Genomic DNA, 72,089 nt, shown 5'->3' on the forward strand with positions numbered 1-72,089 from the left:
CATTACTTTAAAAATACTCAAGTGAAGAAGATATTTGTTTCATGTATGTATACTTGTATGTATGTATGGAAAGTGTATGTATATGTAAGTTAGTATATAAGAGAGTTGTGTGCTCTTTCATTCATAACCTCTTATAAACTTTGAAAAACCTCTCCATACACCAAAACCTCTCAACCAAGAACATCAAGAACACCAAGAACACCAAGAACATCAAGAACACCAAGAACACCAAGAACATCAAGAACACCAAGAACACCAAGAACACCAAGAACACCTCCAAACAACCTACAAATACCCTCCAAACATCCTCCAAATACCCTCCTTAAACCTCCTCCAAACATCCTTTAAACCACCACAAAATCTCCACCTTGCTGTTTTTTCGACATCAGAATTTTGAAGTTAAGAAAAAATTCACCGAGGATAACTCAAGAAGATAACCCTGGAGAGATTTTGACCGCAAATTATTCAGGACCTTACCTACATCCAGGAATTTTCCTCGATTTTTTTGACCACCGGAAACCCCAGAGAGACGCGAGAGAGAATTGGCTATCCAGAGAGATTTACTCCGAAAATCTACATTCATCACCACCCAAAGCTCTTTCAACTTCACCATCTTTGTTACCTTACACCACCAAAAATACAACCTTATTCCACCTTCAAACACCCTCCAAATACCCACTTCAACCTCATCAAAAATACCTCAAATACAAATACATAAACTCTTGTATTTTGTACCCTTTTGTAAACAACTTGTTTTACATAAAACCGAGCTTTTAATGAACTTTGTGTTACTTATCAAATACCGGATTGAACTATGAACAAATAGAGACACAGTCTATTAAGATCCAGTCCAACCCAAAGCCAGTTCAGTCAATTTATTGACGAACCTACTTGATAGACCAAGTCGCTCCACGAGTCCGGTTCTAAACCAAGTTCAGTCAATTGACGAACCTACTTGAAATATATTTATATATTTATATATTTTATTACAGCTTTACGTCATTTAAATACAGTCATTTATTTATTTATAGCTTTCTCGTATTTATTTATTTATAACTTTCTCGTATTTATTTATTTATAGCTTTCTCGTATTTATTTATTTATAGCTTTCTTATATTTATTTATTCCGCATCTCTTATATTTCCGCATCTTAAATCATTAAATATATATATCTGTCACATAGTAATTGGTAACTGAGCCTTTATTTGTGGTGATCAGACATTATATTTTCTAACACTAATAATTCAGTGAACACTAGTTTATTATAGCTAAGATCAAACCAATCTTAGACAAGTAATTGAATCATTGAATTAGGCTGTGCTAGAGAACTCATATTATGACCATAATTGTGTTTACCAAATCAATCTTACATGGCTCCAATCATATTCAATAATTGATTCTGTGTTAACTATTGTGTGACCATACATAGACTTACATGAATTAATTAATGTTAGTAGATTTAGAACTAAATTGCTAATACTATCTTAATTGGTACCAACAGTAATTGTCATAACTAATTTATAAACCATTGAGGGAAAGTGGATTCGAACTAACAGAAGCGTTTTGTTAATTGATTGAATTCGTATTAAGAATTAAGTTCACCTAAACTTGCAAAATTAGATAAAACCCCTTTCTTTGTTAATAATTAGATTAATTTAGTAGTAGATAGATTAATTAGTCAAAAACCGTTCCCTGTGATCGACACCCGACTTACCCGACTATTCTATAATTTGACTAGGTACACTGCCTAGGTGCAATTTAGTTAGTTAAGTTAGTTAGGTTATAAATATAAAATTAGGTGTACCTATTTGCACGCAGCAAGTTTTTGGCGCCGTTGCCGGGGAACGGCTTATTTGATTGTTTATTTATTTGCTTTAGATTGATCGATCCTTTTTTTGGGGTAAAACCTGCAAAAAGTTACATTTTCAGTTTAGGTTTTTGTTCAGTACCAGATTCACGACGTGAGCATTAAAGCTCACGACGTGAATTCAGTAGATTTTCGTTCTTCTTCGTTTTTTTTTCTTTTCTTTTATGTTAGTTTTTCTTTGTTCAATTTTACGTTTTTATTTTGTTTATTTTGCAGGAGTTCATGACCAGAGGTTCAAACACACCTTTGGTACCACCACTTGAAGATCCAAAGTCAGCCCTTCACAAAAAGAAGGATAAGAACGTGAAAGACGATCAAACACCAAAGAAGACACCCTTACAAGAGTTCAAGTCAGTGTTCTCAAAGAAGTCGGGGAAGAAAACGGGAGAATCGAGCTCATCTACAAAGGACAAGAGCAAGATTGAAAGCTTAGATCAAATACCTATCCCAAACGAATCTGAATACGAGTCCGAGAACGAGTTTGGACTATATACGAGCGAACCCGAAGACGAGCCAAGCAACGAAATGGCGAACATTGAAGAAATGTCAATGGGAGCTTACAAGAAGCGTATTCGAGAAGATGTTGGTCCGGGATTGGTACAACCCACGATTCCTGCCACTGCCACATTCGAATTGAAGGGACACATCCTTAATTCACTAAAGGATATTCCGTTTTATGGAAAGGATCATGAGGATGCTTTCAAACATCTAGATGAGGTCAACGACATTGCTGACTATTTCAATGTCCCAAATGTCAATAGAGATACTGTCTTGCTAAGGATGCTACCAGTTACTTTCAAAGGAGCTGCAAAAGACTGGTTGAAAGCACTCCCACCTGGTACAATCACTACTTGGGCTCAAATGCGTGAGCCGTTTCTAGACCAATTTTGCCCACCATCTAAGATAGCAAAACTCAAGAAGGCAATAGCCAACTTTGAGCAACAACCGAGGGAGTCACTATACGAGGCATGGGAGCGTTACAAAGGATTGTTAAGGAATTGTCCTCAACATGACCTTTATACAACAAGAGATGTCTATTTTCTATGATGGGGTCAATGTCATGACTAGACAACTCCTTGATTCGCAAGGCCCTCTCACGAAAAAGAATCCTAACCAGATCAAGGTGCTAATTGAAGAACTCGCAAAACACTCTCGTTAGTACCACAACCCAAGACAAGATGGAACAAAAGGCAGTGGGGGTGCACAATCTGAAGAAATGGCTGCTATGATGGCAATGTTGAATAATATGGACCGGAGATTGACCCAAATGGACCAATCAGTTCATGCAATAAGAGTTGGATGTGAAAGGTGTAATGGTCCACACTTGACCAAGGATTGCAGCTTAGATGATAATGGGTACAAAAAGGCTCAAGTTTGCTACTCGAGTGGGGATAAATATGATGAGGATTGGAGAAAATTAAAGAAAGAGTGGCTGTCATACGATGAGTACAAGAAGCAAAAGGAAGAAAAATATAAGCAGACAGGTCGAGGCTTCTACCAAAAAGAGCAACCACCAGCCGAGAAGAAAGTAGACTTGGAAAATATTCTGACCCGATTTATGGAGGTCTCCGAGAAAAGGCATGATGATACTGATGCGGTGCTAAAGGAACACATGAAAATGATGAAAGAACAGCAAGCAATGATGATTGACCAGCAAGCCTCATTAAGAAATCATCAAGCATCGATTCATAATTTAGAAGTCCAAGTTGGTCAACTAACTACTTTGGTGAGCAATAAATTATCCCCCCAATTTCCCGAAAAGAAGACTCATTCCCATGTAATGATGATTGATACTGAAGAAGAGGTCATCTCTGAGTTCCTAGAAGCACTAGAGGTGGAACCAAAGCCATCCGGACCAAAGCCAAAGAAGTCAAAGATTGAAATCGAAGATGTTGCTGAAGTACCAGACTCACGACGTGAGCCCGATATGCTCACGTCGTGGGCTCAGTCTGAACAGAAAAATTATGTAAACGTTATGGCTTATAAACCGCCTTTACCATTCCCGTCTCGAGCTAATCTCAACCCATTAGAAAAGGAACATCTGGAGTTTATCAAGCAAGTAAAGGGTATTCCTATTAATACTCCTTTTATTGAGTCACTATCTAAAATTTCAGAGTATGCTAAGTTACTTCAAGACCTTATAGACACTCGTCAACAATTAAAGAAGAACTCCAAAGTTATTCTTAGTGAACAAAGCTCAAGATTTGTATTGGGAGAAATACCTAAGAAGATGGGAGATCCTAGACGCCTCACTCTTCCATGTGAGTTTGGAAACAATTTGAAGACTTATGCTTTAGCCGATTCTGGGGCTAGCATAAATTTGATGCCATATTTCCCTATGTTAGCAATAGACATAGAAGATGGCACCCTCGGTCATTAGGCTTGGGTTGTGAACTCATGATATGCTAGTTATTAGTGAATAAAAAAAATTAACGTAAATAATTAAATATTAAAAAAAACTAATGGTAATGTCTTCGGCTTTTGCGATCCAAATAAAATTGAAATTTCAGCCCATAAAGTAACCCTTTTTTTTCATCAAATCCTCAATTTAACCTACAATATCTCTTCTTTCACCCTCTTCCCCATATATCACGATTCCTCCTGTACCTACCTCTACTTATGTATCTCTTCCCCCATCGGTGATGATTTCTATTTGTTTAATCGCCAGTCTCTACACTGACATGGTTTCGACACCAGAAAATTCCCTAATAACATCATATCATTAGAGATGCGACCTTCGACTTTGAAAATCAGATCGTATCCTTCAAGATTCGACCTTCATGTTCATCAGGTCGAGAATCAGTTCGTTTGAAAATCAGACGACATCATGGTAACCGATAATTACTTCACCTTCTTAATAGTTGATATTTTTCATTAATCTTATATTGTTCGTAAAAGATTATCTATAGTTGTTGACATATTATTTGTGCTAATAAGGTAAATTGATAATCATTATTGATTTTTTTTCATTATTTTTGCTAATAAGGTAAATTGATAGTCATTATTGAAATTCGTCATTAATATTCTCCTATTTAGATATGTAATTGTTCGTATATTTGGTTTGATTTTGGGAGGCTTTAAATCAAACAATAAACTAATAGTAAGCGGAGGTATGCCTATGGTGTCACAGTTTGCTATTATATCTTTGTTCCCTATACAATAATAAACAATTAGTTAAGTGAAAAATATATTTATATTATTAAAATTTTATTATTGTTGTTCTTTGTCCTCTTTTTTTTTTTAATTTTTTTCCCATAAGATCTTCAACATTAAAATTTAAGAAGGCAAGTTGTTAGCCACTTTTTGAGATGTAATTTATTAACTAATATTTGATCAACTATTTTTGTAAAGAAAATACAGCCAAAAGAGACCTTTATAATCACTTTAATATGTGGAACGTCTCTTTTTTTTCTTTTTTTTTTATACTCCAAAATATCAGTACATGCAATGGTTTTTTGGATTCTATATGCTAAATCTGAAGTAAAGCTAGCCCGTTTTTTTTTTCAAACCCCAAAGGAAAAAATACTTATGCATGGATGCTCATTTTTCAACCACTTTTGGTCCATATTTTTTTTTAAATCTTTTTTAATTTAGATGTAGAGTTGATTCTTTTGGGATTTATTTATTTTTACGAAGCATGTTCCAGTTTAGATTTTTTTTTGAAACGGCAAACAATTTAGCGGAAGCCTCACCACAATATTTCAATGATGACCCCGAGTTCGAGCTCCTATACAGGGCAAACTCAGCCCCCAAGGTGATTTCCAGAGAAAACTTCCCACACATGGGGCATAATTGTAAGAGGCAAATTTAATAGGTTCAAAGATTTGAACTCCTGACCTCAAACCCACGTGGATATCAAACATGTGCATCAATCCAGCTAGGCTAGAGATCATTTGCATGTTCCAGTTTAGATACATCAAGATTTATGTGAAGTAGTGTTTAATCGACCGTTTTATTTTAATGATAACCTCTTGATTAATCTATAAAATTACTATTGGATTACTCTAATAGTTTATTTGGAGTTTTTTTTTTACTTATAGATTGCAATATATATATATATATATATATATATATATATATATATATATATATATATATATGAAAAGTGAATATGTGGCTGTCATGTATGTAATATTAGGTATAGAACCATCATAATTGACTTCATTTTGATTAAAAAACACATTTTTTTCCTTGTTAGCTTCTTTCTATTGCTTTTGAGCTTATATTATTTTCGATTTCATAATTTATCCCCTACATCTATGCATTTCGAATGTGTTGTTTATATTAGACCTCTAGTAGGCTTGATAACTTTCTTTGAAACCTACCATATGTATACTTGTATGGTTCTTTTTGATGTGTTATGGGAAGAAATTTATTGGGATTTTAATGAACAATTTCAATCTTTCACTATAGTTTTCTATACTAAATTTGAATATGAAGACTTATACGTAGTTGATAATGTATTCTTGTACATGGTTTGTGGTGCAAAATTAAATATTTAAAACTCCATAAAAATATGTACAAAGCTTATCATCTAGTCTTATAGAGAATACAAGAAGGATGGTAGATAGATTTGATTGTATTTTGGTAAAACTATGTATTTTTTTGATGGTTCTATACCTAATATTTGGTACATAACAGCCATATATATATATATATATATATATATATATATATATATATATATATATATATATATATATATATATATATATATATATGTTCAAAAGTTCATTTGTTAAAAAATTTCATTTGTATCCTTTTACATCTATTGAAAAATTCATTTGTTGAAAAGTTATTGTTGAAAAGTTCATTTTTTTAAAAGCTATCTGTAACATTAGTATTAGATTTCTTCAAAAGTTTATTTTGATTCTTTCTTTTTTATTCTTATAGATTTCGAAAAAAATTATTTATATGTTTAATAGTTCAATTGTTAAAAAAAATTATTTGTATCATTATACATCTGTTGAAAAGTTCATTTAGTAAAAAGTTATATGACAAATTCATTTGTTTAAAAGTTCATTTTGTTTAAAAGTTACTTCTGTTGAAAAGTTCATTTGTATCATTTACATTTGCTGAGAATATCATGTGTATGGTTTTAAAATCTTGTAATAATTTGTTGAAAAGTTAATTTTATCATTTTACATGTGTAAAATAAAAATGATACAAAAGATTTTTTATTTATTGAAGCAATGTGCAATCATGTTGATAATCTTTGATTTTTCAAGGGGATGATAGACCTTTGAAAGAGATAAAGAGGTGCAAACAAACCATTACCCGACTTCATCTATATTATTGAAAATATAGCATTAGGAGAAAGACCAATGTAGATCATAATCCAAAAAAAAGATAGAGGGGTGAAGCTACTTTTGGGAAAAATAGAGGGAGAAAGAGATATAAGAGAGAAGATGAGGAGTAAAGAAATGGTTATTGGTCTTCTGGTTTTAAAGTAGGTAAAACCCACCAATGATCCGTGTGAAATCTTTGTTGGTTTAGAATCCATCTTTTGATTCATCATGTTAATGCTAAGATGTAATATCCTCCATTGGATTAGATGGTAACATAGGGGAAAGGGGTTGGATTAGATGGTAACATAGGGGAAAGGCTATAAGATAGCAATCTTGGGGAACGATTGTATTGTCTGACAAATCCACCTTGCGCCTTTTCCCTAAAGCTTGCACCTTTCCCCTAAGGGGTTGGCTAAAAAGACACCCCATTTTACCATATAGACACCCTAATTAATTTTTAAAATATTTTTATTGGTTTAAATTGCAATTTTTTCCGAGAAATATGATTATGAGTAGTTGATTATAGGTTGACTTTTTATAAAAATGATAATAAGGTGTCTAAGAGGTGTCTTATTAGCAACACCCTTTCCCTAAAGCTTATTTATTTTTTGTATTTTATATTTGTTTGTATGTGTTATATGCTATAGAAATGATATCTTGTATATTTATCATTGTTTTTTTTTCTTTTTCTTTTGTATGTGTGAATGAGAGGGGGTTTGGGTGGGGTAGCATTTGTGGTGCATGCATTGAAATGTTATATGTTATGGAGTATAATAGGCGGCCTCTTACTATCTATGATTAATGCTAGTCGGGCGAGTTAGGCGGAGTCAGTCCTGGGTGGCTGTATTCGGTCCTAGACGGTCTAGATGGTTTAAGCTGAGATTGTTTTCACATTATCGATTTACCATCACTTTCAACTTCACTTTCCAACGGTATTGTGATTGCTCTTTTATTTATGTTACATATTTATTTTATAAGTTTGCATTTAACTGCTGAGATTGAGTAGTTTTGTTAAAATATTTCTATTCTTGTATATAACAGGATTGCTGGAAGAAATCAATTGAACAACAATATACACTTTTCTAGCTTGATCTAATAATCTACACAAGTAAGGTAACAATTTTTATCATTTTTAAGCAACATTTGTATTATTCTAAAATTTATATAATATTTTAAGTACATAATACATTGCACATAAACTCTATTTGACATAATTAGCAAACCTCCAACACATCACATAACCCGTTTACAAAAATATTACAACAATATGATGTATGTATACAAAATGTGATATGAAATACAAGAAGACAAGGTTTTGTAATGGTTCCAGAAACATCAAAACGAACGAGTTTAGGTCCAAATAATCAAAGACTTTGGTCTAGTGACCCAAATGGCCCCTGAGATTTAGAATGTAAATTGATGGAAGAGCCTGTTGAAAAAGTTTAAAAAAATATTAAAGAAGTTCACAAATCCCTGAAAAGATTTTATTATAATAAAGTAATTATAATGCATATGTGTTTGAAATCCTAAAGAAATCTACTTAATGCTATTTAGAGAAACAATATTCAAACACTTCAAATTTTTTTTTATTTAATAAAACTTAGTTATCAACGTACAACGAATAAGAAGGAAAACGGGCAACAAGTTGCGCCACTATGTTTTTTTGTATGGTAAAGCCAATTCTTTGAAAGACTACATCCATAGATCTAGGAGATATACATTGTTATGCATGATCCGTTGTACTCTATTAAGAAGCTCCGCCGCATCCGGTGCAAGGAAACCAAACGTATCAAATGCAAATGGTATGAACACGTGTTGATTTTCCATGCACAATTTCTCATGTTTTGTGACCTTTCATGTAGCAACTTTTAATGCAGCTTGTCCCACCGTGAAACCCCCAGCCCTCAAGCCTACGAGAGGTGATACCCTGTAAGGTATACAAATGCATTTTTCCCTCCTACCATCCAAAAATCAAAACCACAGCCGGTCTAAAGGTTGACCTTCCTTCTGTCGGGTTAGTCAAGAAATTCACAGGAGCCTCTTTCTTGGCAGAAAACCCGGCATACTTAAATATGTCAACCAAAACATCTCTAACCATATCGTTCCTGTATTTGAAACCCATGAATTCTTTGCAATGAAGTGCATGCTCTCCAAAAAAGTCTAAACATGTCTTGCGGCAGACTGGATATATCTCGTCATCTGGGGTTCCTTAGGATTTAAACTGCTAAGGTTAATGTTTGGAAGTTTGTTACGAAGAGTAGCTAAGGCACAAGAATAATCAGAATCCATACCATGTATACTGCTATCCTGTAAGATGTGGTCTTGCAATACCCAAGAGTTAGTCTTTCTAATAGTTTGTAACTTGTATTGCAGTAAATTTGGTCTTTCTGATAGTTTGTAACTTGTGGAAAAGTCCAATTAGCAACCACCAAATGGTGGAAAAGTCCACACAAGTTGGTCTTTCTGATAGTTTGTAACTTGTAATGCAGTAAAGTTATATTCACTTTTTATGCTAAATAATTCAAACAAATAATATAACTTTGGGAATTTAATAAAAAGCATAAAATTTATTACTCAAACAAATTAGTAGCAAATGAATTAACCAAAATTATTTACCTTTTCATTTTCAACGCAGTCTGATAAAGTGAAGATATAGAAAGAATGAGAGCTAGTAGTGATAGCAAGAAAAGTGAGTGTCCTATTCAACTTGAGCCTACAATTAAGTACATATATCAATAATTGCAAATAAAATATGAACCAGAAGATGATTAACGAAAAAAGCTCTAATCAATTAAAACAATAAAATTTGCTTTTTTATTTGGTTAGCATTGCTATTATTGCACAACTTTTTTAAAGTTCTTTGTTGTAACATGACCAAATGAAAGTATGGTGCTATAAATTTATAAAAAAACAAGTAAAACGAAACAACTTTGCTATTTTTTCAATCAACCCTTCAATATATTTACCTTAAGAGTCTTGGAACCCTATTATGTCTTGTTGAAAAATAACAATGCTCTAATCTCCCATATTAGCCCAACGAACTTGTCATGTTTGTTTTAAATGGTCATTTAAATTCTTTTTTGTACATTATGGGAATAAAATCATATTTAACCGTTTTAAAATGTCCTTGTATGACCTGATACCAGTTTTAATAGGTAATATGGGTGCCACATGGAATTTTTTTTCCAGAATTAAGCACATCACGAAACTCCCCTTTACCTAGCTTTCATCCCCACATTCTCCATATCGTTTTTATTTCCTGTTCTAAGCCCTATATCAATCACCACTAGCTACCTTCATGTCCACTGAAAACCCAAGTTGATGATGCCTTCTACTCCTCCCTCTTCGACGGTTGTAATTGACATATCTTCACGCAATTGACCAAAATCAACAAAACTTACATATACACATAATCGATCATGGATGCAGTAACTACATGGAATCAAGAAAAAAAATATATGCAATGCCCTTCAAGTTCAAGAACTCATCCCCTCTCAACCCAACTCCATGGTTTCATCTTCTTGTCTAGAACCTCACATGCAGATATATGGTTAATAACACAATTGACAACCATTTTGAGGTTCTAAGAATGTGGAGAAAGAGAAATTGCTATAGGTTTTCCCTCTTCCCCACACAGGTCAAGAATGTGAACAAAAGAGAACGATGACCATAGGTTCTCATGAATCTTATTGAAATTTCCATATTCGAAGAATAGAGGTGATGGAGAGGGTGGGTGGAGGTGGTTGCGTCTGACACAGTGGCGTGAAATGTGAAGGAGAACCAATGGTGATCCGACAATGATGAAGCTAATTTCAAAGGAGAAACCTGAAGCCTGAAGTTGTGATTCCCATTCCACTTTCACGTTCTGTGACATCCCCAAATTCACGGTCATTTTAAAAATTTTATTTATGCTTAGTTTAAAATCAGAGTATCATTTTTAAAGAACAATGTTGCGGAATTTTGTTCCCAGAAAACATGATAAAGGTTTTATCAAAGCATTTCCAAATAAATTTATTTTTGTTTATATTAAAACATTGGGATGTCATCGTCAATACAGAAACATAAGCATAAACAGAACTTACATTCTTTTACACTAGTGATATACATCTCCTTTAATCTCTCAGTGTAAAGTAGCTTCATATCGACACCTATGATACAAATAAACTTGAGTGGGTCAGGTTGGGAAACCTGGTGAGTACATAGGGTTTTCAACCCACAATGATATAGTTATTATGTTTAAACATCAAACAACCAACCCAATTACCCATCTCCATTATCTTCTTTATTTCTTAAGGATCTGCCCTAAGAATCATCTATCATTCACTCATTTATTCCTAAGGATTGTCCTAAGGAATAGACACGAAGTTCATCGTTGCCAATGACACAACTGTCAATGTTATCTATTAAGCACAGTTGCCAATATTATCATTTGGGCACAGCTGCTAGAATTGTGACATTCTCTATTAGGCACAACTGCCGATATTGTCCTTTGGGCGCAGCTGCCAGTGTTATGATGTTCTCTATTAGGCACAGCTGCCGATACTATCCTTAGAGCGCAGTTGCTAGAATGTTTAGAGTACATCGTAGATCAAAACATCTACAGGTTGTGGCGCAGCTGCCAATGCTCACGTATAGGGTACTAAGTCCATTGCTGCCAATGTTCACCTATAGGGCACTATGTCCATACTGCCAATGTTCCTCTATATCAAATTTCATCCCTCATCATTCATCTACCCATGTTTTACCCAACATATTTTTTAGATATAAATACATATACAATTTAAATCATTTAAAACATGTATAAAATTGTTCATACATCATAGATAGCAAGTATACAGATAATATGCACACATAGCACGTAATTTATATAAAATATTTCATATCTATGTATAAGATGAAAGTAACTACGCACTCACCTGTTAGGGTGGTGATTCTGAACTTACACAGCGCTTCGCTTCTTAAAATAATTTCCTTCAACGAAACCTAGTATTATTACCACTAAATTTTAGTCTGATGTTCATCGTGACTATCTATTAGTCTTAGTAGTATTATTATTATATAAGCGTTAAACAATACTTCCTAACTACTATGTACAGACAGGGCCAGACATTAAAACACCAGAGGGCATGACCATTTTGGCATTAAAGCACTTCTGAAATCCAACAACCCATGTGGCCCTCCAAACCGGATTCCCCGTATTGTGAGTAGCTAAAAGATATTATAACGACACTTATATAAGTCATAATAATAGCCCAAATATTTATTATAAGTTCATAATAAAAATACTAATATTAATTATAAGCTATACTTAAAGTAGGGTAAGCACAACTTACTTACAATGAGGTTTTAGCAAGGAGTCGGGATCTGCAGAGGCAGAACTTCGTCGTTAAATCTTTCTAAGAAAGATTCTTGCAGCGCTTCAGCGCTCACCTTACTATACTAAAACTACAGAAAGAGAAGTCGAATCACGAGGGACCGAAATGCTGGGGGATAAGAAGAGAAAGAATCTTGAATCAAGAGAATGGTGCAAGAAATATGAGAGCTTATAGTAATTGAATTTTCAAAAACTACCCTCATAGTTACTTAATGACCTTATAGTTATATAAGCAACTAAACAACCCTTTATAATACTATTTTAAATAGATTTAACGATATTTGTACTAAACTAATGTCGAAAGCACTCCACACTAGTCTTATAATGACCGCATCGTTGATACCTTTCTAATGATATATACATATGTATGTATGTATATATATATATATATATATATATATATATATATATATATATATATATATATATATAATTTATATTTTATTTTAATACGTAAATATGCTATAAAAAATTATAACTCGTTCATACGAACTCCGTTTTGACGTTCTTTATATCCACACGTTGGAATTTACGAGTAATACAACTTTTATTTAGACCCCGTCGGCTAATTCTCATTCTATCTCCGATTTACAAAACTGTATCGAATTTTATCGCGCTCGAAGAGTAAGGACTAAGTTTCGTCAATATCTTTTGCATACGAGCTCCGTTTTCGACTGTTTTTTTATCGTTGAACTCCTATTAACGATATCTTCATTTCTCATTTAGATTATTTTGGCTAAAAATCGTCCGATCTAAAATTCGAATTCCGGGTTGTGCACTGTTATGCTAAATCTTAGAAAAATCGTAATTTCTTCATACAAAGTCAGATTTAGACGTTCTTTTTATGCACGCTCTACGTTTAACGTATACTACGACTTTTGTTTACACCGCTAAGGCTAAAAAGTATTTTATTAAAAATTCATTTTTTACGTTACGCGGTGCCATGTCAGTTTAGCCGTAAAACTTCGACATGTCATAACTTCTTTGTTATAACTCGGATTTCGGCGTTTTTTATATGTACAGAATCCTTATGACATATACTATAACATGGTTAAGATTATTCATTCTAAATAATCTTTCATTAAAAAGTCATTTTTTTACGGTTATTGTCTCTAAATTGCCTAGCCCGAATCTGCAGGCGTTACACCTTCCCAAGCCGATTCCCACCAACGATGTGGTTCCCATTCCCGTTTCTCATCATTGGGGAGTATCCACCACACGGAATAACAGAGTTGCCGCTTGCCGTTTTCCACCTAGAGGACATTTCCTATCTATCGCTGATTCCCCTCTTGAATCTTCATCACAGGCGGCTTTTGAATCTCATAAGGATCTCATAAATCATATTCTCTCTCGACTTTAAAGGTCAAAACTTTCTAAAAATTCAAAGTTAAAAAATGAAACATGTTGGATGAAACACACATGGCACTACAACCGTCTATTCTAAGTAAAGTGACCAAATTAGCAAGATAAATTGAACTTTATTCCCTTAATGTACCAAAAAAAATAAAATAAGTGACCTTTTAGAACAAATGTGAAAAGTTTGTTGGGCTAATATGACATTTTCCCATCTCCAAAACTAATTCGTACCCCTTCACTATCAGACCAGATTAAGAAGTATGTGGATTTGGATTTTCGAGGGTATACAGACGAGAATGAAAAATCAACATGAAAGAGATAAACTAATTAGAATAAATTATATCTAACCATTATAAAATGAATAAAATAAATTTTAATATTTTTAAATATTAAATTATTTATATGATATCATGATATGTGATACGTGTCACATATTTTGTTGTATTGTTTGCATTGTTTTTTTTATTGTTTATTAAAATGTTATTTATAAATAATTTTGTTAAAAATTTGGAGTATAATAGCACTTGAAATTCTGAAAAACGTGATTGTCATTTTCCAATCACTTTCAAATTGATGTATTTGGAAGGTACTTAATTTAAAAATTGACTGAATTGAAGTAAATTGATGGTACTTAATTGTTTGATCTAAATCGTGTATGTAAGTATATTTTTTTATCACTTTTCAGGAAATCCATCATATATTTGCAATATCCATTTAGTAATTTATTTATTACATTGCATATGCTTTTAGATGTATACATATCCAAAATTAATGTAATAGAGTTTAATTTTCAAGATTCTTCATTTTAAGATTGCTTTTTAAATAATTTGTCTCATATAGTCATTATATTAATACTTTCTCCTGTATAGTGATTCTATTAAAATTATATATATTTTAAATTATAGATGGATCATAGTTATTGGGATTACGGGATGAAACGTTCAGATGCTAGATACTTGGCATGCTTTGCTGATTTTCTAAAAGTTGTAGAGGAAAATTGGGTGAAAAAGGGAGAAGGTTACATATGTTGTTTGTGTATCGAGTTTCAAAATTATCATATGTACACTGATTCTACAAAAATAGAAGAACATCTGATTACTCGTGGGTTTATGAGTAATTATACGTGTTGGTCACGACCTGGTGAGATATTACTAGATCTTAACACAAATTTATCACAAATTAATGACGGAAATGATTGGAATGATAATCATAATAATGTGTCTAATATGTTGCAACATTTTGATGAGAATGTTCTTGAAAAGGATTATGTTGCAACATTATGATGATAATGTTCTTGAAAAGGATTACTTGCAAGTCCGACATTGTCTTGATATCCTGCATATAGACAAAAATGTTTTTTTTTTTTTTTGCATCAAGTATCAAATAAACAAACCAGGCTCTGATACCACTGATGGGTTTTGAGCATTCTAACACTCCTATGGTGTACATGCAACCCTAGAAACCTTGGATCTATGTTTGACTAAGATACATGCAAATAATTATTTTTCCAAGGTTCTTATCCTAACTAGCATGACATGGGGTACTTGAATCAAATAAAACTAGTAGAATTACTTACATTGTAGTAGTAGTTGATTGCTTGGAGTTTGAGTGCCTAGCACCAATAATGTGGATGCATCAAATGGAAGTCACAAATCACCACAAACTTGGAAACTTGAGAGAATAGTCATAAACTTCTTGAAATCGGCCCTCTTAGTTTACACACATCAACTAGTGTAATTTCAAGAACCAAAGCCTCCTTTATATAGTGTGGTGGATTAGGGTTACATCCATGTAAACCCTAATACTCATGTCTTTTCATTTTCATGAGATCCATGGGTTAAAGCTCCATGGAGTATCCATGGACTTTCCATGCAAGCCTAGCCCATTCCAAATAAGCATTAGCCCACACTATATAAATACAAGAGCCCATATTTAATTAGTCATACTTTTGATCTCTAAATTAATTCTAAATTAATTATAGATCAATCCTAATTAAATAATATGATTTTATATTAATATATTAGGACTTATAATATATTAATAAATCATAACTTATACTATTCTCAAACGATTATCCATAAATTGTTCGGGTGAAGTGCAACCCACATGGACCATGCCGGTTTGGGTCAAGTACATACCAAATATAGTTATGGACTTAGACACTATATCCAACAGATTTGACTTGTATTCTCCTCCAAAAACAATAAAAACTTAGAAAAAAAAGTGGGGTATGAAGCTCACCTTGAGTTAGTTGAGGAGTTGTTTGGAGTTATGGAGTGAAGATCTCAAGCTTAAACTTTTGGCTGAGATGAGGAACTCCTCTAGGAAGAATGTTGTCCTAAGGTTGATTATCACATATTATTATGAGTAACATAATATAGATTCATCTTGAAGATTATATAAAATCTAAGATGAGCGGAGAACTTACTTTAGAAAAACTCCAGGGAAGATTTGAGAATTTTGCTTCCAGCAAGATCCTTAACTTTGCTCTTGTGAGGAGTATTTAAGAGAAAATGAGAGTGTTCTTAGGAGTTTACTGAATATGGATATGAGAAGTGAGAGAGTAGTTCATGTTTTCAATAAGGGAAGATAAGGAGTGATTTGACATTTGCTTGGAGTACTAGTGGGTAATGTCTATCACTAAGGGTTAATGCATAGATTATTGGGATTTGCATGGGAAATGAAGAATTTACATCAAGTCAAACTCCGTATCCTCTTAGAATCCCTTCATAAAAACCTTGGGTATTATTTTATATAATTATATTTAAAATAATCAATTTTGACATAAAATGGGGGTCTAAGGGGTCTAAGTTACGAAAAATACGAGTTTGGCGGGATTCCCGACGCCAAAATACCCCAAAATAGAGAAAAGGTCCGAAATAGTCAAAAATCCGGAGTGGAGGGTGGTTCCTGCGAGGGTCCGAAGTGTTTAGGAGGAGTTCCGGAGCCATTCATCACATTCCGGAGTGTATTCTCGGATTCCGAAATCAATAGGCGAGGTCCGGAGTGCTCTTCTCGGATCCGGAGTCAGGTGCGAGATCAGAAGCTGCAAGCGAAGTCCGGAGCGCAGTCATTAGTCCGGACCGAAGGTGCGAAGCTGTCTAGCATATCTGAAGCAAGCCCTAAGCGAGGTCTTCCGGAGTGAGGCTTTTTCCCGAGTCACCCTTCCGGACTTGCGAGATTGTCCGAAGCAAGAGGAGTTCCGGAGTGACTAGGGTGTTCCGGCCAAGAGGGTTCCGGACCAAGAGGTTCAGGACCAAGAGGGTTTCGGACCAAGAGGATTCCGGCCAAGAGGTTCAGGACCAAGAGGGTTCCGGACCAAGAGGGTCCTTTTGGGTTTTCTCCTCCGTTTTTAGGCTGTTTTCGACTGAGGAAGGTACGTCGAGAGATTCGGGAGAGATTCTACATACTTGGAGAGATTTCATATTCTTGGAGAGATTTGGGAGAGATTTCACATACTTGGAGAGATTTCACGTATGGGAGAGATTTCACATACTTGGAGAGATTTGGGAGAGATTTCACATACTTGGAGAGATTTGGGAGAGATTCCACATACTTGGAGAGATTTAGGAGGGCTTCGATATACTTGGAGAGATTTCACATATTTGGAGAGATTTGGGAGAAATTTCACATACTTGGAGAGATTTGGGAGAGATTCGATATACTTGGAGAGATTTGATATACTTGGAGAGATTTGGGTGAGATTTCATATTCTTGGATAGATTTGGGAGAGACTTCATATACTTGGAGAGATTTGCACTCTAACTTTACATGGTTCATTAGGAACTCATATGGTACACTTAAATGTGTTAGCATAAGTCTCACAATAGTCCTTGCTTACCTGAGGACGGAATTTCCTAGCCAAAATGCTAGTTGTGACAGTATGTAAGGAAACAACATCGACTAGAGGGTAGTATTATTGAAAGATATGCTTCAGAAGAGGCGACTGAATTTTGTATAGACTATCTTCCAGGTGTCAAGAATATTGGCATTCCGAGATCTCGATATGCAGTTAGACTTGTAGGGACCGTGACAAATGGATTGAAAATGCTCGTTTGTGATCGTGAGGAATTTCATCTTGCACATTTTACAGAGTTACAACACATGCCAATTATTGCTCCATACATAAATGAGCACAAAAGAACGCTAGAAATGAAGCACAAAAATAAGAGCGGAAGGTGGTTGACTAACGAGCATAACAAAACCTTTGCAAAATGGCTGAAAAATAAAGTGAAAGAAAGTTATGACGCAGAAAGTATGGATGAAGTAGTAGTGAGTTTAGGGAATGGTCTGCAAAATCTTGTGACAACGTACCAAGGTTACGATATCAAATTTGTACACATGTTACACCAATCGACAAGATGGTAAAAGTACATTTCAAAATAGTGGAGTGAGGCTAATAGCCTTTACAATGGAATTCCTTGGGGCTATTCACGAGGCAAGGTGCAGGATCGCCAAAGACTCTTACTATGGTGTCATTCAAGAAATTTGGGAATTGAAATATGATTCCGTCATTGTACCCATGTTCAACTGCAAATTGGTCATATTTCGTCATTGTGCCCATGTTCAAGGGCAAATTGGTTGATAACCAACGAGGTGTTAAAGTTGACAATGACGGTTTCACTTTTGTCGACCTTTCAACAAATGGTTGTGCATCTTAGCCATTCATTTTAGCTAAACAAGCCACCCAAGTATTCTTTGTTGAGGATCCGAAGGATTCAGGATGACACATTGTCTTGCATGGTAAACGATGTATACTCAGTGTTGATAATATAACAGATGAAAAAGAATACGATCATTTTGACGAGCTACCTCCATTTTCCAATGGTATCCCATCTTCGGATAATAATATTGATGATACCACTTATTTAAGATCTGACCACGACGAAGGATTATGGGAATGATGACACAACACACTTTTAAAAGGTAACAACCTAGGATTTGAAACAAACAAAATTCATTGTAAAGTTGATATAACATAGTTTGTTATATTACCGGTCGAACAACAACGAGACAAGAGGATTTGCTTGCTCATTGGATTTGTTTGGAGAAGATTTAATTTAGTTAGGTTTTTCAGTTTCATTATTTAGGTCCAAAAAACTATTTAAATTCGGTTTGTATTGAAATGTTTTTATGAAAAATGATTGTTCTTAAATTCAAACCAAAGTTCAAATTAAACAAACTTCAACAACAAAATAAATTCATTATTAACCTATAAGTAGAATATTATTATATTAATTTTTTAATAAAATAAGAGTAACAGTAATATTTAAAAATTATTGTTACTATATTTCATTATATTAAATTTTATGAATGTGACATAAAATAATAAATAATTATTTATAAGGAGACGTTTGGAATTGAAAATTCTCAAAGGAAATGGAAGTTAAATCATTTGCAATTTTAATATCCGTAATCGACAAATCTTCTATTGATTTAGTCAAATTTGATATTAATTTTACGCAAATGGGTATATGATCACATGAATATTAATCACGGGGAGTTAAAAAAACTAGTGTATACCAATCGAAATTAACCTTATACATCAATCATCATTTCTAATAAATGAAGGTTTTTTTGCCACATGTCAATCTCTAATGAGTTTTGACACTTGTTATTTTGTGATATTTTTTAAAAAAATAATATCCACATGTCAATTGATGGTTTTTTTTTTCAATTTTTAAAATTAAAAAGCCACGTAATCTTATACTTAAATATGTAAAGTATCAAAAGTAATAAATATTATAATAAATTGCAATTAATATGTTTCTTCATTTCTTATTTAATTTTTCTTTTTTAAAAATACTTATTATTTACATTTTAATATTTTATTTTCTTTAATCAACCCGTGTAATACACGGGTTTTACATCTAGTGGAGAATTAAAAAACAAGATTATATTAATTATAAATTGACCTTATATGTTACCATCTTCCATCAGGTTATTAGTTAATCTGAACTTTGTTTCCATAATGAAAATTAACCCTAACTACTTCTTATAAAAAACGGTTTCTACTTTCTACCATCAATCAACCACGTTGTGTAATGGAGAAAAATTACCGCCATAGCCAATACTCACAAACAATGTCAATGCTTTGCTTCATCACCGCCATAGCCAACCATTGAGGTACACATTGGATGGTCAACCACAACAGCCACCGCAACCACAAGAGAGAAAAAGAGAATAGCCACACAACTAATTGACAGTGATCAAGAGCCACAAGAAGTTTCAATCATTTTTGTCTGCATTATGAAGATAAAGAAATTAAGTTCGCCAATGAGTGTGGAGTCCTCACACGATCGATGATTTCTATCAATTATCGAACATGGAAGAAAGTGTCGCAGGGTGAACTTGAAATGTTGTGGTTAACTATATATATATATATATATATATATATATATATATATATATATATATATATATATATATATATATATATATATATATATATATATATATATATATATATATATATATATATATATATATATAGAGGTTCAATAGAGAATCATAATTAACCAAGGAACCAAGGGACTAATCTTTTTTTCAATTTTTAGAACTTATTTTTTATCAAAAAAAAAAACTAAAATATACAGACATTCATAACTTTTTATCCTTTTTCCAATGATATCAAATTCGAAAAAAAAAATCGTCAAATTCACAATGCGAATCTTTGAAAATTCACAATGTGAATCCGGATTCACACGGTGAATCCGAAAAATATTTTTCACATTCACAATGTTAATATATTAATTTAGATATTTTTAGATATTTTTTTTGATAAAGAATAAGCTCTTGAACTTGAAAAAAAGATTTGGTTCCTTGAAGAACCAATAGTTATGGTTCTCTATTGAACTTTTCCATATATATATATATATATATATATATATATATATATATATATATATATATATATATATATATATATATAAAGACCTATTATATGTGTTTTCATTTAGTCGGAATATGTTATTAACCGTTAAAATCTTTATTTTTACATAAACAGAGATGCTGGAATATTCAAAATAATAAAGGCAGATGTGATGTGCTTAAAACTTGCAACACTGCATGGAAATCCTACAAGAAGAGGCTCTTACGTGATTTCATGGCCAATGGAAGAGATGTTGGAAATTATGAAGGTATAATAGCGAGTTGGCTATTTTCCTTTATCCCATGTTGATGGGGAAGAAATATTGTGTAGGTTTATAAGTCTTTTCCTTTAATACGACTTCAAAGACTTTAGTGGATCAAAGGAATGAGCCAAGCCCACACGCATGCCAAGCCTAACCTAGTACTAGTCGATGCTGCGAGTGTATGATTTACACATACTTGATACTTCGCACGACGTATCGGTCGTTGAGAGCTGAAGAGCTTTTATTTTTAGGGAATTTCGAGTTAAGTCGGTTTGACCGATATGGTCAAACGGTTGACTTTATAGATATGGTAACAGAATATTCTGGAAGGGTTAGAAAACGGCTAGCTTGGAGAGATCCGGACCATGTGGGGCATTTTTCTGTCTTCTAGGGTTTTGATGCCTATAAATACAGCTCCTTAGGAGCCGTATTTGACATTAACGAAAATTAAAAGCTCCCTCCTTCTCTGTGTGATTTCTTCCCGGTTTCTCAATATTCACTTTGCTTTTATGGTTTTCCATTGTTGTTGGAAACTCGGTAATTCTGCATTAAATCATGCGGTTTTACTCTATTGCTTATAGTCGATAGAAGCAAAATAAAAACCTTTAAGGACAAGAGTTCGATCCGTGCAGTTATTCTACAATCAAGATCAGCTGTCAACAGGTTGGTTTTACATTATTGTCTTGTTTTTAATTTCGTCCAACAACAACACAGTCTGCTTCTACTCCTTTCTTATAATCAGATCTGATCGAGAAGGATTGATCTGATTTCCGGACGAAACTTGGTAATTATAAAAATAATAATTGAATTTGTTTGCCGCAATTCATCGACATATAGTTCTCAATATTGTTTGTCGGTTTCCTTGCGTGTATACATGGAAAGCCTTCGAAACAGAGAGATCTTCAAAGGAATTTCGAGTTTGTTGGACATTAGTTCATCTAATTGTTTCGATGAAATTAATTATTGTAATGCAAATGTTTTAATTTAGTTACCTCTGTTTACAGGCAATAAGTGAGAAAGCGAGAGCGAATGCGAAGCTTCAAAAAAATCCAGCACGATTAGGTTATAATTTATATTCAAAAGAATTGAATTCCAGTATATTTACAAAGCATGGTGAGATAATGTTAAACTAAGGATCAAATATAGAACGCTAGATGAAAGCTAATTATCAATGTCTCAACTAAGAACTTAAGCACATCAATGCTTAGTATTTGGTAATGCCTTGCTAGCTTTATTCCAATAAAATGTTGATGCTGTAAATAATTCCTACAACATCAATTGCATTTCTTTTGAGAATATCAATCACAGAAATTTCCTATATCCATATCTGTATCTACTTTGGTTTAACACCATTTTATTGTTTAATGCTTAACTTACTCTCATTCAATGTATCTCAAGTAAACTAATGATCCAAAAATAACTCAATGGTTACAATCTTCATGATAATGAATTAATTACTTAGTGCCTACTTAAGTTTTGGTAGATATAAATAGACTTAAATTTCTTATTATTTTTGCTACAATGTTTAGATATTAGATGACTGTAACATGTTCTTGTCTTGTTCTTAGGAATCTGCAAATGCTCTTTCCTAAACCCACATAGGATTCTTGGGGCAGACTGCCAACAAAACCTAGAAGCTGCCATAAATTACATTGTTGATGCCATGCGAATTAATCAAGGAAAACAATTTCTTATCACTCCATATCTTCAAAGGTACTTTATGTTACAACAATCATTGTTAAATGTTCTCCATATTTATAGTTTATACTAATGCGTTAAACATTACAAGTAAACATTGGGTCCTATTCGTGATTTCCCCTCATAATCGCATTGGGTAAATATTGGATTCAACCAGGAGTCCTATACAAAAGCCTATGGATACCTATTACCTACTCAACAAACATGTTTACACATAAGAAATTTCTTAAAATTGGGTTTCGTTTCTATTTTTTTTATTACAACACTAATTTTTCTTTTTTAGGGCTTTTGCAAGCTACGGGTAATACGCATCAAATCCAATTAGCTGGACGTTGGCTGAGGTAATTCATGTCACTATATGTAACGCCCCGATTCTCAGGTATGGATTTAAATAAAAGGTTATTTGGTTTTAAGCCCTACTCGGCGAGTTGGTTGCCCTACTCGTCGAGTAGCAGCGGGGTGGGATCGCGTGTTTAGTGACCTACTCGCCGAGTCCATGAAGGGACTCGACGAGTAGGAGCTGGCAGATGAAACCCTAAATCCCGAGGTTTTGCACCCTATTTAAAGGAGCCTCAGCCTCCTTTGGCCTCTTTACAGTCTTTGAGAGCTCAGTGAAACCCTAATTCGTGTGGTACTCTTCTTGGTGTGATTTAAGCCTTGGAAAGAAGGTTGGCTAGGAGGGAAAAGCTTGAAGAGCAAAGGAGTTGAAGCAAGGTAGGTGTGGGAAGCAGAACTTACCTCAGTTAGCATCTTGTGGAGGTATCAAGTTGCAATCTTTACTTCCCTTTCCTTCTAGATCTCTTTTCTTTTGGATGAGTTTTAGGGTTTTATGGATTTTGAGTTGATATGGGGAGCTATGGGCTAGATCTGAAGTTGTAACTTCAGATCTGGACCCTTCCTAAGTCCTAGAGTCATAAAGTTGCGGGTTTGGGGGTGATTGAGACCCTCCTTGTGCATGAAACCCCATTAAGAGCTTAGAATTTCCATTAAGAGCCTTTTTAGCCATGCATACACGTAAAGTTTGCAACTTTACGTGAAAAGCATGCTCTAGAAGCTTGGATCTGTAATTTGGAGCCATTGCATGGCTTAAATGAGTCTGTATGGCTAAAGGGCTGAAGGAACTCGACGAGTCGCAAGGTTGACTCGGCGAGTCGTATGAAGATGGCCTTGAACTCGACGAGTTGGATGAGCAACTCGGCGAGTCCGATGAAGATTGCCATAGACTCGGCGAGTTGTATGAACAACTCGGCGAGTCGGATGAGTTTTCTCCAGGATATGTATGCGTGTGTATCCGTCGAGTTGCAAGAAGGAAACTCGAAGAGTGGCCTTAAAGTTTGATCGAGAATCGGAGGAACTCGACGAGTCACATCGATGACTCGGCGAGTTGGAAAGTGCTTCAAGGAACTCGACAAGTAGCCGAGGGTACTCGGCGAGTTAAGCTCAACATGGACTGTTGACCTTGACTGAGGACTTTGACTTTGACCAGGGGTTGACTAGTGGGCTATGGAATACCTTATGAGGTTAAGGACTTATGAGTATATTGTACTATGGTAATAGGTGGTGGAGCCTGTGTCAAGTGAGCCGAGGGTTGAAGTTTATCTACCGAGTCGGCATCTGCAAGGTGAGTTATCCTCACTATATCGATAGGGTCTAAGGCACCAAGGTCGGCCCTTTAGTTGTTATTGTTATGGTATGTTACATGTGGATATGATCTGTTAGATCGGAATCAGGATAGAGAATATGTTATGCTCTTATGATCCGTAGGGATTAATATGTTAGTGACCTGCTAGGTCAGTGCTCTAGTTATGAGAGATTGCTATGTTTGGTGATCAGTGAGATAGATATGTTTGATGTTTGTGTATGCCAGTATATGTTAGTTATGCGCACATGGTTAATTTCTTGTTGCTTGGGTTGAGGCGGTCCTGCTTTGTGCTGAAGGCCAACACACCCTATGAGTGGTCCGGGGAGACTGTAGGCCCACGTGGCGGTCCAGTCATGCCGAAGGCTCGGTATAGATTCAGTTAGACTGTAGGCCCTGTAGGGCGGTCCAGTCAGGCCGATGGCCCAATATGCATGTTGATCGATTGATTATTACGGATATGGTATTATCAGTGTGGTATTGGTATTTTGGGGGTAGCTCACTAAGCCCTCGGGCTTACAGTTTTCAGTTCATTCTTTCAGGTACTTTAGGAGTTCATGACAAGGCGAAGGCGTGACCGTACCGCTCCTCATCCTTATGATCTGGCTTTTGGGACACTCTGATTGAATAATGAATTGAAAACACTTTTGTAAACAATTACTATTTGGTTTTATTTATGCTTGAAAAGTTTAAATTTGGGGTAAAATTTTGGATGTGACACCGTGTGAATCCGGATTCACATTGTGAATTTTCAAAGATTCACATTGTGAATTTGACGAATTTTTTTTTCGAATTTGATATCATTGGAAAAAAGGATAAAAAGTTATGAATTTTTGAATTTTTAGTTTTTTTTTATAAAATATATATATATATATATATATATATATATATATATATATATATATATATATATATATATATATATAGGGTGAGGTTCAATAGAGAACCATAATTAACCAAGGAACCAATCTTTTTTACAACTTTTAGAACTTATTTTTTATAAAAAAAAAACTAAAAATACATAAATTCATAACTTTTTATCCTTTTTCCAATGATATCAAATTCGATTTTTTTTCGTCAAGTTCACAATGTGACTTTTTGAAAATTCACAATGTGAATCTAAATTCACACGGTGAATCCGAAAAATATTTTTCACATTTACAATGTTAAGTTATGAATTTAAATATTTTTAGATTTTTTTTTCGATAAAGAATAAGCTCTAAAACTTGAAAAAAATGATTTGGTTCCTTGAAGAACCAATAATTATGATTCTCTATTGAACTTTTTCATATATATATATATATATATATATATATATATATATATATATATATATATATATATATATATATATATATATATATCAATAGAAAATACATAAACCTAAAAAATCCTTAAAAACCCTAAAAATATATAAAAAATACTTTGAGATATCTATTTTTTTTCCTTTATAAAAGTAAAAACTGCTACTATTATATAAAATCGCTGAAAAAGTAATTAAATACGACTATATATATATATATATATATATATATATATATATATATATATATATATATATATATATATATATATATATATATATATATTGCGGAGGACTCATGCGAAAATGCAAATAATTTGCGAAAACGCGAAAATAAGGAAAACCTATGAGATTGTGACACCTAAACCTTATATTTTGGACAAGAATCCATTCAAGCTTTGAACTACATGATAATAATCAATGATAAATGAGAAATTGTTTCATATTAGCAAAACATGTTTTTTGACATTTTTATTATGAGAACTTGAAATTAAAAGTGGTTAAAGACATCAAAAAAAAGAGAAACGGTTGTTAAAACCACCTTTAAATCTATATTACCATAATACCTCCTATGTAAACTTATTATCTTTAATTTATTGCTAATAAATTTAATTTCTGAAGTGTATATGTTTGATTTTTATAAGATAATATATATATATATATATATATATATATATATATATATATATATATATATATATATATATATATATATATATATAAAAGAAAATGCATAATTACGTTAAAAATACTTAAAACAATAAAAACATGACACATCACTTTGATTCAAGGTTTTAAAAACCGTACCGGACATCGAACTGACTGTCTTATTAGGTCGATGGTTCAACTAGTCCGACAGGTTGGACCGGTCCTAAAAACCGGAAAAATTTGATATATATATATATATATATATATATATATATATATATATATATATATATATATATATATATATATATATATATATATATATATATATATATATATATGTGTGTGTGTGTGTTTGTGTGTGTGTCATTTATATATGTATACGTATATGAAATCTATACGTAATGAATGTGTGATTTGAATATATGCAACTCATATATAAAATGTGTATTTGTGTAAAAAATATGTGAGTGATTAATTTATGTATATTAAATATACGTAATGTGATATATATATATATATATATATATATATATATATATATATATATATATATATATATATATATATATATATATATATATATATATATATATATATATATGAGACCGTAAGAACAAATCTAAAAATAATTTTAAAATGCAAAATAAAAGGAAAAATCCAAAACTTCTTTTTTTAATTATTTTTTCGGAACTTTATTTATCTTAAAAAAATAATAAATAAATAAATAAAAATTACCGTTTTTTTGAAATATTCTAATAGAATATTGCACTGAAAATATTCTAATTTGATTTTTAGAATATTAGAATATTCTACTAGATTTGCCAGATATGTAGAATATTCTAATATTATACTAGAATATGTAAAAAAAATGTATTTATTTTTATATATTTTTGGTATTTTTTTATTTTTTATTTTGGAAAATATATATTCTGAAACCATTCACCATTGTTCTTCAATAAACCTGCAAAAAAAAAAAAAAAAAAAAAAAAAAAAAAACGCATAATAGAACCTATATCAACCAAAAAACTTGAAAATTTAGCATAGAAAAACCCACTACAAAACCAAATCAAAAATCATAGATAATTCAAAACTAAGCCTGTTGAAAAATCAAAATGAAATATAATGAATATCAGCCCCAAGACGAGCTGTGAAGAAGGATATAGTCGGACAAGCACCACCGGTTGGCCAATCCTTTTCCTTTATTCCATAAAATGAGATGTTTAGTCTCGTAATTTTAAGGACTAGATGAATAATTTTACGTGACTCATAAGCACCGTTTTTATAATTTAAAAAGAAATGTACATGTGTCCTCTTATGATTGATAGTTAACACTTAACCCTAATTATTCATTTTCTATTGATTTCTCTCTCTCATATATATATATATATATATATATATATATATATATATATATATATATATATATATAAAAGAAATTTTATTTTTAAATATTTTTTTTTCAGTGAATTAGTTTCAAAACTTTCAGTTTGTAGCCTATAAAGTCTATTAAAAAAGATTAAATATGTTAAAGTATTTTTTGTATGTATTTCAATTGATATTCTAATTTTTGGGTTTCCAAATCTTTATGTATTTTATATATATATATATATATATATATATATATATATATATATATATATATATATAACTTGTTATTTAGTTATTTACCATTGACTTATAGTTGTTTCATATTTTCTATTAAAAAAAAACAAATCTCATTTAAAGTTATATGAAGCTATCTCTATATATTGTTTTTCTCTATGGCTCTCCAAGACAATATATAATGAAATATTGAATACAATATATTTTATATTAGTGTATTTTCTTATTTTTTAATAGTTTTGTAATAGTTTTTTCTTTTAGTTTAATATTTATTTTTACGTGCAAAGTTTTTTTCAATTTAACCGGTTAAACGAACCAAATAAATCGTGACCAAATAAATCAAAACCAATTAAACCGAATCTTATTTGGTTTGGTTATGGTTAAATTTGAAATATAAAAAAACTGATAAATCTAAACTGATTTAACGGAAAACCTAAAAACTTAACCAAACAACACCCATACTTTTGTTTCTTTTTCTAGCCTCTTGCTAATTGAAGTTTTATTTAATATATTTTTTGTTGATTAAAAAAATTAAATAATTAAGTTTTAATGCTTACACAATAAAAAAAGACTATGGCTTTTAATATTGATTAAATTAAACCCACAAATGACTAATCTCCACCAATAAATCATGCAAGACTTTTGTAACAACCGTCGTGCAAATTGAGATATTAATGTCGCATTCTTCTCTCAGAATTAATTCGAAAAGAAAAATGTATGATCAATCAAGTGGGTATAAATTTTTTTGTAGCAGGTATGCAGTATTTATATATAGATGGGGGTATGGGGAAGACTGGATTCATACATTAATTTTGTAATTGGTATCATTTGTTATATTATATAGATTATATTAGACTTAGTCACATGTTCAAGTCTTATTAAATGGTTATAAGAAAGCACGGATGGTAATTTCCACCAAGTATTTTAATGCACTCAAATATTATGAGACGACTTCAAGACTTCAAAATTTTGGAGTAATCCTAAAGCGAAATAAAATAATTTTGTAATTGATATGTGTATAACTGTATATATAGATGAGGGGATGGGGAGGAGTAGATGCATACATTCATACATAAAAGGTAAGATTATAAAGTAGTCTTATTGATATTCTTTCGTGAATGTTTTATTTTGTGGTATTAACTGGCAAAGCAAATTTTTATCATTTGTTATCTTCAGTTCTAGTCTCAAATTCGTCATTAATACTTTGAAGTCAATTAGCTTAATAAAATTTCTAAATTTTATTTGCCTGATACGGTATTATATAATCAAATTGAATCATTTACATGCTTTATTTACATGCATGTATGGTGGATGAATTTTTATTATGTGAATTAACCTCATAAATGCTCGAAATTGTCATCAATATACAGGAAAAAAGAAGATACACACGAACAAGAGCTCAATCACATAATAATCGGTTAGTCTTCAACTCAAATATATAGTAATATAGTTTTATGCTCTCTCTCTCTCTCTCTCTCTCTCTCTCTCTCTCTCTCTCTCTCTCTCTCTCTCTCTCTCTCTCTCTCTCTCTCTCTCTCTCTCTCTCTCTCTCTCTCTCTCTCTATATATATATATATATATATATATATATATATATATATATATAGACACACACACAATAGGTGTACACCCGCGCATATATGTTAAAAAATTTTCATACCCAACCTTTAGGCAAACATCATGCACACGTTAAAAAAGAAAAAAAAAATTAATTGATGTTTCCTACTTTAAACATTTCCGTTGATTATTTTTTATCATAATTAGTTTTTGTTTATAAAAAGATAAATGGTTTGTGCATAACAAATTTTTACATTAAGTTATCAAGCAAGCATGTACCTCTTGAATTTGAAGAATACTTAAATATGTTTTATGATATAGTTAAAATAATATATATATATATATATATATATATATATATATATATATATATATATATATATATATATATATATATATATATATATATGTGGTATGCATGAATCTAGTTTATTTAGAATTTATGTTGATGTTAAATCACAAAAGGTTTCCACCATCACCACCACGACCATGCACCACCGTTACCAACACACGCACCGTCCACCACCCCAACTATAGTTGTCAGAACCTTTGATCCTTTCAACTGCCACTGGAAAAAATAGAGGGAAACAAGTAAATCATGTAGGAAAAAGGACATCAGTTACTTACTTTTGTCCCTGTCTTGTTGCATAAAAGCCTCTTCACCCACACCCATTTCCACCGACAAACAACCCAAGTCCTCCTTCGATAGCTGCTAACACTTCCGTCTCAACTGATTATCATGGCTTTAATTTCTACATACTTTGTTAGACAGTTATATATGTAAGATCATCAACACCTTCTCTTTCATACTCTCTTTTTGTTTATCACTGCACAATTAGAATTCGATGGTAGAGTTGTTACCTCGTTTGGACACGAAAAAAACGTCTCAATCCTAGTTCTACTCTCTCTTCGTCTATTTCTCCTCTTCTCTCAACATCCAGACTACCAAAAATATTGTCATCCCTAACATTGATCAGACCACCAGCCTACAAACTTAACCACCACTATCACCTCAAACCTCTTATATCAAAATTTACACATTCTCTCACTGATGGGTTTACGTCATCGCATTTCCGTTTTCGTTAACAAAGACGCTGACCTACAACTGACAGAAAATAGGTTCATCTTAAATTTCCTAGAGAAATTAGTTACCGAGGGCGACGTTAATGATTCACATGCTAGAAAAGACATTATGGAAGTGGCAGATATATAGCGAAGATGAGTTCAAAATAGGAAGATGAAAAGAAAATCAAAGGCGACAAGGAGAACAATGAGGAATTCGAGGGTCTGTGGTTTTGATCAGAGCCTATGGAGTTTCGATGGGTGGGTGCAATTCAATTTTAATTGATTTGGCGGAATGTAAATAAGCATTAAGGAAGGAGAGTTGTAGTGCGGAAGAAGGTTGGTGTTAAAGGCTAATGGCGTAGCAGAGGGGTGGGTTGATTAAGGCTTACTGGAGTGATATTTGGAAGAGGAACCACAACATGGGGAACAACCCCTGAAGGAGGAGGATCATGGGTAGAAGGGCAGGGACAATCTAATAATAAGACGGGATAGTAGGATTGGTTAAAAAGGGTTTTTTGTTTATTTTTTTCTCTTTTTATATTAAAATCATTTAAGGAAAACATAAAATAAAACGGGTATAAAATCATCTTTAGGTAGGCTAGGGATCAATTACGATAAAACTGAAACCACAAGATCCTTCGAAGATGAAGAAAGGTAGGGACTAAACTTAATACTTCTGACAACCACATGAACTATTTATGAAGACTATTCAGGGTTAAGTTATTTTGAGAACTCAAATATTTGCAAAAACCGGAACACTAATATATACACACATATATATCATCAATGCTTGTATCTTCAAGAAGGTCTCTTGAAATGAAGTTTGTGTCAATCGCACCTGCTACAATCACTTGATACAATCACTGATTCGACTAGGAATTTGGTGGAATTTGCATACATGATGTAAAAAGGACTCTGGATCCATTTGCGATTCCTCACATTTCGTTCCAATAATTTGGGAACATGGTGGAATTGTTGTGGGAGAGAGAATGGAGAGGCATCTTACGAGTTTCTAAAGGAAGAAATAGAAGAGATGATTTGTTTCCAAAATTATAGGTTTTTCTTTGTTATTAATTAAAATTAGATTATTATATTAAAATATAATTAATTAGCTAATATGTTAAATTACGTATATACCGTTATCCCTATTTCTAAAATGGTGGGTCCATATTTAGTAACACAATAACACAATATTTGTTAGGTATATGATCTATCTCTCTCTCTCCCTCTCTCTCTCTCTCTCTCTCTCTCTCTCTCTATATATATATATATATATATATATATATATATATATATATATATATATATATATATATATATATATATATATATATTGAAACGTACACTATTAGATAAACAGAAATGCAATGGATAAAGTAATGGCTTAATAATACAAATTAAAGTAGAAACTTTGATAGAAAATATGTGGTTATCTATGAGCCATGTGCGTGGATATTTGAAGAAAAGATCATGATATTGAACTTGAACAACACATGGTTATTTTTACACATGAATTTTGGCTGCCACTAGAAAAGGTCAAATTTGGAGTGTAATGTGTGGACATTTCTCATACACTAGTTTGAGGCCTTTCATAAAATTTAAATTAAAAAATGTTGTTTAATTAAATGATGCATATAAATTGTTAAATTAAATAACATTTATTTGAGAATGTAACTTAAATAACTTCTGCAAATCGAAAAAATAAAAAATCAAAGAACCACCCATATATTTTTTTGAAAATATTGTTTGTTTACTATTCTTTTTGAAAGGTAGTTATTTTACACAAATGCATATAGTTTTGAAACGTTAAATGAGCATAATTATCAAAATTCATAGGCATTATGTTTCAAATGCAGGTTTTACCTAAAACAATCATGTATAGAAAAATTGGTGCGGCTATTGGTATTGACCTTGGAACAACATATTCTTGTGTGGGTGTTTGGCAAAATGACCAAGTTGAGATCATATCCAATGATCAAGGAAATAGGACTATGCCATCTTGTGTTGCTTTCACGAATGGCGGACGTCTAATAGGTGAAGGTGCAAAGAACCAAATTACTATGAACCCCGCCAACACCATTTATGGTTTGCATTTAATTCATTTGGCCTTTGTTTTAAGCTCTTAGAATTCATAAAATTGTTATCCATCATTGATTAATATAAACTTAGTGGATTTTTAGATGCAAAAAGATTGATTGGAAGGAGATTCAATGATACCAAACTTCAGCAAGACATCAAGTTATGGCCTTTCAAAATCATAAAAGGTACTAACGACATTCCGATGATTGTAGTTTCACACAATGGTGAAGAGAAGGAGTTTTCCGCAGAGGAGATTTCATCCATGGTTCTTATTAAATTGAAAGAAGCTGCAGAGAAATTCCTTGGTAAAACTGTACGTGACGCAGTCATCACGGTACCAGCTTATTTTGATGATTCTCAACGCCAAGCAACAAAGGATGCTGGTCATGTTGCTGGACTTAATGTTCTACAGATAATCAATGAGCCAACCTCAGCAGCAATTGCATATGGATTAGACATGAAAAATGATATAGTTCGTGACATAAATGTGCTCATCTTTGATTTAGGTGGTGGTACATTTGATGTCTCTCTTGTCACCATTGATAAGAAGGGTACGATAACAGTTAAGGCTGTTGCTGGTGACACTCACTTAGGTGGCCAGGACTTCGATAACGCAATGGTTGACTATTTTGTGGAACAATTCAAGAGAAAGCACAAGGCAGACATCAGTGTGAATAAAAAAGCACTATCTCGGTTGAGGGAAGCTTGTGAAAAAGCAAAAAGAGTTCTCTCTTCAATTATTGATACTACTATCGATATTGACAACTTGCATGATGGTGTTGATTTTTCTATGAGAATATCTCGTGCAAAGTTTGAAAAGCTTAATGAAGATTTCTTTAGTAATTGTATAAAGATGGTGGAGACGTGTTTGGGTGACGCAGAAATGAATAAAAAACAGATAGATGAGGTAGTATTAGTTGGTGGGTCAACCAGGATACCCAAGGTACAACAATTATTGAAAGACTTCTTCCAAGGAAAAGAGCTTTCTAAGAAGATCCATGTTGATGAGGCAGTTGCATATGGTGCAACAGTTCTTGCTGCAAAATTAACTGGCTATACCGGTAAAAGAGTTAGCAACTTAGTGTTGATAGATGTTGTGCCTTTGTCACTTGGTATAGAAATTTATGGTGGCTCTTTGTCTGTTTTAATTAAAAGAAATTCCCCAATACCAGCCAAGAAGGAAGAAATTTATGTTAATGCTAAGGATTACCAAGATACGTTACCTTTCAATGTCTATCAGGGTGAGAGAAGTATGGCAAAAGACAATAATTGGCTGGGAAAATTCGATGTTGCAGTCCCACCTCTACTAAAGGGTTTGTCAAAGGTAAAAGTGATCTTTGACATTGATGCTAATGGCATTTTAAATTGCTCGGGAGTGGAATTAACAACTGGCCTAAAAAAAGGGATTATAGTTACCAATTACAAGGAGAGACTTTCAACACGAAATATTGAAAAAATGTTAGATGATGCTCACAAGTACAAATTACAAGACGAGGAGTACAAGAAGAAGGTTTTTGTACGTAATGCATTGGAGGACTACATTTACGATGTGAAAAGCAAAATCAAGAAAATAGGAAACACTACCAAGATGTTTACTAAGAAAGAACTAGAAATAATGGAATCTGCCATAGAAAAAGCAAGCGAAATTCTTAATGAAAGCCAGCTTGCGGGTTTTGATGAGTATCAAAAGGCGCTAAATCAGTTGGAAAAGGTATGCCTGCCAATCATTGCCCAACATGTTTAAACAACATTTTCTTAATTGTGATGGAGATTTAGTTGGAGTGTCATCTACTATAAAGTATGTTCTATAATTTGTATTTTTCAATAAAAGTTTACATTTCACTGTTGGATTGATTTTGTTTGTGAGTGAAGAATCAAATGATGTTGATAATATTTCTACTATATACAGTCAATAAATATATTTCTCCTTTTTCAAGTGTATCCAAGATAAGAACCGTTGCTGATGATATTTAACAAAAAATCAGTGATGGAATTATCCCTGGGACAAGTAATCCCCATTGGTGCTTTTAGTTTTAGAAAAAGAGCTACCAAAAACTTGTCATCAAATATGGTAAAAGAACATTGTTTACCAAACAACATGACAATAATTTAGTTTCTCTTGACAGTAACGGAAAATTTTGTCGTTTTTTTTGCGTTAATCTCTTACAAAAATTTCATTATTTTCATTTGTGAACATTTTATTGAAGGTTTGTTTCTATTTCTGCTAAAAGAATATGCATAATCTTTTTTCTTTTACTTCATTACCTTTCTTACATGTTTCAAATTCAGTAGCAAATATATAAAGAACATGAAAACTGATAGCTTTTAACATTACAACCAAAATAAAATGCAATAATACAAACTACAATGCTCTTATAAAAGATAAATAAACTTCTTAAATGAAAAATTACAATTTGTAAGACAAAGTACAACGCCATATTTTAGTGTGTAATGTCCTAATAGAAACTAGAAAATTACCAAACCAAGTTTTATAAAGCTAATATTTCCAAAAGTGATGTGATTTTTTGCAAAGTAGATAAACTTTTGCTTGTGATGTTTGTATAAATGACCACATCAGTTCATGGAAGATTAGCTAGCGAGAGCCTAATTTCATCTATAAAACATAGCCATTTGTAGGTCTCCTCGTCCTCTATATCACAAAACTGCAATATTATTAAATCATCCCTCTTTAGATGCATAACATAAAATCCTACGTATATAGGAAATGTATGATCATCCTTTCTTGAGAAACCATGAGTGCAACCTAATCTTTTGAACATAGACGGTAGAATAATAGCAAGAGCAATGACTAGTGAGTAAATTTATTCTTATAACAAAGGTTGATACGAAATAAAATGTAATAAGTAATAATACTAAGTGTAATGCCATAATGGCAAAAAACTAAAAGTACGATGGTATAATCGATAGTCAAATTCAAACAAGTTTAGATTTTCAATGTATAGTAACACTATAGCTTAGATTTTGAAAGTATAATGACTTGATAAGTTAATATGATAGATTTTTAAATTATGATGACTCGATATGTTAGATTTTCAAAATACAAATTACAATGATTTAAAGGTTATAAACTTAATTCTTACTCTTAACATGGTCTTGTGACATAGAGGTATATCACGGTTCTAAATCCTCCTCATCGCACGTCATGATTCCATGGCATGCACTTGACATAAATTTTAACAACATGTCATTTTCAGTCATATATGTATAAAATATGAATAATAATAATAAAAGATATATAAATGATCAACAATCTTATTAGGCTTCACAATCAAATTAACTGATGAAGCAGACTCATCAATATACAAAACATGTTCAGAAGAAGTAGACATTGTGGATTTTCAGTATGAAGGTATGACAACACTTAAGAATGCAACTGATTCTCTTGTAAAACTGATTGAATATATTAGGAGCATAAAAATTGGAATTAGGGTAAGAATTGGGGAATTATAGTTAACAGAAAGCCATACGTCTATAATTTTGAATTTCAAAAATCCTAGAATAAATGGAGAGAGACACCACCAAAGTAACTTATTAAATGCATGTCCAATCTCATGTCAGTATAACCGTTTGAAATCCCGCAGTTATTATCACTTTTTCAATGGTCCAATAACAATATGTTAGCATATCATGCCTTCAACAGTAAGAAGATAATTGTGATGACTTCATTTCTTAGAAATATAATTCACTTTCATTACCAGAAACAGGGTAAAGTTTGTGGTGAATACAATCATGGTGACAACAACCGCAATCATGAACACAAAATTTGTAAAATCTTTTTTCAAGTTGTTTTTACTTGAGACCTCAAGGATTTTAATTGTATTTGTGTGATTGTGCTAGAGAAATATAGAAAGAAATAGGATTTGGTAGAAATCTCATATATAGTGATAATGATATGCAATCATACATTTAGACATCCTAAAACCTCAGCTCAAGGTTGTTGATACTTGAAACCTTAGAATGAAGAGGAGATAGAGGAAAGGGATAGAAATTTCGTTCCTAAGCTTGTAGGTAAAGGTATGAAAAAAATTTGTTGGTCTTGGGTTCTTATAGTTTAAGTAACTTGCAGGCAAAGCTAGATTTGAATTAATTAAATAATATATTTAATCCCAATTGAAATCATTTCCTTATCTACATCCAAGAGGCTTCCAGAAACCCTCAGAATCAAGCAAAAAAAAATCCATACTATGGATAGTTCTAGAATTGCTCATTTTGTTCAACTATTTGACAATTACAATTCACTCTTATACCTTTAATTAATTTCAACTAAACCCGAATTAATTTCAGATTAATTCTGATTAACAATTAATTCTTAATGATTTCTCATTAATTTATCAATTAATAAATTAATTATTAACTACTGATCTCATGTTACTTTATTAATCACATAACAAATTAATAGATCAATTATTTATTTCCAATTAATATATTAATCACATAATATATTAACAAATCATTTCTCTCTCTCTCTCTCTCACACTTAATATCATTTCAAGCTATTTTTGGTTATGAGAGCAACCCTAAAAGGACCATGGTTCTATTTTCAAGTTTATACCAATTTAGTTATGAGATTAGACATCTTAATCCAAAAATCTCCCACTTGGATAAGTATATAACTACAATTGCAAGTATAATCAAACAACAAAGAGCGCTTTCCATAGCCAGTGCCAAACTCCAATTTAAATCAAATGTCGGCCCTAAGATAAGTGATTAGCTATTCTTTCATTCTCCAATATATCATATGAACAAATTCATCGATTAAATGATCAAGCTCATGTTCATTTGTTTTTTCTCGATCTCCGATTTAATGATCAAATTCAGACTACAAAATCGAAAAAATCAGTTTAGTCTAGACCATACCTAGTTCTTATAGATCAAATCAAATCACTGAGGGGCCTAAAGATATCGTTTTTCCTTGTTTAGGAAAAAGAAATGAATAACCCTTTATAACATTTAGTTACGAGATGCGTTTGGGCAACCCAATGCACAATTTATTCGCAAACTATGAGCTATCTATGTCTGCTTTAAGAATAGTAGATATTATTGACTTAGAATTAATTGTGATAAAATCCATGAAGTATTTTCTAAGCGTGGGTTTATCCAATACTCAAAATCCTATTTTCTATGTACTCATGAATATTGCAGCAATCCCAATGGAATGTCTAATCTCCATATAAAAATCTACAAACAATTCATGACAAGCTTAATTCACTATTTACTTCCAAAAGTATAAACGAATGTGGAATTTCGAATAATAAAATTATTTAGGAAGTAAACATGCAAAGTGACACACAATAGTAAACTAATTGATGGTGGTATCAAACTCTTTGAATATAAATAAGTCTCTGTTATTTGATCACCATAACAATTACAAAATTTATTCATTGTAGATTGTTTCTCACTACTTGAATTAAGTAACAAAAGTCATGCCATGTTCTAAACATGCATACTATGCCTCTCTATGGTCCTTCCTTTGTGTACAGATCATTTGTACATTACTCTACTGATGCTCAATTTACAATTCCTAATTCTCATTACTATCTAAGATATAGTGGAATTGTTTCTTTAAATGCATTGTCCTTTTGAGATGTCGAGGTTCTAAAGTCATAGAAACTAAGCCTTCGATATTATAGAATGTTCCACTGGAACTTGTTACCGAGAACAATTCCATGGTTATGATTCAAGACACATGTAGATTTTATAAGAAACTCACATGTAGATTTTATAACCAACTCTTATTATGGAAACAATTATATATACCCATCTCCCTTTATGGAACCATTTCCATATTCCCATATGACCTTCAATTCTGACCAAGAAACATCTCAATTTAAAACGTGTCTCTATGGTCCTTCCAAAACAATATCATACTTCCAACTGTCCACAAGCAACTAATCTTCAATAAACCTTAGAATGTTCTTGGTATGTAACGTCCCAAAAATACCAAGTAAAAGTTTCATTTTAAGTAAGTTAAAGCCATTCATTCATTGTTCAGGGTAATTTGTAAACATTTAGTGCTGAATAAAACTCCAAGGGATGCAATGCGATCAAGCCAGACCCTTCGTTTTGAAAACGGAGGTAGCTATAAATATAAATTGTAAGCACAAAGCTTAGTAACTTCCCCAAAGTACCACATACAACACACACACGCACACACACACACACACACACACACACATATATATATATATATATATATATATATATATATATATAGCAACAAGTGGCTATGTCGGGTCCGCATCAACCCCCGGATCCGTACCAACCCTGAGTCCATAATGACTCCATGTAACAACATACAACCGTGTTAGGTCCGTATCAACCCCCGGGTCCATTTCAACTCCGAGTCTATTATGACTCCGAGCCCAGATCGGCTCTATGCATATAATATACAGTCTTACTAGTAATAGTCACAAAGACATCCAGAACATACAAGCATATCAGTAAGTGTTACAAAGACCACTACTATACTACAACATAATCCAGTAGGCTAGCATTGGTGCCTTTGAACCACAAGTATAGTAAGGAGAATCACCTTACAGTCTGAAAGGATAGTTGCACTGATCACTGCTCCAAAAGCTATCTCTACCGGTCACCTATTCAATTAATAAGGACCCAAATCTCAAACTACTATTCAAATTACCCAAAATGCCCTTAGGTCAAACTTGGTCAAATTCATGGTTAAAGTCAAAAAGTCAAAGGAGGTCAACATAGACTAAGTACGCCCAACGTACCCAGTCACTACGCTCAGCATAGAAGATCCCTTCCTGATTACAAGGCTCCAGCTTGGTATGCTCAGCGTACCACAAGGTACGCCCAACATACTCGACCAATTCCATTTTCCTTCATTAAGTGCTATTACTTAATTACCTTTCACCCAAATTTAGATCTACACCCAAAACATTGCTCTAAGTCATAAAGTTTCCACCTTTATGACTTTCCATGGCTAAAAAAGGTCCATAAGCTAAAATCCTAACTTACTAATCCATTAAGACTTCATAGCTCTTACATAGAGGGAATATAAGGACCAAGATCACATTTTAATAGTTCCTAATAGCTCCACAATAGATAAAGTTTCCAACTTTATCCATTAGGATCGTCCAAACAACCAAGATCTAGTCTTTAAGTCTCAAAGGGACCAAAACTGAATTTTCTAAACTTAATCCATTAAGTCCAAGTCTCCAACCTTCAGATCTAAATAAATATGATGTTTAGATGGATAAAGTTTCCAACTTTATCCATAAAAAGGTCACAAGCTATCAAGATCTAAACTTTATGTACTAAAGTTAGCAAAAAGGGACAAATATGAAAATTAACAAGATCTATGAAACTAATGAGTAAGTTTAAAGCTTTTTACTCACAAAGGTCTAGAAATGATGTAATCTTGCTTGATTTATACTTGAATATTTATTCTATACACTTTTCCACCACCTTGATCTTCAAGATTCCACCTTCTAATGGAGAAATAAGCTCATAAATGATGTCAAGGCTCAAAATAAGATATACGAGGCTAGGTTTTTCGAGTTAGAGGTTGAATAGGTTGAAGGCTCATGATAGGAAGGACCCCCAAGGGGTTATAGACCTTAAATAGGCCTCAAAACGATGAAAATAGGGTTTTTACTCTGCGGTGGTACGCCCAACGTACCTAATGTTACGCCCAGTGTAATGCCTTAAATTGCGTTCTTCAGCCTAGTACGCCCAACATACTAGCTAGTGTACGCCCAACGTACTGCCAAACTCCATTTTTCCTGCTTAACTTTAAACAACCATAAGTTTTTCGATTCAACTCCATTTTCGATCATCTTTATATCCATAGAAAGCTATCGTCGACCCCCACAACTCTATTTAGTTACTTTGGACTTAAAACATCTCGAACTAAAATCCTTATTTATGCAAGATGCCTGAAACATTAACTTTCCCATTTTACCCCTAATCTTTCAACGAAAAATCCAAGGTTTAGGTCACTTAACCAACACCATCAACCTCCAATAGAGTCTAAACACCATTTCTTTGAAACCCAAGTCCTTTACAAGGCCGAATTACGGTCCAAAAACCCTAAACTAAGAACCGTCCCGAAACCGGATGTTACAACTCTCCCCCACCAAGATTTGACTTCGTCCTCAAAATCATTCCTTAGTACTTCCTCTGCCATCCTAATCGATCATGCCCGTACTTTCTGAATTCTGTATAAGACTGAAGATTCATCCCATTGAAACGACCACCTTCCAACCCTTCCATCCAAACCCTATTTTAGCAGAAATCAGTAATCCATCTAAAAGAATGAACCTTAACACCCTGTCCTCAGCCAGTAAAAGAAACCCAACTGCTCTGCTTGAGAACTAAAACAACTACCTTACTCTTCCTAACTAGAGGTCCTGAAATCATTGTGTTAGCCACTCAAAGTTGTAAACTTCTTGAAAATTGCAACCCATCAGTTTAATCCCTAGAGATTATTCCCTAAGACTACCGATCATTCATTTGTCGAACCCGCCCCCTATTTCCTGACTAGGAGCACCACTCAACCATTCAGAAGGAATATTCAAAATATACTGGTCGTTAATTTCACCCAATTTGAATCCGAAGATTATGCCCAATAACCTTAAATACATACTTGAATTCTTGGCAAGTCATTAACAACATGCTAATCGCACGAGTACAGTGATGGTCAATCCAAGAATCTCAGGTTGCATCCAAATCCCTAATCAACTTAAGTGTACCTCCACCTAACAAGATACTCTAGATGTTACAACGAACTCCATGAATAAAGATTTCAGAACCGATACCGAACATTTGTAACCAAGCTCCTAACAGACGGCCCACAAGCAAACAAAGTTCATAATACAAACATTCATCAAGAGACTTCTGATGCACAATTATTACTTTCAACAAACTTGTATTGTCCCCATGATCAAAATCGGATGGTCACTGAGTCAACCGACTCCCAATCAATTCACTAACACCCCAAATTGATGGTTTTTATACATAGCAAAATATCCTATGTGTGCATGCAACCCTAATTTAAGGATCTATGTTTTCACTATTAGACATACAAGCATTGAACAAAAAAATTGGAAACCCTAATATGCTTCTAGTATTTTCGAAATCAACATAAGAAGGATTAGAAACATAACTTTATTGTTATTTAGTAATAACAATGATTTCCTTTGAAGATCTTGACTTTGAGAGTAAGTGTCACAAGTGTAACACCTCTAATGGCTCACAAACACACTTAGCAAGAGGATGATATGAGAGAGAATGAGGAGGCTATGATTTTCAGCTCTTCTTAGGGTTTAGGAAGCCTAACATGGCCGAAATCCATAAGGGGTTATGCCCTTTATACAATTGTTGGTTGCTTAGGGCCAAAACTAGGGTTAAGATAAGGAAACCTAATCCCATAGCTTAAGGCCTAAGCAGCTCATGGATCCTCATCCTTAAGGCCATGAACGAAATTTCTAGGGCCTTCGCTAGAGAATTTCGTCCATCCCTCCTAGTATGGTCCAAGAGCCAAATTCCACAACTATCAATAAATTGCAAAACAACCCCTGTACTATTAATTAATTCCTTTAATCCCAAAATTAATTCCAAATTAATTTCTGATTAAATATTAATTAATAATATTAATTTCTAATTAATATATTATTTCCATAATACATTAATAAATCATTTATTTCAATTTATTATTCCAAATAATAAATTCTTCCTCTTTCTGAATTAATAATCCTCTCAAGTTGCTAGTATGAAGGCAACCCAAAAGGACTGTGCTACTATCAATTCAAGTATATACCAATTATAGTTATAGGCTTAGACACCTAATCCAACAGTCTCTCACTTGGATACGTCTAATAACTTTTAATTGCAAGTATAACTTCCAAAATTGACAAGAAAATTGTAGGTATGAGAGCAGCTGTCGAACTCTGACCTAGTCGGTTACGTGTCCTTAGATAAATGATCAAATATTCTTCCGTTCTACAATATATCGTATGGACATGAGACATGCATTACAATCAATCTCTCGGTCCAAGATTTTTTTCCCGATTTCTGATATATAACAACTGATATCAGACTACCAATTGAACACATCAATTCAGTCGAGGCTTGGCCAAGCGCTTTAGATGTCATCACTAAATCATCGAGGGGCCCACATATATCGCTTTTTCCCATTAGGGCAAAAGGAACAGATAAACTTCGACTTATATGCTTGCATTATTCACTCATCAAATCACACACAACAATATGTTTTATAACATCAAGTTACTGATGCGTTTACGTATTATGAATGCACAAATGACTCGTAAACAACAACTCATATATCTCCGTTTCAAGGATATAAGATATTATTTTCTCAAAATTACTCGTGATAAAATCCACGAAGTAATTCTTTGAGCGTGGGTTAATCCCATACTTAAAATCACAATTTCCAAAGTACTCATGAACGTTGCAAGAAAACCAGTTCTATGTCTAATTTCCATAGACAATCTACAATTCAATTCATGACAATCTTAATTCACTACTTACTTCCAAAAGTATGATCGACTGGGATGTTTGAATAATCCAATTATTCGGGAAGTAAAACATGCGAAGTGAAACACAATAATAACCTAATTAACTATGGTCTCAAAACTATTGAATATAAATAAAATACTTATTATTTAATCACCATATTAATTAGACTTTATTAATTGTACAATGTTTCGATTAATCAGCTAATGCACTTGAATTAAACATTATACATGCCATGTTCAAAACATGATTACTATGTTTCCCTATATGGTCCTTCTTTTGTGAACAGATCAATTGGATATAATTCCAATGATGCTCATATCACAATTCCAAATCCTTATAATAAATGTAAGAATTTCAAATTCATGTCATTACTAGAGTGCGTTAGAGTTCAACCTTAAATGCAATGATCTTTTGTAATGTCGAGGCTTCAAAGTCACAATGACTTCGCCAACGATATTACAAAATGTTCCATTGAAACTTTGTTACTTAAAACAATTCCATGGTAATGAAGTATCAAATTCAAAATACACTCCTTGAACATCTTCCTTGAATTAAAGTTCCACACTCACATGTAGATTTTAACAACCAACTCTCACTCTGGAAACATTTCCATACTCCCATATGACCATCATCTTTGACGAAGAATCATCTTAATCCAAAACATGTCAATATGGTCCGTCCAAATACTATACTTCCAACTGTCTATAAGCAACCAATCTTTTGCAAACCTGAGATTATCCTTTAACAGTTGTTTAAGAACTTTAGTCATATCCAGTTATATTCCTTTGTCCCTTTTAATTCCCTTGGCATTTGGAAATCAGAACAAGTGAATATTATAGAATATGTAATCAATCCTATATTCGAAGCATATAGGATTCGATACATAATGTCTTACATAAAGACATGATACTTGATCAGTCTCTTGCTATAATATTTCAATATATCAAATTTCCTATGTTGAATCATTTCAACACGATATTCATATTTGTTCAAGACTAAGTTCCATTAAAACTTGAATCTAAAGTCTTAGATTTGAAATGAAGTATAAGTGCCTTCTCCCTTAAATCCTTTTGTAGCGAAACAATTCCCAAACTTTGTAATTTGCAGATTTGAAAACTTTGCCTCCTACAAATAGTATTACCAGCTTGCAAAACTTAGCATAACAATTATGCTCCTACTAGCATAACAATTATGCTCTCACTTGCATAACGATTATGCTACCACTAGCTTTGACATGTATCCAGAAATCAACTGGACTTTCAGAAACCAATACCATTGACTTTCTTACTAAAGTTCAGATTTCTGATACGTGATGCTTCGATAAGTCTTCAACCAGACTTCACAAGCTCATACACCTTTCATTAGAAAGCATATGTGTGTGTTTAAACCCTTTCAGAACCTATAGCAATAAGTACTGAATGTTCAAACTATTAGTTGCCATTTCTCACAATTTGAACTATAAAAAGGGATGCTGTAATCATATACTAATTTGAGAACACAATTATCACAACTGCTAACCATAATGATTTTAATCAGATTTAAAATCTACTAGCGAAAGTGTTTCCTAATAATCATTTTCATGAACTAGAGTGAAACCTTTTGCCACCTAGATTTTATGGGGTATGCATTCCCGTCCATGTGAATTTATAAATTCCAACCTACAATCATAAGATAAGGTTGAGGACAAAACCAAAATCAATTTTAGGTTTTTCCTTTTATGGACTGAACTTGTTTGTTCTTAATTTCTTGCCATCTGGTAGCACAAGGGCCTACCATGTCTTCCATGTTGTTTAAGCAGCTCACTTCCATTGACCAATGTACTATCACTGACCAACGTGCTCTCCCTTTTTGCAGTCAAATGAGAACCATATAACTCACATGCATTGCCAACTCAACTGGAAGGTGCATAGAACCAAGAATGTGTCAACTGAACATGATAGGTTATCAACCTCTCGTCGTGTGCTAGTGATAACTAAAAGGTTTATTCTTGATTGAATCTTGAAACTCTTCAAGACCAATAAGACTCCCATTGAATTCTTGACATATAAGTTTCTCTCTCAAGGAACAATCCTTGACAAGCAAAAATAAATATTCAAAAGTTAGTGTGGATTCTCGACAAGAAAATATCTCATGTAATTGGTCTTAGTTTTTCCTTTATTTCAACCAAAACAACACAACTACCAATTCCAAATGTGCTAGAGTAAGAAAGCATTTCTACTCCACATTTCATGAGGCATTATAAACCTACTTAGTTTGAAATAAGCTTCAAGGTACAATTTTTAGTTACTAGAGTATGACTCTAAAACTTGATTTGGAAACGAAGTATGACTCATCTCTTGATTAAACTATTTCAACAATATTTGATTCCTCCTCTTAGTTGAAACAATTTCACTAAGATGTACTTAGAGGATCAATTGTGACATAGTTCCATAATCATTAAGATGATCATAAAACATGATACTAAAGTAATCTCCTTTCCTTTCAGATTAGAGAAACCTTTATCTTTCTGCCTAATAGATTCTTCTTATTCGTTCTGCTTCTCTTTGAAACTTTTCAAAGTGTTAAAATTGTGCTTAATCTTATAAACAAAACCATGTTTATTGACCATCAGTTAATCATGACGAATATACTTATAGTCCTTTTTGGTGGATCTAAATAGTCCACATTAATGTGTACTAGATCCTTTAGTCCTTCACTTTGACTCACATAAACATGTGATCAACGAATTAGTTGTAATCTTCCAATGATCAAGATTCTCATACATCACCCAATTCGAATTGTATGACTCCAAGTTTCTATCCAACTGAAACTTAGGTGATGAGAATTCTTTTTCATTTGGTTGATTATGACATTAACAAAAACGATATAATTAAGAATCAATCCACATTTAACATTACTAACAATAGAAATATAACCACCAATTTTCATAAATGCCATTGCAAGGAAATATTAGGTAAATAAATCAAAATTCATTTTATTTATAATATGCGGGAAATTTTGTCCTTACAATGCAAATATATGAAAACTATGTTTCAATATATTTCCTAAGCAATGTATTAACATCTCATAACTCCTAAGTAATAGCTTCCAAATTCTGATCATCGAACCATGCAACCGAAATCCATCTCTTATGATCAGATTCATCTTACTTCTTCTTAAGCTTCCTTCTTTCTCTTAGATCCTGCAAAACATCAAAATGTGACTATCACATCATGTATTAAGAATCTATGAATAGGAACTTAATAAAATAATGGAGTTAGATAGTGGATGTACCTGAAGCAGAGTTATACGACTTGACTTTACTATCTCTGTGATCTTTCAGGTAGATAGGGTAGCTTCGCATCCAATGTCCCTTCAATTGGAAATAGAAACATATGGACTCTTCAGGAATAGGACATGGAACTATCTCAGAATTAGCCTTTCTCTTCACCATATGGTCAAACGGTTTGACCTTGGCCGATCCCTTTCCATTGGGAAGAGAAACCTTTCCTGGACTACCAATTTTGCCATTGTCAATGTCCATGGAAACTAGGGAGACAGATCCTTTAAACACATTTGCTTGATTTGTGTTCTTAAGCATTTCCACTTCAGCATCAATGAGCATATATGTCAGATTGACTAAGGTTACGCCGTGGTCCTTCTCATAGAAGCCCTTAATGATCTGACTATATGAGTCAGGAAGAGAAACTAGAACCAAGTCAATGGCCAGCTCCCTTGGGAAAACGACACCTAACATCCCTAGTCTGTCAATGTGCGATTTCGTTCTCAGAACACGAGCACACACAAACTCTCTCCATCTTGATGTTTACATGATAACAGGGCATGAGTAACTTTGAACTGTTCAAGATAATAAATTGTGGGTCAGGGAGAATCACTGGAGGAGGTGGAGGAAGAGTCGGAGAAGCATGATTTGCACTCTGTCACACCCCCAAACCGGAACGGGGGAAACGTTAGGGGGCAGAGGACGTCATGTACAGTATTACAACAATTGCATAATAGTAATAAAAGTACAACAACCATGTATTGATAAAGTATAAGTTATTACATGTGTTCTAATTATTGTATATTGATACCAAAAATGCATAGCAAAAGTTTAAAAGACATGAGTCTATGAAGCTCCGTCTTCTCAAAAACTCGTGGATGTACTTGTTTACTGATTTCCTGAGAATACAAGTAGTTTTGAAAAGAGTGTCAACAATTAAGTTGGTGAGTTCATAAGCATGTTTGTAACTGAAATCTGATATTTGTTCCTTGAAAGTGTAAGTATGTTTTCCCCAGAAAATCCTAAATTTTCTGTTATAATATGTTGTAATTAAATGTGTAATTGTTATTGTACTCTGAGATAGTAAAATGTAATTCTGACTCACATAAAACCATGAAAAGTATGTGAAGGACCCTGGAAATGGTTTGGTCTAGGCTTTCACTGTTTTTGTGTTCATAATGAGTCTGTTATAGTGTATACGGGTTGTTTGCTGTCTGTTGAACATTTTGTCTGTTTACGACCGTAAACTGGGTTTACGGCCGTAAACACGTTTACGACCGTAAACTGTGTTTACGGCCGTAAACACAGTTTACGACCGTAAACTCAGTTTACGGTCGCAAACCCAGTTTGCGGTTGTGTCTTGATCGTGTCTTGTATGTATAGAGGAGGTGTTAGTCTTTTAGTGGGGTTAATGCCAAAGAAGTCCTATCGAGTTGTACCAGACGATTTCTCAATATAATCGTGTGCAAGCTTGATTTCTTTCATCTTACTCTTATTTTGTGATTGATTGTTGTGCAACTATCGGTAAAGATCCTTATTTGGACCTTACAATTGGTATCAGAGCAGGAACCGGTGTTAAATCTTCTTTCAATCGATTTTTGGGCTATTTCAACCGATATCTTTGAAGTTCGAACCTGCTGTTAGTGTTTACGTAGTGAAGGGAATCGTTTCTACTGAAAAATCGTATTCATAAAGGTTTTCTGGGAGTTTGCTGTCAACCGTAAATTCTATTTACGGTTATTGAATCTACATAAACCGTAAACTGTTCAACCGTAAACACATAAATCGTAAACTGTTCAACCGTAAACTCATAAATCGTAAACTGTTAAACCGTAAACTGTTCAAACCGTAAACTGTTCAAACCGTAAACTGTTCAACCATAAAAACAGTTTACGGTCGTAAGCTCAGAACCGTAAACTCCGTTTACGGTCAAAATCATCTGGACCGTAAACTCGGTTTACGGTCGTAAACCCTTTCAATTGTAAACTTTAATTTTGAGCTTAATTTGCTTAATTTGCTTAATCTCAAATGGATTCTCAAGGTCAAAATCATTTCCATGAACTTGACGCTGTTATGGGCACCACCACACGAATTCCAAGATTAATGTCTGCGGATGGTTTTCCCGAATGGAAGTATAGAATTGAAAAGTACATCAAAATGAAGGACTTTAAGGTATGGAGAAGCATTCTTAGAGGCCCTATTAGAATCACTACGACAGTTGCAGGTCAAGTGATTGACAAGGCGTTTGAAAACTACACTGATGAGGAGTTTGAGAAAATAGAAGAGCAAGAAAGAGCTTTAGCCACTCTAACTATGGCATTATCTCCTGATATTGCTCAAGGTTTTCGTGAGTACACTTCAGCTAAAGATCTATGGGAAGCCTTAATTGAAGTTTATGAGGGCAATGAGGATATGAAAGAGAGTCGCCAGGACATGTTGAGACAAAAGTTCAACATGTTCAACTACATTCCAGGAGAGACCCTTGAGGCTCAATTGCAGAGGTTCACAACTCTCACAACGGATATGAACATATCTGGGATTTACTTAACCAAGTCAGAAATCAACAAAAAACTTCTCAATGCTCTTCCCAGATCATGGGATATGAATGTTGCTGTGATCAAGAAGACTAAGGATCTAAACCGCCTCACTCTTGCTGAAACCATGGCAATCATCAAATCTTGTGATATTGATGACAAACAGAGAGAGATCAATCACATGAGTTCATATTCTACTGCAAATCTTGGGATCTCATCCAACAATGCTCTTTCCTCAATCATGTCCTCTTCAGGTCAAGGATTTACTGCTAAACCACCTCAAATTCAGACCCTCGATGCTGTATCACCTAATCTTCATCCTCATAATCAACCACTTATCTCCCCACATGTTGTTCCTTCCCCAAATGTACCTACTGTAGCCACTTCCTCAAATCCTAAGGATACTGATGAAAATCTGGCTCTAGCTACTGGGCTTGTTAACTGCTATAATGCTTTTGTGGCTGGAGAACTTCCACCTCAGCTGTCATTTGCTGACCTGGACCAGATTCATCCTGAAGACGTAGAAGAGATGGACATTACGTGGCAGATTGCTATGGCTGTTTTCAGGGCCAAGCAGTTTGCTAAGAAGACTGGGAAGAGCAATTGGGGCATGAATGCTGACAAGAAGGTGGGATTCAACAAGAGCACGCTGAGATGTTTCAACTGCCACGAGCCGGGTCACTTTGCTCGTGAATGTCCTAAACCAGATCGCAGGGTCAACAACAACAGAATGATGGTTGCAGTGGGAAACAACCGTGCAGGTGCTGCAGCTAATGGTGAGACTGCAATGGTCGCTCAGTCTTTTGACTGGGAGGACCAGATTCAAGCTTTGAACATTTCAGGGCCAGAAAATGCTCACCTTGCTCAGATTAATGATGCCTCATTAAAGACTGATGACGCTGATCCCGAGGCAGAAATGATGGAGCTGCAGTTTGCTTTCATGGCGTCTACTTCTTCTGAGTCCAAGATAAGCGAGGTAACCTTACCATCCTGTTCTTATGCATGTAAAGAATATGTTAAAGTTCTTCGTGATGAAGTCCAATTATTGCGTAGAGAAGTAGAGGACCTTAGATATGAGGGCTACCAACTTAGGAAAGGACAAAAGCCTCTTAAAGCTCAATTAGAAGCTAAGATAAACGATTTTAGAAGAATCCAGGCAGAGTACAGTGAGAAATGTGAACTGTACAATTATGTTAAAAGACAAAATGATGCGCTAACTGCCGAGCTTGATACACTGAAGGAAAGGTTTAATTCTGCAAACTTTGCTTTTAAAAAATTTGATGGATCAAGCGAGGAAGTTGCCACCATGATTGATCACTGCATGGATTTTAAACGAAATCAGTCTAAGGGTTTAGGATATGATAGCGTGCCTCCTCCATATAATCATACCTATCAGTATCAACCCTTGTCTAAAGATGAGATTGCCAATGAATCTTTTATGGTTTATGGCAATCCATCTGGCTTCGTTTCAGGAGGATTTATAAATGTTGAAAGTACTGACGCTTCTTCTTCCTCTGCAGATCATCCTTTAGATCAGGCAAAGCATGGAGTTGGTGTTTCTGTTTCTATTCCTATTTCTGATGTTTCTATTCCTATTTGTGATTCTGATGTTAAGACTGATAGTATTTCGTGTGACGTTCCTGTTTCTAATTCTGTTGAATTCAATTTCTTTGATATGTTTGATGAACTTTTTGGTAATTCTGATGATGGTCATTCTCATGAAAATTCATCAATTCCTCATGTCATACATTCTGAGGCACCCTCACTTGTATCACAATCTGTCTCTCATGTATGCTCCTCTGAGAAAAGTAAGAGTATCCTTCAAGAAAATAAATCTGATAAATGTAACACAAGTTCAAACAATAAACAGATTTGTTTTAATTGTGGCATTGGTGGTCACATAGCTAGAAATTGCCATAACAGGATCTTTGTAAACTATCTGTCACCAAGAGGAGAGAACGAATCTCGAGGAAGATCTTTAATTAGAAAATCTTCAAGAAATTGTTCTCGAATTGATGATTGGAAAGATGACCGAACAAGAGAAAGAACTGTTTTTCAAAAGAATAAAAAGGTTTTTATCAACAAATCTCAAAAGAGTTTGCCAAAAACGAACAAGGCTCTGCCAAGATCGGTTTCGTCAAAAAGCAATTCTAGATCTTCAACCACTTCTGGTAGAACATCCAGAAGCTTTGTGCAAACCTCTAAGAAATCTATTTCAAAACCACAGAGAATGTTGTAAAACCTAAACTTCAATGGAAACCTAAATCACTTTCTAATCCATCTTTGCCACCCTCTGAAGTAATTAGAAATGAAGATCCTCGTTTGAAACCTTTAAATATTAATTCAGAGAAAGTAAAAAGGACACCCAGGACTGTAATGACCTGGGTTCCTAAATCTAAATGATTCCGCTCATTTTGCAGGGACAGTTGCGGAGGAATGTCGTTCGTCCCTGGTACGTCGACAGTGGCTGCTCCCGGCATATGACTGGAGACATATCCCAATTGAGCGAAATTCAATCCTTTAATGGGGGGTATGTTTCCTTTGCGGGAGGAGATGGAGGAAAGATCACGCAAAGAGGAACTGTTACAAATGGAGTGTTAAGCTTTGAGAATGTCAACTTCGCTCCCGAGTTAAAGCACAGCTTGTTGAGCGTTTCCCAAATTTGTGACAAAGGCTACTCCACCCACTTTACTGACAAGGAATGTATGATCTTAAAGCCAGGCATTGTCATCCCGGAAGAATGGATTCTCGTCAAATCTAAGCGGGATGGGAATGCTTACATTATTGACATGAACACAAATCTCCCTGAACAAGTCACTTGCCTATTCTCAAAAGTTGCTGAACAAAATGCAATGCTGTGGCACCGAAGGCTAGGTCATGCTAACGCGAAAAACTTAAATCGTCTTGCCAAGAATGAGATGGTCCGAGGCCTACCCATCAGAGACTTTATTACATTTGAAAAGTGCGTTTCCTATGCTCAAGGCAAACACCATCGGAAACCACACTTGCCCAAACATGTCAACTCAATAAGTCAAGTGCTCCAATTATTACACATGGACTTATTTGGTCCGGTCAACGTTCTGAGCATCAACAGAAGCTCATACTGCCTCGTTGTGATCGATGATTTCTCTCGGTTTACGTGGGTTTTCTTCTTATCCAACAAAGCGGAGGTTGCTGACCTGATAAAGAAGTTCGTAGTGATGATTGAGAAACAGACCAACAATCAAGTGAAAGCGCTTCGTACCGACAATGGAACTGAGTTCAAAAATTCGGTTCTTGACCATTTTTGCGCGGAAAAAGGGATAGTGCGTCAATATAGTTCAGCTCACACACCTCAACAGAACGGTGTTGCTGAAAGGAGAAATAGAACATTGAAAGACGCCGCAAGGACGATGCTTTGTGATTCCAAGCTACCTGTTTTCTTCTGGGCCGAGGCGATTAATACTGCTTGCTACGTGCAAAATCGTGTTCTAATCAACAAAGCACAGATGAAGACACCGTATGAAATTCTCTATGGACACAAGCCCTCTGTCAGCCATTTCCGTGTATTTGGCTGTCCTTGCACCCTTCTTCATTTGGAATCCAACCCTAAATTCCATGCCAAAGCCGATGATTGTTACTTTGTAGGGTATGCTGCGCGCACCGCGTACAGGGTGTACAACAAGAAGACTAAGCAGATAGTCGAATCCTATGACGTACGCTGGCTGGAGGAGAATGAAACAGACGCTCGAGTGGGTCCTGATTGGTTATTTGATTACACATCTCTTTTCAAATCTTTAAATGTGTCTTCAAATAGCTCAAGTGGATCCTCTTCTGGTTCGAAGATCGTGTATGAAGACGAAGACGAAGATGTTGTCTACAGACCTCCAACGGTTGAGGGGGAGTCCTTTGCTTCATCTGGGGAGGAGTCCTCTGTTCCACCGGAGGGGGAGCCATCTGATCAACCTAATAGTCCAGAGTCTAAAGTTCAAGATGGATCTCCCAATACTGATGCTACACCTCTTACACCTGTTGAAAGAGAGTTCATGTCCAGAGATGCTTCCGCTGTCAATCCAACGTTTATGGAACTCCTCTTTCCCGAAGAAATCGCAAATGAGTTTGTAGCAGATTCATCTAATGTGAATCAATCAGTAAATGATGGAAGTTTCAATATTCACACTCTTCCTGTTTCTATCAATGATATCAGCCAAGACATTCCCTCACGTATTCAACGCGATCATCCGATCGATAACATCATTGGCCAGCTGGGAGATGGAGTTACAACCAGAAGTCAAAGTGGAGATGTTAATGCATGTCTCTACTCTTGTTTTATATCTCAAATAGAGCCGAAGAATGTTGACATGGCTTTGAATGATCCCAGCTGGGTGGATGCAATGCATGAAGAGCTGAATCAGTTTGAAAAGCTCGGGGTTTGGAAGTTGGTTGACTTACCGAAGGGCAAAAGGGCTCTTGACACGCGTTGGGTCTATCGAAATAAGCAAGATGATTCGGGTGTAATCGTGCGAAATAAAGCAAGGCTGGTGGTTCGCGGGTTTCGAAAAATTGAGGGTCTTGACTACACTGAGGTATTTGCTCCCGTAGCTCGGTTGGAGGCTATTCGCATCTTTCTTGCATATGCTTCCTACATGAATTTCACGGTCTACCAAATGGATGTCAAGACTGCCTTCTTGTATGGCAAGGTGAAGGAAGAAATTTATGTTGATCAACCCCCTGGGTTTGTTGACTCAAAGTTCCCTAATCGTGTCTACAAGTTGGACAAAGCATTGTATGGGTTACATCAAGCTCCTCGAGCTTGGTATGCGACTCTAACAAAGCATTTGCTTGAGCATGGATATTCTCGCGGCACCATTGATCAAACCTTGTTTATCAAGCATGTGGGTAATGCTCAGATACTAGTTCAAATCTATGTTGACGACATTATCTTCGGGTCAACCTGTCCCCAGCTTTGCAAGGAATTTGAAGGTGTGATGAAGAAAAGGTTTGAGATGAGTTCTCTTGGGGAAATGACCATGTTTCTGGGTCTTCAGGTCAAACAATCTTCTACCGGAATCCTAATTCACCAAGCGAAGTATGTGGATGATATGCTGGAGAAGTTCGGGTTCCAAGACGCGAAAACTGCTCTTACACCCATGGCGGAGAGACCTTTACTGACTCCTGATCTTGAAGGCGAATCCGTAGATCAGACGTATTATCGATCAATGATCGGATCGCTTATGTATCTGACTGCCAGTCGCCCAGACATAATGTTTGCGGTCTGTCAATGCGCACGCTACCAGGCCAATCCTAAACTCTCTCATCTAATTGCTGTTAAACGGATTTTTCGGTATCTCAAAGGTTGCCCAAAACTGGGACTTTGGTATCCGAAAAATCCCGAATTTGACCTTTATGCTTTTGCAGACAGCAACTATGGCGGGTGTGAGCTAGATAGAAAATCGACTTCAGGAGGATGCCAGTTTCTTGGAGATAGACTGGTCTCATGGCAGTGCAAAAAGCAACATACGGTCTCAACCTCAACAGCAGAAGCGAAATATGTAGCTGCGTCTGCCTGTTGTTCTCAAGTCATATGGATCCAACATCAGCTGTTGGACTACGGTTTGAATTATCTAGAAACCCCCATCTTTTGTGATAATGAGGCTGCTATTCAAATCGCTAAAAATCCTGTCCAACATTCCAAAACCAAGCACATTGACATCAAAATTCATTTTATTAGAGATTGCTATGAGCGTTCGCTCATTAGGCTAGACCATGTTCACACTGATAATAATGTTGCGGACTTGTTCACAAAGCCTTTTCACAAAGCTCGATTCGATGTGCTTGTGGGATTTTTAAAAATGATTCGTTTTGAGGATTGATTTTTAGGTTTTCTTAGTTTAAATTTGAACATTTCAGTCATTTCATTCTCTTCCATGCACAAATTTAGGGGGAGAAATAAACCAACAAAAGTCTAAAAACATTTAAAAATTTAAAAATCCAAAAATAATTTGTTTCTGTTTTATTTTTTTTCAGAAAAACATTAAAAATCCAAAAACATTAGAAAATCAGAAAATTAAAAAAAATTGTCTCTTATAGTTCTGCTTGTTGATATATGTACTGGGAAGTGATATTATCAAGTGATAACAGGCAATCTGAGTCTGCGTAACGTACCCAAAATTAAAGGGTCTTTACTCTGGGCTGATGCGTCGGTAGGCACGAAAGATCTTAAATGGACTTGACTAGGCAAAGTTGAACTTAAGAAATTCTTAGTCTTGACAAATCTTGACCTAGTTAGATCCGTTTAGCCTGACAATACGACGCTCGGATAGATTCAGCAGGGAGATATATATGGGAATCTACTCGTCACATTAAATGAAATCGTACTTGGAACTGTGGATTAACTTTCCCTCGATGTGCGGATTCTGTCCTTAAATCTGGTATTGATGGGGCAACTGGTAAATTCCGATGAGTTAGGTCTGTAGAAAATTGTTTACGTGATTGGAAGAGATCCGACCTGGACTGCAACATATGCAAATCTATTTCTCTGAAAATTATATCTATGAAATTCCTCCTATCTGTTAGCCATATGCTGTCTCCTTTGCGTGACTCATAATCCGACCTGGTACACAGCATATGTAACCTTCTACTTCTCAATCCCTCTAAAATTATAATTAACAATAATCTGAATCTATCTTCTCTCTTAATGATTGTCTGCTCACCCGATGTAAGGAGTACTCTGGAAGTTCTTGATTACTGGGGCATATCAGGAAACGGGAAACATGTTCCAGTACAATTAAAATTGAACACTCAAAGATTGTCTATAGATCTCGCTGCTCAATTTAGGTGGACAGCAATATCCCTGGTCGTCGTCAGCTGAATGGTCCTTAAGATGTAATATCTAGGAAATTAGGATCAGATATAGTATCTAGGAACTTAGGGTCACCTTGCCTTATAACAAATAGTATGTCCTAAATCTGTCATAATTTTTCGTGTTTAAGTGGACAACAATACCGGCGATCAACCAGATAAAGATGTGAAGATGAAAGGTACCAACAAGCAGATTAAGGATGTCTAACAACTTTGATCCCAGTGTCACAAGATTTTGTTAGTAGTGTTGAAGTAAATTTTGTCTTTTCAAAATTTAATTTTCCCTTTAGTTTTAATTTTATTTTTATTTTTATTTTAATTTTATAATTGTCAAAAGTTTATTTTTTTAAAAATTTTAGAAATTAGTTTATTTTGTTTTAGTTTAATTTTATTTTTGTTTTTACTTTTATTTTAATTTTAAAATCCTCAAATGTTTTATTTTTAGAAATTTTATCGGGATAAAAGACTGTGTTTTTAACTGAGTGGGAGACTGGTAAAAGTTTAAGGAGTATAAAAGGGAAGGGCTTACTACCGTAAACCCTCTCCACTCCCTCTTCTCCCCTTTACAGCCGCAATCTCTTACTCTCTCTCTACACTCTCTCTCATCGAATTTTTTCTGTGAAGTTTTGAGAAATCGACGCTGTTCACATCGAAGGTATGATGAATCCGACCAAGGACCTGTTTTCTATTCGCCATTCCGACCATAAATGAAGGAGTAATCGAAGTTTGAAATTTCGTCGGCGTTACTGTTCATCGGGGGTTTACAGTTTCAGATCATTCAAGAACCGTAAACCCAAAGTGGTCTTACGGCCGTAAACTCAAGTTTTGGTCTTACGGCCGTAAACTCAGGTTTTGGTCTTACGACCGTAAACTCAGGTTATGGTCTTACGACCGTAAACTCAGGTTTTGGTCTTGCGACCGTAAACCCAAGTTTTGGTCTTACGACCGTAAACTCAGTTTACGGTCAGTTGACCAACTTTGACCGTAAACCCTTGGTTGACTTTCTTTGACCGTAAACTCCTCAGTTTGACTATTTTGACCGTAAACTCAAAATTTTTGTTGTCAAACTAAATTTAAAAAAAAAAAAAAAAAAAAAACCAAATTGTCAAATTAAGAAAACTTAATGTTTTGAATTATTATATTCTATGTTTTCTTACTTGGCTTGTTTAGTGCGGAAAAATGGCAAATCTTAAGTTCGCGGATATGCACAATTTGGCGATTGTATTGGATGATCCTCCTGTTGCCCATGCGGAGTTCAAGTCAATGATATACAGGCTAAGGGAGTGCTGCCTATCCTATACCATCACAGTAAACCCTGTCATTCATCAGAACATCATCCGGGATTTTTGGGAGACAGCAAAAATGGAGAAAGTCAACGGAGAGATAACAATTGATGCTGTTGTCAAGGGTTGCAAGATCATGATCACAGAGCAATACATAAGAGATACCTTGCTGATCAACGATGAATCCACTTTCCCCACTGAGATTAGAATAGATGATGTGCAAGGAGTTCTTGAGAGAATGGGATACGAGGGTGTCTACCCTCCCACAGTGAAGAAGCTCCTGCCTCCGTACTGGCGATTCTTGGCACACGTGTTCGTGAGCTGCATTTCAGGAAGGAGATCAGGAGCCGATGAGATCTCCCTCAGGAACACCGGGGCAATTGTCTCCTTGGCTGCTGGCATAAAGTTTAATTTCTCAAAGTTCATCCTTGATGAGTTCGTGGTGAACATTAACGCCATTACCCGGGGGACCAGAGACGCATTCCTACTTTATCCAAGGTTTATCCAAGTATTCGTTGACGATCAATTTCCAGAAATGGTGAAGGATGGTGACAAGTTGGATATTAAATCTTTGGGCCCTCACACAGTTGGTCTCATCAAGCAGAATAGAAAGGGAAAGGTCATTTTTGAAGGAAAATATCCTCTGGTGAAATTTGGTAAATTTGCTGAGATTGACGAGTCCTCTGAGTCGCATGGAACGTCAGAGAAAATATCATCTGAGCCAACTTCCTCCGAGAGGGTATTTCAGAAAATGTCATCACTGTCTCAGATCATGAAGAAGAAGAAGATCCAGCTGTTAATGCTGATGTTGCTTCGGAACATGAAATGACATCTGTTCGGGTTCAAGATGAATCTCACAGGGGGTCGGGGTCAGAAACTGACTTGTATGAAGACCTGGATCTCACAGGTTTTGACAATGATGAAATTCCTATTAACTTTGGGAGTAACGAGGATTTCTTGACAGAGGAAAACCTCAATGAGCTACTCGACACTGTCGATGAAGTTGTTAAACCAGCAACTGAGACAAGGGAAGAAGAAGATGTTCTTGAAGCTACACCTCCTTCAACCAAAACATCGGCGGAAATAACAATTCCTATGGTAGTGACGTCAGGGATTCCTCCCCTTGATGTTATCTTACCTACATCTGCGCCGATAGAAAGTGATCCTCCAGTCACCCAATCTACACCCCCCTCTAGCAAAAGACGAAGACGTGACCCTAGATTGGTAACTCAAAGTGCTTCAGCTTCACCAACAACAACCCCAGTCATAGTCTCAACCGTGCCAAACAGTGAAGGTCCCAGTACCTTTTATGAAGCCGGTGGCTCGTCCTTCCAAACGGACCTCTCTCCTCCGAGGCCAGAGCACAACGCTACCTCTGTCAAGTTAGCAACGCTCTTGGCCAGAGAACCATTTTCAACATCACTCTTACGTGGCAAAGGAATTCATATAGGGGTGATAACACAGGAGAAGAAGGTCTTACACTAGTTGGTCTTCAGAAGCAGATCAATACTCTGAATCAGAAAAATGTAGAGTTGGATCAGAGGAATATTGAGCTTGACATTAAAGTCACAAGCCTTCAAGCTGAAAACACACAGCTCAGTATTCAAATGGCAGAACTTAATGAAGAAAATGCTGCTAAGACCAAACAAATTACAGATCTCCAGACTCATTTTGGCCTTCTAACAGCCAGTTACTATGATTTGAAGAAAAAGCTGGAAGATAAGTTTGGGGACGAATTCAAGTCATCTATTGAAGAGCCACAGATTTATCTTCCTAATCAAGATGCTCCCATTGCCCCTTCAACTATCAGAACCACCACTGTCGTAGACCGCTTTGAAAAGGAACCAGAGCAAGCTCCACGTGGAAAGGCCTTAAAACGCAAGAAGTCGACCCAGGAATCTGAAAAGGGTCAACTTCTATTCAAACGAAGCGCAGATCATAAGGCGCCCTGGGATAAACAACAGGTTACTATTACGGATCTGGGCGAAAATCGCTTCAGAGACATTTATGGTGACAGGTCTGGAATCATCTCATGGGGATTCCATGACACAATGAACATGTTCATGGTAAGGAGAAAGAGCGGCAAAAATGAACTATACAAAGATGCTCACGACTTTGACTCTTTTACCAAGGTTGATCTTATTGAGCTGTCTAAGGCTCCTTTCTCCAATCCTTCAAATAATCCCAGGGCGAACCAGTTTAAATCGTTTTTGGAAGATCAAGTTGCTAAAGGATTTCCTTCGATGAAGACCGCTCAGTCAATCGTCAAGGTTCACCCCAATGTGCTTGATCCCAAAACTAATCAGCCTCTTAAACAAGTGATGTGGTCAGCCACTGCTCAAGTGAAACAAGTCCCTGTTCTTCAAAACTACTCTGATGGTTCTCTTGCATCCATGCTGTATTGGGTATATGATGAATTAACAGATGCTGCTGTCATCAAGCTTAAAGATGTTTGCATCCGTCTTTACGAGAAAAGAGACTTGCTTCAATTTCACCAATGGGACATTCATCATCTTGCCACTCAGCAGATTATGGTGGCTGAACCAATATTCGAGCCCGCGGCGAAAGAATACACGGCAATGGTGGCTGAGATCATTGAGAAGAAAATGTGGAATGGTGCTATGGGAAAGTCGGATGTTCTGGTGGTCGACAAGGATTGAGTCTAGGCTAGATCCAAACCAAGGGGGAGATTGAAGGACCCTGGAAATGGTTTGGTCTAGGCTTTCACTGTTTTTGTGTTCAGAATGAGTCTGTTATAGTGTATACGGGTTGTTTGCTGTCTGTTGAACATTTTGTCTGTTTACGACCGTAAACTGGGTTTACGGCCGTAAACACGTTTACGACCGTAAACTGTGTTTACGGCCGTAAACACAGTTTACGACCGTAAACTCAGTTTATGGTCGCAAACCCAGTTTGCGGTTGTGTCTTGATCGTATCTTGTATATATAGAGGAGGTGTTAGTCTTTTAGTGGGGTTAATGCCAAAGAAGTCCTATCGAGTTGTACCAGACGATTTCTCAATATAATCGTGTGCAAGCTTGATTTCTTTCATCTTACTCTTATTTTGTGATTGATTGTTGTGCAACTACCGGTAAAGATCCTTATTTGGACCTTACAGTATGTTTTCTCTGTACTAGAATAGTATTCTGTATTTGTACTTGTATGAAAACTGTAAAGTTGTATATGTCTGGATTCACCAGTTGTACTTGTAAAATATTGTATTATAGTTTTATTATCTAATAAAACTATGCAAAAATGTTTACTTGTTCTTACACTAATCATATTATTCAATACCAAATTGTGGGTAATTATAACCATGCTTGATGACCTAAGATGGCCTGAACACGACGTTCTTCAGGCGTCGAAATCGGTACGACCATTGTCACCACAGGCCTGCCGGCCTAGCTGTTGCAAGCAGCTCTGGTGCGGGATTGTCAGTCCCATATAGATCAATACACAAGTGTCATGCTCTCCCTCCAGGAGACTCTGGTTATAATTTCTGGATTTGGTTGGTACTCAAATAAGTACTTGAAGTGTGTCTCATAAATTCTATATTGATTATTATGTATAGAATAATGAAAAGTTACTTTGAAATGAATAACAGTAAGTATATCTCATAAACTATATTTATTATAGTTTATATGTTTGTTTTCCATCATGTTTTATGAGTATGTAAAGTAGTGCATATGATTCATATTGTATTCTGAGCTTTGAAAAGTAATATGTAAGTTCCATAAACTATACCTATTATAGTTTATATGTTTTTGTTTTACTGAAATGAAAACCTTTGTTTAATTTGTAAAATTTGTAATACGATTGTTCCGTGAAATTCAACTTTTAAATCCAAATGGTACTAAAACAGTTTGCAAAATTTATAATTTTTGTTTAACGAGTTTGAAATCATTTTATACTTATATAAATATAATATTTATATAATTATGATTAAATAGACAGTCGAATAAATAATTCTACCCCAAGCCCACAACCAAACAAGTAACATGAAATGGAGTCAAATTATCAATTCTAAGTCTGTTGAACCATAATTATATAATTTATACATATATAAATATATATTTTTAATAACAGCAACAATTAATAAAATATTGAAAACATTTAGATATTAACACAAATTTTATTGTGTTACACTTGTATTCCCCCCCCCCTAAAACAGTGAAAATTTACGAAAATGTAGGGGTATGAACTCACCTCAAATGTGATAACGGTTTCGATAACGGATAGATAATAGTGACTTCGGACTATAACATGGGAGAGATATCGTATCCTAATAATTTTAATCACATAATAGAGTGTGATTAACACGATATAAGTAATATAAGTGTTGATTATACTAGTTTTAGGAGTAAAACTTACCAATACTTGTAAGACAAATGAAACAAAATACTTCTTGAGGTTGTTTTTGTTCATGGAAGTGAAAGAGAATTTGAGAGAGAATGGAAGTGATTTTCGGTTAAAAGAGTGTAAAAAGTGTGATTTATGTTCAAATTAAGCTTTATATATGAAGTAAAGAGTGGCGGTTTGAGTGTTTTCGGCCAAGAACAAAATCAGAGGAAAGTAGGTGTTTTCGGCCGAAAAGGGAAACTCACCGAGGAGGTTTGCTATTTGAAGGGTTTGCGGTCTAAAGGCGGCTAAGGAGTTTGCGATCAGAAGAGGATAAGATCTGTGAGGGTTCTCGCCGTGAACGAGTTTTCGGTCCGAAGGGATGAGGTTCACGAGGGTTTTCGGTTGGAACTATTTTCGGTCTAAGGTTTAGTGGTTCTATGCGAGACTTCTCGATTTTGAGGCATTTTGATTTCTTTATTTAATAAAGGTTCTATACAAATTAAAATTATTAATTTAACGTAAAGACATTAACAATTCAACAAATTTGACTTTTATTTGAAAGGTTTGACTTTTGTTGACCTTGGTTGACTTTTGTTGACTTTTACAGACTTGAAAATAACGAGTTGTTACATTATCCCCCCGTTAGAGGGAATTTCATCCCGTAATTGTTTCTAAAGTGGTACTCATGAACTAGGGAAAAGATGTGGATACTTTTGTTTCATTGATCTTCCCGTTCCCAAGTGAATTCAGGTCCCCGCTTGGCATTCCAGCGAACCTTCACTATTGGTATACGACTTTGTTTTGTTCTTTTGACTTCCCTATCCATGATTTCCACTGGTTCTTCTACGAAGTATAGACTCTCGTTTAACTAGATTTCATCGAGTGGGATTACAAGAGTCTCTTCAGACAGACACTTCTTGAGATTAGAGACGTGAAAAGTGGGATGAATGTTATCGAGTTCATGCGGGATTTTGAGTTTATAAGCAACCGGACCAATTCTAGTAAGAATCTCAAATGGTCTGATGTACCTTGGATTTAGTTTTCTACGTTTGCCGAAACGTATCATTCCTTTCTGTAGTAAATTATGAACATTGGTTTGACATGCAGAATTAAAGAATACACAAGGAACACGGTAATTTTGGTGTTTAAGAGATGCATTCGATTATGAAAGGTGTTTACAAAAAAGGATCTAGATCTAAATCTACATAATTAACACACACTAACACTCTCAATGTTACATCTCTCAAGCACACCTCCATAAGTGGTATGAACCCACCTTATATAGAGGTGTTTACATGTCTCACTCTCACTCTCTATCTCATATCAAAAGGCTAATGCACCACATGCAAGTGGGTCTACAAAAGTCAAACCATTTAAAAAGTCATACATGGATAACTTTGTACGCAACATTCTCCCCCTCAAAGTTAGGAATGGATGACCCACTTCAAATCTTCCAAAATCGAGCAACTATGCGATCCGAGCCTGAAGCGTGACACATGTTGAGATGAACTTCAAATCTTCAATTCTTCCATGATTCTTCAATTTGGGTTCTAGGATGTGAGACCATACGAACCGAGCATCAACGGATAATCAAGAGCTTCTTAAACTCCAAAATAATCACCCTAAAGTTGAGCATAAAAACACACCCCAAAAATATTCAATAAGTCCAAACCTATCTCGAATCGAAATCACTTCCGAATCTCCAATCGAATCATTTCATAAATTTCAAAAATGCAAGGTCACTTCGGTCTTTAAGTTCACGTAATATGAAAAATTCAACTTCAAATTTCCATATAAATTTCTCCCCCTTTTTATAATCGAAATTTGATTATAAAACCATCAAGGAAAGAGAATGTGCTCTATTTGGAATTTTCCGTTTCAAAACTCCCCCTTAGCATGTGGTATAATCGTTTTGCTTCAATCCGGAAAACCGAAAAAATCTTCAATTTTTAGCTTCGTTCACGGACCGCCTTTGACAAAATTTCTCAAAAATGGGTAGAAATTGTCAATTTCAAAATTTTGCAGTGACCCGGTGCGCCCAAAACGGCCAAAAATGCGAAACTCTCCCCCATTTGCGAAACTGGGTAGAAAACGTCAATTTGCATTAACTACAGGGGCCTGAAATGGATATTCTTCAATTTCTCAGCAAAATGAGTCCATTTTCGAATTTGGGCAAAAACTGCCAAACTTTCGAAAATGTAGGTGCAATTTTTGAAACTGCTTCCCCTTGTCTTTCAAGACCTTCGAAAATCATCCAAATTTCGAAGGTGGGTAAAATGTGTCTCACTTTCAAAACATTAAGGGCTAATTTCGAAATTTCTGCCTTATTTCATCTAATCAATCCAACTTTCGAAAGTAGACAAAAGTTATCAAACATTCGAAAATGTAAGGGTAAATTTTGAATCATTTTAGTTTCTTCTCCAACTATGGCTGCACTTGCGAATCTGGACCATTCATGCTATATGTTCGAAATTTCAGGGACCAATATCGAAACTATGTGTTTTTCTTCCCCAATTCCTTTGTTTCATTCATTATCAGTATCTTCGTGATCAAACCACAATCCAATTGCAAAAACCTTCGGTTTTGGCTTAAACCATCTGTTCGTCAGACCCATCAAAATCCAAATCGAATGCCATTATCAAAAAACCCAGTCTTCGCGTTCAATCACTTAACCCTGACATCGAACCCAAATTAACTATCAACATCGAAATCATATTATCACCACTGCCGATTACAACTCTAAACATTCTTGACTTCGAAATCAAGCGATTGAACTTTCGACCATTAAAACTAACGATTTTCGATTTCCAATCCATGGCAAACCAATTTTCACTTCACAGTGAAATCCCAACTTTTGACTAAGAAAAACGATCTTTAATTATCGTTCCTCACAAAACATGTTTCGATTCCCGTTCTTCATTATCAAGCCGTTAATCTTCGTTTTTCATCCATCCAAACCAAAAAATCAATACCATCGACCATTCTTAGTTTGTCCCCAATCAATCGACATCCCAAAATCTAACAATTTTCGATCACAAATGAACCCATCACACAATCGATTCTAAAAACCATCCGATATCAACCCTTTGACTTCATCGTTAATAGCCATTTGCTAACCCATCGATTCCAGCTTTCGAGTCCAAACCATACACAGACCTTATCTATCTTTTAACCCAAATCAATCATTAACTGTTGAGACCTTTCTGTTCGTGAACGATAATCGACATCGAATCCAATTTACAATAAAATCATCACTTTGAGACCCAATCGAAATTATCCCAGTACTCGACTCAGTTTCTTTGTTCTTAACACAAATCAAGTATCAAATTCGTTTTCTCTTCAAACATTCGATTCTCAATTTCAAATTAAATCAATCAAATTTCAACAGTAATTCCAAGTCGATTCCAACTTTAGTTTTTCACAACCAAAGTTTTCCCAATCGACAATCAATTCCGATTCCAAGTTTACAATAAATCGAAACTCATTTTTAGATAAGCATTCATTATCAATTAACAAAACAATTGATACACGAATATTGTAGTGGTGTTGATTACGATGTCATGTGCAGAATTAGAAAAGATCTAGTGAATCATCATGTAAACTCAAGAACACAAGGAGTAAATAAATCTGTGTAAGCTCATATTAGATCTAGAAAGGATATACAAATGGGTTTGTACAAATTTCTCTCTCTAGTCTAACACTCCAAAATGATCATCCTTAAATATGAGTGTCACTCACTTCCTATTTATAGGAAAGACAACTCATTTACACATCAATAAGGGTAAGCCACATCCAAGCATGACTTTGCACCCTAACATTCTCCCCCTCAAAGTTAGGATTGGATGTCCGGCTTCAATCTCCAACGAGCTAGCGCGATCAAGACCAAACTCCCCCTCAAAGTAACACCGGTCTTCAAATCCGCAAATGAATATCCGACAAACCCGCTTCGAATACCCACATTCTCCCATTTTATAATCAAAAAATGATTATAAAACCCATTAAGGGTGAGAAGCGCCCGATGAATAAACTTCACAATACTCCCCCTTGATGTGTACCAAAAATGAATCACCAAAAATCTTGCACGGAAAAACAATCACAAAAAAGCCTCAAAAAATTTCCAATTTGTGAAATTTTTTGACTTTTTGGGTGAAAGTTGCAAATTTTTCAAAAACCGGGTAGAAATTGTCATTTTCTGAATTCTACAGGGACCCGTTGCTCCAAAACCAACCAAATATGCGAAACTCTCCCCATTTGTGAAACTGGGTAGAAAGTGTAAATTCGCACAAACTGCAGGGACCAGAAATGAATATTCTTCATTTTCTCAGCTTTGTAGCTCCATTTTCGAAGTTGGGTATAAACTGCCAAACTTTCGAAACTGCAGGTGCTACTTTTGAAACTTCTGCACACTTCTTCAACCTTTCCAAACTTTAGTCCTTATTTCGAAAGTGGGTAAAAGCTGTCAAACTTTCGAAACTTAAAGGACCAATTTCGAAACTTGTATATCTTCTTCTCCCAATTCGTTACCATCGACTCAAAATCTTCGTTACTCTGGTACCCGGTAGAAACCTTCGAAACTTCAATCTCAAAATTTTTGGATTATTGAGCTTTCCGTCCATTAGCAACTCGAGTTATCAAACTTTCGAAAGTAAGACACTTGATAAAAATCTTTGACATCAACAAGTCGATTTCAAAATTTTCAAACCTTCCCAAACCTTCCCAGTCTATTATAAACCAAACCTTCTAAACTAGACCCATATTGATTTTACTTCTCAGTCGATATCAATCAACAAACCACATCGACCCTTCAAGATCAAAATCGCTACTCCAAGCATTCTCTATCAAAATCAATTTTCGTTCTTCGGTTTTTCATCACCCCTTGATCACAATACAATCGACTCCTAGTAAACACCATTTGATTCCAATACATGATTCGAATTCCAGACTTCTCAATTCAAAATCACATAACCACCGACTTCGTGTTTACATCCATTGACAGTAATCAATCCAAAATCGAAATCGTTATCCAACATATAGCCTTCCCAAATCAATTGCCAGTTAAAAGTCCGATATGCGAGTCTAAATTTGTGACCTTCGAAATCAGATTTCAAGCAACAACCTTAAACCTTCTATGATTCATCTTCGTTATCAAGCCATCGACTTTGATATCAGATGCAATATTAGATGCAAATGACGAACCATCGGACTCAATGAATTCGAACACCAGTCGGAACTTCAAACTGATTTTGACTTTTCCAAAATTTCCTTTGACTATCAAACCCAATTTCAGCCGAGATCGACATGAAAACTTTTACAGTTCCTTCAATTCCCAATGTCGAATCTTCTCTCAGTCGATCAAATGACAAATAAACAATCGACATTCAAACCAAATATCTAACATCGAACCTTCGATCTCTAATCCCAAATTTAGAGTATCGATCAACTACAAATGATTAGTAGAAACAAATAGATGAAATCGGAACTCAAGAATACAAAATTAAGAAACAATCGATGAAAGTTCAATCGAAGAAAGAACTGAAATAATCTTGGAACAAATGTACAACTCGGTATTGCGTAAGATGAAGAACGGACACAGTGAAATATCAAAGTGATTTAATCAATCTTGGGCTCCACGTTTAATGAAATCAGATCACGAAAATATTATATGCACTCAAAATTATCAGATTCAAGTGACAACATGGGCTTTGAAACTATACTATCGGATCATAAAATAATTGATTGGGCTCACAAAAGTCAATCAATGAACAGTGATATTCGAAATTTTGATGTGGGCTCAAGAATGATATGAACAGTACACAATTTTCTTTTGGACTCAATTAAAAATGTGGATGAACAGTGAATTTTGAATTTGAGAATGATTTTTGATTTTTGAAATTTTGATCTAAACAAAAATAATTGGATCAATCAACGGGGTTGAAACAGATTTGATCCAATGAGGCAAATCGATCAAAAATGAAAAACGCAAAGTATAAATCAAAATCATGGATGTTTTGGAATCCATTTGAGAATTTGAGATACCTTTTTGATGAATCGAGATCCATTTTCAACGAACGAATCAAATTTATAAGATCTTGGTTCTTTTTTTGGAATGAGAAAATCTCCAATTTGAACATTGTACCACCCATTATGCGTGATGTACAACTCGTTCTTCGTGTTCTTCGTGTTCTTCATCGACCCAAGAACATTTTCAAAAGAACCACCAACACTTTTGGGTTTTGACTTCAAATTCAATGCAACCTTTGGAGATTGTTGCTTTGGAACCCAAATTTGCTTCACGAATTTCAGATTCACAACAACATTCGACGATTTTTGTGAATAAACCCGATTGTTCTTCCGTTTAATCTTCTTCTTCTTTTTCTTTCTCATCTTTTTGCATCTTGAAGATTTGATTTCATGAACAAACCCACTTTCCACAACTTCAACTTTGTGAGTTTGAATCAAATCTTTTGGAGTTTGATACTTGTGAATTTCTTGGATCACCGACTTCCGATAAGGAATCATTCTTTCAAACGAATCACAAGAACACAAAATATCATCAGTTTGAACTCCAATCGAGCAAAAAACTTTTTCATCATGAGAATCAACTTGAACTCCTTTTTCTTGAACATCAAGAAAATCACATTGAACTCCATTGTCAAGAACTTCAACAAACTTAAGAGCACGAAGATCATTTGGGTTTTCAATTAGAGAAATGCATTTCTTATTAAACAAATCTCTTTTTTCTCCTTCCTTTTGATTTCTACTACGGAATAATATGGACAAGGCAATTTTATTCAACCATACAATCTTACCAAATGGTTGAAAAATCAAGCTTCCATTATCATCCTTCAAATCTCCATAAGAAACCATATTACCCCATGAAATCAATTTGCTTAACACCAACCCATAAAATTGATCTTCATTGACTTTGTATTTGATATCTTTAACGATCATAATCCAAGAATCATATGGCAAATCCACCATGATCACAAAACCTTGAAAATTTCTAGAGAGAGAAAGTGATTTTGAATGGGTTTTCTAGAGAGAGAAAATAAAAATCACTTGAATTCTAGTGAAGAAAATCGAATTATGAATAGAATCAAAGATGAAATCGATTTCTAGAATCCAAACTCTCAATATCACGAAGATCAAAACTCAAAATGAAGAATCACCAAATCTAGAAAGCCATCAAGGATCAATTCTTGATCAAATAAAGAACACCCGCTCTGATACCAATTGTAGTGGTGTTGATTATGATGGCATGTGCGGAATTAGAAAAGATCTAGTGAATCATTATGTAAACTCAAGAACACAAGGAGTAAATAAATCTGTGTAAGCTCATATTAGATCTAGAAAGGATATACAAATGGGTTTGTACAAATTTCTCTCTTTAGTCTAACACTCCAAAATGATCATCCTTAAATATGAGTGTCACTCACTTCCTATTTATAGGAAAGAGAACTCATTTACACATCAATAAGGGTAAGCCACATCCAAGCATGACTTTGCATCCTAACACTTTCCAGGGTGAGACCTTTAACAGGATGCGGTCACCAACCTGAAATTCCAGGGGTTTTCGTTGTTTTTCCGCATAACTCTTTTGTCTGTCTCTAGAAGCTTTCAATCGTTCCTGGATTCGAACGATCTTTTCTGTGGTTTCTCGAATGATCTCGGTACCGATTACAGTATTGTCGGTTACTTGGTTATTGGCTAGTTGCGTATCTCCCACTTCAGCCCAGTACAAAAGAGATATGCACGTACGGCCATAGAGAGCTTCAAATGGCGCAACTTTGGTGCTAGTGTGATAGCTATTATTGTACGAGAATTCAACGAGTGGTAAATGGGTATCCCAAGCTTTACCAAAATCTATCACACAAGCTCTTAACATGTCTTCCAGCGTTTGTATGGTTCTCTCGCTTTGCCTATCAGTCTGAGGATGGTACGCTGTACTCATGTCAAGATTTGTTCCCAATGACTTTTGTAATAATTGCCAAAACCGCGAGGTAAATCTACTATATCGGTTAAAGATAATAGATATTGGCACACCATGCAGTCGTACTATGTCTTTAATGTACGTCGTTGTTAACTTCTCCATTTTGTCAGTTTCTTTTATTGGCAGGAAGTGTGAGGATTTGGTTAATCTGTCGACGAATACCCAAATGGTGTCATGACCACCTGTTGTCCTAGGTAACTTGGTTATGAAATCCATTGTAATCCGCTCCCACTTCCACTCAGGTATTTCTAGTTGTTGTAGTAAACCTGAGGGCTATTGATATTCTACCTTAACTTTGGTGCAAGTCAGACACTTGCCCACATAGGTAGCAATCTCAGCTTTCATGTTCAGCCACCAATAGAGTTTCTTAAGGTCGATATATATATTGTGTGAACCTGGATGAACGAAGTATCGAATTTTATGGGCTTCATTCATGACAACATCTCTATAGCCACCAAACTTCGGTGTCCATATCCGATTCATGAGATAACGAACTCCATCACCCTTGACATCCAAGTTCTTTTCCATTCCTCTTAATGCTTCATCTGTCATGTTTTCGGGTTTCAAGGCTTCCAGCTGAGCCTCCTTGATCTGTGTAGATAGGTGGGAATGGATAGTCATAGTTAGAGATTTTACTCGGCAACCCGAGTACTTTTTACGACTAAGGGAATCTGCTACTGCATTGGATTTGTCGGGATGATAGCGAATCTCACATTCATAATCATTGAGTAGCTCTACCCATTGTCATTGTTTCATGTTAAGTTCCTTCAGATCGAATATATGCTGTAGACTTTTGTGATCAGTAAAGACTGTGCATTTCATACCGTACAGATAATGCCTCCAGATCTTTAGAGCAAAAACCACTGCTCCCAGTTCGAGATCGTGTATGCTAAAATTGACTTCGTGGTTCTTAAGCTGTCTCGAGGCATATGATATGACCTTTCCTCGCTGTATAATAACGCAGCCTAGCCCTTGCTTGGACGCATCGCAGTAGACTACGAAATCTTCCATCCCTTCTGGAAGGGACAAGATCGGTGCGCTTAAGAGGGCTCGCTTTAATGTCTGGAAAGCATTTTCTTGTTTTTCTTCCCAAATGAAGGTAACAGCCTTCTGGGTCAAAGTGGTGAGTGGCTTCGTGATCTTTGAGAAGTTTTGGATGAACCTCCTGTAGTAGCCAGCGAGACCTAGAAATTGACGGATCTCTGTTGGGGTTCGTGGGGTCGCCCAGTTTTCGATAGCTTTGATCTTGGAAGGATCAACATGTATCCCTTCCTTGCTGACTACATGACCTAGGAAGTCCACCTTTCGAATCCAAAACTCGCACTTCGAGAACTTCTCATACAATTTGTGTGCCCTTAAGGTTTCGATGACTTGTCGTAAATGTTGGCTGTGTTCTTCCATATTTCGGGAATAGACTAGTATATCATCGATGAAAACAATAACAAACTTGTCTAAGTAAGGTCGACACACACGGTTCATCAAGTCCATGAACAGTGCGGGCGCATTCGTTAAACCAAAGGGCATCACTACAAATTCATAGTGACCGTAGCGAGTTCTAAAAGTGGTCTTAGGAATATCAGCTTCCTGGACTCGTAGCTGATGGTATCCTGATCTCAGGTCAATCTTGGAGAAGAAACTTGCCCCTTGAAGTTGATCGAAGAGGTCGTCTATCCGTGGTAGAGGGTATCGGTTCTAAATGGTAAGCTTATTTAGTTTGTGGTAGTCTATGCACATTCGGAACGATCCATCCTTCTTTTTCACAAACAAGACCGGTGCTCCCCAGGGTGAGAAGCTTGGTCTAATGATGCCTTTACTGAGAAGTTAGTTCAATTGGCTGGATAGTTCCGGCATTTCTGATGGTGCAAGACGATACAGAGATTTAGCTATGGGGGTAGCTTCGAGAATCAATTCGATTCGGAATTCGACTTGGCGTTCAGGAGGAACTCCTGAGATATCTTCGGGGAAGACATCAGGGAAATCATAGACTTCAGGGATATCCTTGATTCTTTTTACTTCTTGTGTCTTATTTATCACATGAGCTAAGAAGGCACAATAATCTTTGCGAAGATACTTCTTGGCCTTGACGCAAGAAATGATTTGAAGATTTGCACTGGATTTGCTGCCATAGATAACGAGTGATTCGTTACTTGGCAGATTAAGAAGAATGGCTCTTTCAAAACATAGGATATCAGCATGATGAAGACATGACCAATCCATGCCGATTATAATGTCAAAGCTTTTAATTGAGAGCGACATAAGGTCAATTGTAAATGAATGGTTGTTTAGAGTAAGTGTGCATCCTATGTATATGTCATTTGTACTCTCGGTCTTTCCTTTTTCCATATGTACTGTGAACGTGTCTTCTAATGTGTGGGGATTTTGTTTTAGTAGATGTTTGAATTTATGGCTCATGAAGCTTTTCTCCGCACCACTATCGAAAATAATGCATGCGTAAGAATTGTTGAGAAGAAACGTATCGGTAACCACGTTAGGATCTGCCATCGCTTCTTCATGGCCGGTTTCTAAAATTCTTCCTACACGGCCAGCATTCTTTGTCTTTGGGAAGTTTCTCTCGAAATGCCCGATTTCACCACACTCATAGCGAGCTTGACTTACTCCCGCGACAAGGACTTGAGAGATGGGTTGTGCTGGTGTTTTACAGAAGCGGGCGGTATGCCCTTTCTTGTTGCAGTTTCTGCAGTGCATT

At 34.9% G+C, this 72,089-nt stretch overlaps 1 protein-coding gene and 1 non-coding gene across 2 annotated transcripts; one reads left to right on the forward strand and one right to left on the reverse strand.

Annotated features, from left to right (window-relative positions):
* Positions 1 to 2,776: 2,776 nt before the first annotated feature.
* On the reverse strand, positions 2,777 to 2,883 carry LOC145151650 (small nucleolar RNA R71). Its single transcript, XR_013732213.1, has one exon. It is a non-coding gene; the product is annotated as a small nucleolar RNA R71 (small nucleolar RNA).
* Positions 2,884 to 28,925: 26,042 nt separating this feature from the next.
* On the forward strand, positions 28,926 to 34,513 carry LOC145162887 (heat shock 70 kDa protein 3-like). Its single transcript, XM_079081879.1, has 4 exons — positions 28,926 to 28,990; positions 29,282 to 29,328; positions 32,390 to 32,618; positions 32,714 to 34,513. The coding sequence occupies exons 3-4, from the start codon at positions 32,408 to 32,410 to the stop codon at positions 34,354 to 34,356; spliced, it is 1,854 nt and encodes a 617-aa protein (XP_078938005.1). The 5' UTR covers positions 28,926 to 28,990; positions 29,282 to 29,328; positions 32,390 to 32,407; the 3' UTR covers positions 34,357 to 34,513.
* The last annotated feature ends 37,576 nt before the right edge of the window (positions 34,514 to 72,089 follow it).

This window comes from Lactuca virosa, chromosome 1 (genome assembly GCF_052849685.1).
Source record: "Lactuca virosa cultivar CGN04683 chromosome 1, Lactuca_virosa_CGN04683_v6, whole genome shotgun sequence".
NCBI classification, from domain to species: domain Eukaryota; kingdom Viridiplantae; phylum Streptophyta; class Magnoliopsida; order Asterales; family Asteraceae; genus Lactuca; species Lactuca virosa.

Excerpts from the sequence above, each read along its gene's own strand:
- LOC145162887 (XM_079081879.1), top strand. The coding sequence starts at position 32,408 with ATGTATAGAAAAATTGGTGCGGCTATTGGTATTGACCTTGGAACAACA. Across the intron at positions 32,619-32,713 it reads CCCCGCCAACACCATTTATG|ATGCAAAAAGATTGATTGGA; the intron begins GTTTGCATTTAA and ends GTGGATTTTTAG.